Source organism: Anomalospiza imberbis, chromosome 6 (assembly GCF_031753505.1).
Source record: "Anomalospiza imberbis isolate Cuckoo-Finch-1a 21T00152 chromosome 6, ASM3175350v1, whole genome shotgun sequence".
NCBI classification, from domain to species: Eukaryota; Metazoa; Chordata; class Aves; order Passeriformes; family Viduidae; genus Anomalospiza; species Anomalospiza imberbis.
Genome location: NC_089686.1, coordinates 10037468 through 10098415, shown reverse-complemented (window position 1 = coordinate 10098415; position 60948 = coordinate 10037468). Strand labels below are relative to the sequence as shown.

At 44.5% G+C, this 60948-nt stretch overlaps 1 protein-coding gene and 3 long non-coding RNA genes across 8 annotated transcripts; 2 read left to right on the top strand and 2 right to left on the bottom strand.

Moving 5' to 3' along the window:
* Positions 1-324: 324 nt before the first annotated feature.
* LOC137475241 (uncharacterized) lies at positions 325-3515 on the bottom strand. 3 transcript variants are annotated; one of them, XR_010999766.1, is made up of 3 exons: positions 3318-3515; positions 2111-2289; positions 325-595 (listed from the first exon to the last, which is right to left on the bottom strand). It is a non-coding gene; the product is annotated as an uncharacterized lncRNA (long non-coding RNA). The 3 variants fall into 3 exon arrangements; XR_010999765.1 differs by lacking the exon at positions 3318-3515 and adding an exon at positions 2744-3017; XR_010999764.1 differs by lacking the exon at positions 3318-3515 and having other exon boundaries at positions 2111-2430.
* On the top strand, positions 1989-25929 carry TRMT61A (tRNA methyltransferase 61A). 3 transcript variants are annotated; one of them, XM_068192344.1, is made up of 4 exons: positions 1989-2123; positions 5758-6122; positions 15972-16238; positions 24520-25929. In XM_068192344.1, exons 2-4 carry the CDS (start codon positions 5792-5794, stop codon positions 24846-24848), a joined length of 927 nt encoding a protein of 308 aa, XP_068048445.1. In that variant the 5' UTR covers positions 1989-2123; positions 5758-5791; the 3' UTR covers positions 24849-25929. The 3 variants fall into 3 exon arrangements, with proteins under 3 accessions (XP_068048445.1, XP_068048443.1, XP_068048442.1); XM_068192342.1 differs by lacking the exon at positions 1989-2123 and adding an exon at positions 2464-2597; XM_068192341.1 differs by lacking the exon at positions 1989-2123 and adding an exon at positions 3057-3147.
* LOC137475245 (uncharacterized) lies at positions 10330-14510 on the top strand. The gene is made up of 3 exons (XR_010999770.1): positions 10330-10613; positions 11938-11969; positions 12865-14510. It is a non-coding gene; the product is annotated as an uncharacterized lncRNA (long non-coding RNA).
* LOC137475243 (uncharacterized) lies at positions 25681-28880 on the bottom strand. Its single transcript, XR_010999768.1, has 2 exons — positions 28198-28880; positions 25681-28066 (listed from the first exon to the last, which is right to left on the bottom strand). It is a non-coding gene; the product is annotated as an uncharacterized lncRNA (long non-coding RNA).
* Between the last annotated feature and the right edge of the window lie 32068 nt (positions 28881-60948).

Below are 60948 nucleotides of genomic sequence, written 5' to 3'. Positions count from 1 at the left end.
TCTACACACTAATAGTTTCACACAATGCTCATGCTTCAGAATAGTGTGAATTGCAAATAATGCATGGCTATACAACTATTAAATGATTGTAAGTGTAAAACTGTACCTAGAGTCCTCAATAAATTACAATATAAATGTAATATTACTGGATTACCTCAGCTGCAAACATAATTCTGGTTGTGGATTTTTAAAATGTAAAACAGGAATATTTTATTCTTAATTTGAAATAGAAATATACTAAAACCATTTTCTTATATTATGGCATATTTCTGTGGTGGTGTTCTCCAGAAAAACAAAACAAAAAAAAAAAAAAGCCAATCAGGGTAGGTTATGAAGGCTCCTTTTATCTTATTCCATAATCTATTGCCACACAAACAAAGAAGCAATCAACTGTTCTGTAGTTTAATTGTTCAGGAGAGTTGTGGAGGCAAGGTCACCTCAAGATCCAAAATCCAAGGATCCGTTTCATTGCATATGCTCTTTTTCTCCCCGTCTTGCAGAACAGGGAATACCAGTCGTGGTGAGCAGGTAGAAGTCTCAGTGTGCCAAACATTACAGCACTTCCAACACAAACACACACCTCTTCTTCACGGAACTTGGGTGACATGGAAAGAGAGTCAGGAACGTAAAATCACTAAAATATATCCAATTCACATGTTTGACAAACAATGCACCCTCTACCCCCCTCTTCTCACCCCTATTTGACAAATTTCTAGCACGCAGTAAGTCAGGAGTGGCTGGGTTTTACTCAGACAGCATTTTAAGATTTGCTGAAAGCTGTGTGTAAATTGGATCCTATCTTTGTCACAGCATTCCGTGCCAGCTTCCCTAGTGACTTAATTACAGATGCTGTACCCTGTGTCAACAGCCTCTGATCACCCGCTTTATCTGCCTCATCTGCTGGGAAACACTGGCTTTGGATAAGCCTGTATGGCCTGTTAGACTGTGATAAAGGCACCAACACTCACTTTCCATGCTGGGATGGTATCTTAGTGAATACTGATTTATATGCTACATTTCCAGTTGGAAAGGTGGCCTGAGTACTCCAGAGATCTTTGCACTGAGCTTTAACAATGAAGAATTAAGGGAAGTTAATCAAGGGCCATGCAGCTAACTTCCTAAGAGGCTTAATTATAAATGTTGTGTGCTGTGCAAGTGCAAGAGGAGATGGGTGTTAGCTAGTGAATGTGTCTTCTGAAATTACTTGCATGAACAAAATACAAACCTGAAGAATTAGGGGATAAATATCATCTTGGAAACACAGAACAATATTCCAAATTAGGAAACAGCAAGAGAAAGTGGTTTGCTGTGAACAACTGAATTGTTTCCAATTCCTAATCTACAACTAAACACCACTTGAGAATTAAACATAACACTCATGTACCAGTAGATTAAAGAAATTGACCGTAGCTCCATCTGCTTAACTTGTCAAATGAAACTTCTCTTCCCATTTATCACTTAAAATGTATTTGCTTAGTTATTATCCTTGGTGCATTTTTTCTCACTGCTTAGGCAGGCTGTTGAAAATTACTGATTGTTTCCAGTGAGCTGAGTACCTATGGAAATGAGGAGTTGCTGAGTGTCTCAATCTTGCACACAGTCAGGCCCACGGTGATCTAAACAGCAGCCCATCATGGGAAAGAAAGGACATGAGAACATAAACAATGACAAATATAAACAATGACACTAAAAATGACAGAAAATTAAACAAAGTGGGTGCAAATATAAAGGCACAGTAGAGCCATGATTGCCAGTCAGAAAAACAGCTGAGTAGGAGTTTGCAGTTTAAGAAACCTCTGAAACTGCATACATTATGTTTAGATTAGATGGAGAAGAGTTTCATAACTAACAAAGACTACTGCAATTATGTTATGGGCAGGTCAACACCATAAAAAAAAATATGTTCTCACTGAAGGTAGTGGGAAAAAAATTCCTTATTCTTGGTGGAACCGCATTAATTTAAAAAAATCACAGATCATCATCTAAACAGCTCTCCGTTATTGGGTTTGTGATTGTGAAAGGATGACTTTTTCTCCATTATTGTGTATTACAGGTTACTGGCGAATGCAGCACAGTACAGAGGGTTATCTGATTTAGCTGGGAACACTACCTGCACGTCCAAGGTGATTCACATGCTCCCTGCTATGCCCATACCGCTCCCATGCCAGGTGGCCTGGGCTTGTTGTGAGCAGAAGATGAGGCAATATTCTCCTCCTTTGCTCCACCTTGCCTCCTGACTACAGCCCCCGTAGCACCAGGGCAGGCAGGGCTCTCCACATCACTTCAATCCTAAACACGAGACAGAAGTAGGAGTTAGTACCATGCTGTTAGGGGGTTAGATAACAATTCTGCTGCTTCTGAGCCTACAGTGTGGTTTCTCCTGCAGCCTCATGAAATCCCTGTGAAGAGCTTGGTTGGCCTCGCGCTGCCTTTCCCTGAGGCTGCCCTGGGGGAAGGGCACGCAGAACTTTCTGGAAGCTGTGTGCCTGGGGGCCATGGAGGCAAGGTCCAGGTCTGCCAATGGCAAAGTCATTCCCTGGGGAAGGGGCTTCAGCCCTGCTGGCGGTGGCCCCCGAGACAGCCTACACGTTCAACGGGTGATGAACGCCAAGTTCCCACTGGGGCTATCAGTCCCCATTGCAGCTTTTCCCAGTGACCCACTGGGACGCTTCAAATTTCACAGACGGGGCAGCTGCCCGAGGCAGCCGGGGTGCCGGGGGGGCTGCTGAGGGTGGTCAGTGACCGTCCCCACTGCTCAGGACCCAGCAAGGAGCGCTGAGGACGGGGCCGGGGCGGTCAGCAGGGGACTGCGGGGGACAGGCGCCGCGAAGGAGCTGAGGGGACGGGTGTGCTCAGGGGGATGGATGCTTCGATGGGACTGTGGGCATGACGGGCTCAGGGCAACGGCAGCCTCGATGGAGGTGTGGGCACGACGGGCTGAGAGAAACGGGCACCTCAGGATGGCTGCAGGAGCTGGGTCTGATCGCGTCGGGCACAAGCCGCGGCGACTCCCCAGCTCCAGGCAGGGCTGGCGGGGGCGGAGGCGGCGGGAGCGTCAGCAGCCTGCGACCGAGGCGGAAGGAGGCGCTGGGCGGCTCCGCGTGTGAGGAGAGCCGGGCCGGGCCGGGCCGGGCCGGGCTTGGGGAGGTAAAGGGCTCGGGGCACGGGGAGAACCGTCCCCGCGGGGAGGCGGGGCGCTGGGGCGAGGGCGTGCTTCCCCCGCGGAGCGGCCGCCCGGGGCTGTTACGGGTTAACGCTGCTCTCCCGCAGGCGAATGCCGCCTCTCACCCCTTCCCGGTCCAGTCCGCGCTTCTCACCTGCCCGCAGTCGAGGTTCCCGGGTCCGCTGGCCCGGGCCGATGCTCTGCTGGGGTGCAGGAGCTGCATTACCGCCCTCGGGATACGGAGGGGGGCTGGGGGGAGCCCTGGCACCGCGGTCACCTCAGAGCGGGGGCACGGAGCGACTCCCCAGCTTGCGTGCTCCTGGGCGGGGAGGGGGCTGTGCCTGCCTCTCCGCGGGAGGTTGCCCCGCCGCCGTGCCAAGCCGCAGGCTTCAGGAGGGGGACGGGGCAGCCTGCCAGGTCCCTGTGGGAGCTGCTCAGGGAAGAGAGATGTGTGCCTGGGTTATGACCGAAGGGAACAGAATCATGTTAGTGGTTTTATTGGTGAGGCTGCGAGGGATCGCCTGGGGCGTTGGGTTTAGGTCGCTGCGGCCATGGCAAACCCAGAAAAAAGTCCTGACCCCTTGTCAGGGGGCCCCGCCTCAGTTTCCCGCCACTGCCACCCCACCGCCATTGCCCCCACACCGTGTGGTGCGGGCGGTGCTGCAGCAGTCCCCTGCCTGCTGCCCGGGGGAAAATGTAACAGCGCGGGAGCCTCTGCACTGCCAGAGTGGGGAATACTGGGAGTGGTGGTAGCGCACTGTGCTCCTTGACAAGGGGGCGAGGCAAAGAAACTTCCAGAATTCCTCAGAGATGCCAATTTTACCCCAAACGTTTGAATACAATGTGGCAGGTGAGGTCTGAGCCTGAGAGATGTGTCACTTGGGATGCGAGCATGCACTGATAGGGATGGACTTGCTGGACTTGATGATCTTAAAGATCGCTTCCAGCCTTGATTCTGATTCACTGCTGTGACTATTAGCTGTGGTGAGTGTAGTGGCTCAAAGGAAGGCAAGAAAGCTGGGAGCCACTTGGTGTAATCTAAGGGAGAGGAATTCGCTCAGTGTTCCTGCAGGCTTGCTACGGGATTCTTTTGCACATGGGTGTTGCTGCAGTAAATACTGTGAAAGAAACTGATTCCATTCGAGGTCCTTTCAGATGACACTTGTGAGAGCTGAAAACTGCGCTGCATTAAAAGTATCTGGAATGAGAACTCTTAAGTGTCATTTATGAAAGATTAAGACATGGACATAATCGTAGGGTGCAAGCTATAAAAGACAACATTTGTTCTATCTCACAAAGTCCTTTATGTATACATTTCTGAATTCATGGGATGCCCTTCTTACTATTTAACCAGATGTTCAGACAAGCCTCTTCTGCCTTGGCATTTGAACATCTTATGCAATAAGCATGTTGTAAGCTTTGGAAGTTTCAGCCACAAGCACATCTGTTTATCAACCTCAGTGACTGCAGTGGAAAAATTATAAATCTAATTGCTTAAACAGCAAATTGAGCTACGTGGAGTTCCAGGCAGGAACCAGACTACGGACACCAGACTACACTTTGAGAACTGAAGGTTTTTAATTAAAATTATGAAGCAGGACCAAACTCTTAAACATTCAACACAAAAGTGCTGGAATTCAGTAATTATTGTGAAACTAAAAGTAACACTGCTTTTGATTCTGCCAGGGATGGTGTACCAGAAATCTGACTTTCAAAGCCTTCTGTCATAGGTTTAATTTCTAACTTTGGAATCCCCTGTTACTTCATTAAACAATTCTTGCATGAACTGATCAACCTGCAGCTTAGACAGTTAGCTGCTTTATTTGAAAGGCAATGTCAGGTTTCATTGTAAGCCGCCTTCTGATTTCTAGATTGTCTTCTCAAAGCCATCAAAGTTTAATTGTAATTCTCTAAAGCAGCTCTGAGACCATGGGGCTGAAGTGATTCAGCTGTTGGCATTAGCTTGCAAGTGGTTGTTTACATTTAGCTAGAGCAGAGATCACTTCCCAGACAATTACTTTGCACCCCCAATGGCAAATTAAAGGCCACAATATTATTTTCTTTTGTAGTTAGTCAAGTTTATGCCCTTAGCCTATCTCTGAACGTTCATTTGGAAAATATTCAAGTATACTTTTGTTAGTGGTCCTAATAGCTGGTGATTGAGGTCCAGGCAAGTAGCAGAATGTTGTTATGTTATAAATCATCAAAAAATAAGCAAGAAGATGGGAATAAACGTTAATGAGTGCTCAGGAACTGTAATTGAACAGGGTGTGGAAATGCTACTCCAAATGCAGTAGCATTTTGGAGCAGTCTGAGTAAATTATAATGTATTTCCTGACTTTTCTTTAAAATGTATCATAAAGAAAAATAGTTGTTATTTTCAAATCTGTGGGATCCTTCCATTGATTGCAATTGGATCAAGAATACAGTGGAGCGCAGCTCCCTGAACTTCCTGGAGCTCTCTTGCTAGCATCTTATTTGCACAGTGTGATTTTGTTCTGTATTGGAGAAAATAAAATTACTTGGTTTTACATCTGTAGGTTCAGCTCCACCGTGGTCCTGTGAAACTGTCCTGACAATTTATTTTTCTCTAGGTGACAATCATCAGCCAACTACAAGCTTGTCACCATGAGTTTTGTTGAATATGGAGATACGATAAAGGATGGTGACACGGCTATTGTGTTCCTGGGCCACGAGTCCATGTTTCCTGTGAAAGTGCAGCATGGCTCTGTAACACAGACTAAGTACGGGGTCATCAGGCATTCCACAGACCTCATAGGCAAGAAGTATGGCTCCAAAGTGACCTGCAGTAAAGGAGGATGGGTGTTCATTCTTCATCCAACTCCAGAACTGTGGACCATGAATCTCCCACACAGGACGCAAATTCTGTATTCCACTGACATCTCCATAATCACCATGATGTTGGAACTGAAGCCAGGCTCCATAGTATGTGAATCAGGTAATAATTACTATGTTGAAATCCTTTATTAGCAACTAACACCAACACTTTGATGAAAAAACAGGGTTTTCCTTAAATTTTGCAAAAAGTTGCACTTTCCACTATGGTATAATTTTCTCTGCCCACATGTTGAAGAATTCTGTATCGTGCACATGTTATTAACTGCTGTTTCTTAAAAAATTGGTGCTGCCTTGGTGTGCAGACTCATTTATGTGGGTATACCTCTAAGCATGTGTTTGGTTAATTCATCTTCTTAGAACAAATATGTAAACATCTTCATTTCCCTTTTCTATAACTGTTGTTAAGTACTTAAAGTGTTTGTAAATACATGATTTAAATCAAGATTCAGGCTTTGAATTTGCAGTTTCAGAGGATGTAGTTGAGATAACCTGGTGAAAGAGATTCTGGTGGTAGGGTGTTGAACTAATAAGAGAAATAAGTTAGTAGTATTTATATATGGTACCGTGTAAGTACATAAATTTCATTCTTCTTTTCCCAAGTGTGATCTACTTGTAGCACCACAACCTCATGCAAAATCACTGATTAAATACAATGGATGATGTGTTCATCATCAGGGCTCTGTTTTATTTCTAAACTTGGTTTAACTTACTACAGCTTTCATGATTTTGCTTAATTTGGAAGTAAGGAGTGAAAATTGACATAAATGTTTTCTTGGTTACATAGTGTTTATAATAATGTCCATAACTTTGTTACTACAGGCAGTATGAGGCTTGCTTGATTTGAGTGAATCTCTGTAGTTTGGAGAAATAGCAACTGAAGTAGTTTGCTCTTGTTTTTCTGGCTGTGAGCATTTTTTGAAGCAGTTTCATACACCTCCTTCTCAAGCATAGATATGGCAAAGGATCAGCATGATAGGACTGTGATGCACTGTGCTTTCTTACATTTACCATTTCCTGTTCCCACTCATGCATAATTTTGGGCAGCTTTTCAGGCATAATGACCACTTTCCAACACAACTGAGGCAGCACTTATCTCTGCACCCAGTTCCACCCGTTAAGAACCAGGCAGTGTGTTTAGCTCGTTGCTGTACAGCAGCACTTGAAGCAGGCAAAGCTCTGTGCAAAAGCCTCTGATACTGTGAAAATAGCTGGGTCCTGTGAGTTTGTAATTTGGTTTGTTGGACGATCAGACATTTTTAGTTTTGTCATGGGAAGTTTCTGTATTCATTAGCTCTTCCCCTCCCTGCTATGTTTAGACAGGATGGGAAAAATAAACAGCAACTTATTTGGGGGGCAGGGGGAAGAGATTGGAATTGTTCCATGTCCTGTCTCATTCAGGCTAGTCAAATGTACAGAGCTCTATATAAAATATTTTCAATAATGTCAAAAGGGCCTAGAGAGGATGAAAATGTTTAATCTGTTGCTTATCTAAACAGCTAAGAAATGGAAACACTTGATGATTTCCAAAAATGTTGCGAGTCAAAAGTCATAGCCACAAATCAATCCGTTTTGCTAAGGGGAAATTGTCCCCAGGTTCCTTTTAATGCTTGTACTGACAATATATTGCAACTTCAGCTTTCCAGGCAAAGTTAATAGTTTTACAGGTATAGTTATGCTTGTATTGCTTGCAAGGTTCACTGTTCACAAAGAAAGGAAAGAAGAAAGAATACTATAATAAATCCATTTGGCTAACCTTGAAGCAAGACACCTTACTGCCGATTTACTTTGAATTAAGAACTTGACAGGTATTGACAACTGGAGCCTCCAGTGTGGTGATGTAGCCTGCTTTGGTGCCATCCTAAATTCGATGATGTTTGGTGATCCAAAATCATCAGCTCTAGATTAGCCTTGTGTGGGCTAGACAGAACCAGCCCAACGGTGATAGCAGAAACGAGACAGGAAATCTGGTATAGTAAAACTTGAGTCTGTTTCCTGCTGGTGCCGAGTTTAGGTGTATTTTAAGCATTAATTAGCACAAAGATCTGTCTTTTTTATTGTTTGAACTTAGATACACAGTTGCTGTATGGACTGGCAAAGCAGGCTCTGTAAAAATGCTGGGCTCTTTTCCTCCTGTCTTACTGACTCAACTGTAGAAATGTGTCCTGTATTTAGCCATTGTAAGCTAGCAGAATTTTGAATTGGTCTTCTCAACTGTGAGAAGAAATGATTGAAAAAGTAAGAGGAAATACCCTCTGTGTTGTGTTGAAATGCTGTGAATATAAATGATTTCCTGCATGTGATTATAAAAATGGAGTAGAATAACCAGAGGGATTAATTTTATGTCACTTTAATTATACAGTTTAAATTGATAAGTCATGATTTGTCCTAAAATATACAAACAAACATATTAATACAGTTTTTACTATGTTTAATCATCTTTAATAAACACATAAAGAGCAAGTTTGTCAGCAGCACATGCATAATTAAAATGACCCAGGCATACTCTGTTGAGGAGGCTATAAGGAGACTCTGCATCTACCTGATGTTTCATGACAGAGGTGTAGGAATATGATCCTTTTTCTGTCTTCTGCTAATTTCTAATTTATAAAGGTATGTTGAGTTTTAAAACTGTTAGCACTGTTACTAGAGCTAATATCTTTTGAAAATATTGGTCCCTGCTCTAAGAAATTCTGCACTTGGATACAGTTTTTAACAGCCCTATCTTTCCAAAATTTTGATACTCAAAATAGCTGCTTAAATATCTGCTGTGAGTGGCCCAATAGTATGAAAGTTTCATTCTTGTCACATAACTCTAATAATCCCGTTTGTGTTTATTGCATGTGCAGCAATGCCTAGATAAAGGAAAAGGCTAAATCTTTCTCTTTTGTCTCACCCCACTGTCCAAATTGTCAACTTCCCGGGCGAGGCTCTCTGTAGGATAATTCCATTTGACAACTGATTTTGAGGGGTTCACGTTTATTTTTAATACTATACTGGAACCAGTATGAAACCTTTCAAATATTTTTTCCAAGCAAAATCTCCTTCTTTCCAGTCTCCACACAGCAAGGCTTTTTTTACTGTCCTCTCTCCATGGTGAGATGTAAATGAGTGGCTGTCTTAATAGTACAGCATGTGAAATCTCATTTAATCTGATAAATCTCAGAAATATTTTGGCTTTGATGGAGCATAGTATTTAGACAAAATGTAATTTAGTCAAAAGTACTTTAACCACCATCCCAGTGATCCTTCAGCATTCACAAAATCAGACTCATGTGAGGAAAAACATTAACTGGATTTTTTGTTTCCCTTCAGCTAAATCCCAAATTAAAAATTGCTAAACCCTATTCATTGCTACACAGCAATGGGTTTCTGAGCTGAGGGACTGGATTTCTGAAGGCTCAGAGCAGTGTTCTGGGTTCTCATGGTTTCTCAGAGAAGGAGTAATAGGAGCTGCAACCCAGCCTTATGCTAGAGCTTCTCAAAAACAATTATGACATTTTCAAACTCACAGCCTAGGCATAGATTTTGTTAAAGAGTACACTCATAAAAAATTAATGAGGACTTCATGATTAATGGATACTTAATAAATGATTAAGAGTTTATTGTGGAGTCCCAGCAAGTCACCTGTATGCTTATGACTCTGCTGAAGTGCTTATAGACTTTTTTGACAAATACTGCTCATGTCGTCATTATTTTTGTGTTATAAGTACATCTAAATTGTTTGCACCTCTGTTTTTAGTGTAAAGTACAGATCAAAGTTAATTTGATTCTGGAATGTGCTCAAACTAATTATGTCTCTGTTTTATAATGTCTCCCTTATCTACCTAGCAGCTGTTCAGGTTAGAGTGAGAGAAGAATTAGAAAACCTGATCCTTGTATAGCACCTCTTGAGGTATTAGGAAGGCCTCATCAGTAGAAATGTCAAAAACCACAACATTCTCTTGCCACACCAAAGCACTTAACTGGTGCTGGGGCCCCCAACAAAGGGCCAGTAGAAAAGATGTGGATCTATTGGAGCAAGTCCAGAGGAGGCCATGAAGATGAGCAGGAGACTGGGCACTTTCCCTATGGAGACAGACTGAGGGAGCTGGATTTGTTCAGCCTGGAGAAGAGAAGGCTCCAGGTGGATCTTATAGCACCTTCCAGTACCTAAAGGAGCTGCAAGAGAGCTGGGGAGAGGGAATTTTACAAGGACATTGGGTGATAGGACAAGGGGTAATAGGTTTAAACTGAAAGATATGTTAGGAGGAAACCTATTACTGGGAAGGTGCTGAAGCCCTGGCACCCTGCCCAGAAAAGCTGATGCCCCATCCCTGGAGGTGTTGAAGCCCAGACTGGATGGGTTTTGAGCAACCTGGTCTGGTGGAAAGGTGTCCCTGCCCCAGACAGGTGTGTTGGAACTAGAGAATCTTTAAACATCTTAAAGCCCAAACCATTCTGTGAGTCTATGATCATTCTATGGACCAAATCTCTGACCATGTGAGGCATCACTGTAATGTATTCAGACTTGTGGCTGTCATGGAGCTGATGAGGAATGCTGTTCATACCCTAAAGCACTTGTTTCCAGACTTTCTGGACTCACTTTGATCTTGTAATTTCACCTGACCACCAAGTACACTTCTCGTGCAGCTCTGAACCTAACCCTGCTGTTAACCATATTATGTCCATTCTGTGGAGGATTCCTTCCTAAAAAAATTCAGACTTTTGAATCTATAAGGAAAATGTATTTCTTCACTTGAATCTCTAAAGAAAAATTAATTCTTCATATTCTTTTGTAGGCAGTGCCAGCCTTAAAAACCTCCCTATTATCCTTCACTCAGCTTCTCAGTCTGGTCAGTGAGCAGTGGCCCTCTCTGACCTCCAGCCTATTGCCTAAAATTAAAATGCCTTCTTCAGCATGGTGTCAATGACAGATAGGCAGATAAGCTAATTTTCTGTCATGGGAACTTTTTGACTGCAAAGTGAACTTTTTTGATTAGGTGTTTTCTCTTTCATCCATACGTTCAACTCCTTGAAATTCTCTCCCTCCCTCTCTTCCTTCTCTCTGTCCCTTCTCCTCCTGTGTCTTACCTCTGTTACCATGATTTGGACCCTTGACTATCTTCCCAGGAAGATATTTGGGTTAATTTCCATCAAAAGCGTAATATCTTTTCATGTATTCATTATACAAGTCATTACACAAACTTGTCATGTAGAGTGAGCAGTCTGTCTGTTCCGTGTTTCTTGACAGATTTTAGTTGTGGAGTTGTTAGCTCTGTCTCAAGATGAATTTTCCCTTGGCTTTAAGGCTCCTTCCGTTCTCATGGCTGATTCATGACCTATCTTACTATTTGCTAGGACTAAGTGGTGTAGCTAGGAGACAAATAGAGCAACACTGTCATTGTTTTGTTGTATTTACGCATTTCAGAATATGTTAGGTAGCCAAATTTTGCATCAGAAGCTTAAGTTCTCCTAAAATTTTACTAGATATTTTAGAGACCCAGTATTAAATAACACTTTACATACTTTTCGTTTATTCCTGTTTCCAAGCAATATGAACCTTTTTATGCACTTAAGAGCTTATTCAGCTTTATTCCAAAATGCTTTTGCTGTACACATCTATAAATCCTAAATGACAATTTGTAGCTCCTTTTTTAAAAAGAAGCACCACAATGAGAAACTTCTAGGGAAGACAAGCCAAGCAATAGCCTGCAAAGAGAAAATGTAGTGGAACACAGAATCAGGTCACTTATATTTATGGCATGGGTAGGATTCCAGGAGATGAGACAAATATCCTTTGCAATAAGAAACCAGACTAACAGCAGTGTAAAATGTACTTTGTATCCTATATCAGTTAAGGGCTGTGCTCAGTTGCGTGGTGACGCTCAGTCTTGGCAGTATTCCGTGCTGAAATAACATGCTTTATTTTTGAATAGCTCAGATACTGTCCACTGCAACTTTTGAGAAGGTGAGAATTTATTTTAACATGGTCATTGTTTCAAGATGGCTGAGGTGTGTGGAGGCTTCTCTGTGGAAAACCTGTCTCTTGAATAAGCAGAGAGTGAGAAGAACACATCTGTTGGAGGTCAGGGCAGTTGAGAAGTTTGTCTGATAAATACTTCCTTGTCTGCAAATCAGAAGGAAATATTAGTAGGTGCTGAGCTAGAGTGTTTTATATAGATGTCCACTTGTTAGGACTGAAATCCTAAAATTGCAGTGTTCTGCTTGTTCTGGGAGAGGGGCAAAAATACTCCCCTAGAGCTTATATGTATCAGAGAAGGAGAATGTCATATGCTTGAGCCCAAGAAGAAGGAAAGGATACTGCATCAGTGTGCAGGGCCATTAGCCATCTAAATCGTGGGTGTAACACAGGAGCTGAATTCCTGCCTTTGGACTGAAGTGGAGCCCATTCCTGGGTTGCACTGTGCTGATCCCCTGCACAGTGCTGCCTCCTCAGATGTTGAGCTTTGAGTGTGGCATATTGGGGCCCCTGTGGTGTGTCATTAAATGCCTGCAATGCAGATGTCTGCTTTTTGACTAAGATGTCACAGAACAGTCACTGTAAAAGAGCATCACATTTTCCAAGTGAAAATTAGCAATGACATAAGTGCTCACCTTAGTGAGCTCTAAAGCAGCAGCTGTGCTGTTAAGGTTGTCTTCGGTACAGTTTGAATTGTTGTTGTTTTACTTTTCTTCTCTAGAGTCCATTCATGATTAAAACATGGTAGTCAAGTGGGCATTGTCCTGTGGTAAAGAGCAAACAGTTTCTAAGGCTATTTATTGTGCAGGCTGTCAGAAAGGGAGCATCCTGCTGTAAAAATGATAAATTAGTTGTTCTAGTTGTCTTACCTTCTGCTTTCTAGGTCATATCAGGAGCACAGACATTTCACTGCACCTCTATGAGAAAGAAAACCCACTGAAGTTCTTCCAGTTCTGATCTTGCCTCTTCTGATATAAAATATTAATTTTTGAGTATGCATGTTTTGGTTCATTTGTATACAGGTAATTCAGGTATGCTGTTTCTGGTTTGGTAGCATTCTAATATGTCTGCAGTAGTACTCCTAGGGTTTTGCTGCTGTCATGACTGATTCTGTATCATGCTAAGGATATCTTTCATTTCCCAAGGAAACCTGTACCCAACTAGAACTTACTCCAAACTGGTGCCTAAGACTCTTAGAGTCATATTTTGCTTTTTATCAGTAGTGATTTTGAAATAAGGACAAGGAGAAATTGAGATGGTTGCAGGAGAACAAAAATGTTGAATGTTGCAGATTTGCAGGAAAGACGGTGAATATAAACATTAATTTCCTCTTCTACAGCATCACAGAAACAGAGGGTTGAACCCCTGCCTTGTGTAAACAGTGCTGATTGGGCTTTAGGGCTTGTGGCAGGTATGGACTCATGCCAGACTCATATTAATGGATCACATCAAATGTGCTGATCTATTGGGCACATGAGAGTTAAGGGTCATCATCGTGTCACATGTCTGGGTTCAGAATATATTTTCTAGGAGAGATTTTACAACAGTGGGTGATTCATAACCATCTTGTTCCTTATTTCCTGCAGTTTTGAGAATGTTGTCACGGAGAAGGCAGGCAGCATCTTCAGAAATACTCTCATTAATAATATTAATGTGACAGAATTTGATATGTTAAAATGTGATACATATGTATTGTTCTCATGTTTGTGGTAGCCAGTCAACAATAAATAATTCCTGGCAACCTTGTTTAACAAAAGCTCTGTCTCTAATACACCTGCAAGTGGTGACTTTCAACATCTTGGTTTTAGTTCAAGGTTTGGCTTGGAGTGTTTGTGAATAAAAGAAGAGTTTTGGAAAAGAAGCCAAAAAATCTTAATGGGTTTTCCTATGGAGGAGACAAATGGTATCTTCTGTGGTGTTTTTAAGAGCAGATTTAAAAGGAAAGTGATTAAAAATGTAAAAGAATATGAACAAGGAAACTGGATACATGCACAAGCTGCCTCGCTCTTCTGCTTACAACCCAGGCTTGTTCACTCCTTTAGATTAGCAGAGAGAGATGCAGAAAGTGTGCAGCACTACACATTTGAAAGGTAGAATAATTAAATTTCCTCATCTTCCAGTAGTTCTCAGTTGTGTAATCCTCCCTTTTGGCATGAAATGTAAAGGCAGAATTTCAGTCTTTAGCATCCTGGGAGCAATAGTTCCCTGCTTTTGTCATTAAAAACATATCAATGGAATACTATTTCTTTGTTTTGCACATATATCGTTGAGTTTTCACCACCACATGGCTGCTGTGCTACCATTACTCCTTTGACCAGGGAAAAGTTCACTTTGACATTTAGATCCTTCAAGTGCTGTGACAGGGTGGTTTTTGATGTATGCACATGTAGATGTGTTTTGCTTTTACTTTGTTTTATTTAATAGTACCTTGAATGCCTGTATTTTCACTTTATTAAATGCCTGTGTGTAAATGTTTCTGTCTTCTCTTGGACCTCTCTGAAGCCAGTGCTAAAATCTGTAGGTCCTCTCTCCCTCCCTCTCCAGTCTGCCCTGCTGAAGCGGCGGGGTGCCAGTCTGCCCGCTGGGGTCAGAGCCCTCTCAGAGGGAAGCAGAGGAGCAGTGCCGATTCCGCGGTGCAGCCGCTCGATCCGGTGGCAAACATGGGCCCCGAGCTCTGTTTACAGTCTGAATGTCTCCCCTTTCGGAGCTGTCGGATTAAATACAGTGTCACAGCAGTGTTCCTCCCCTTATGTGACTAGAGGTCAAGAACCTGGGATCTGCCAGTGAACTCAGACTTCCTGGATGATGATGGAAAGTACTGCACCAATTAAGCGGCTGTAGCAGCCCCTGTGCCCCCTAATTAATTTCCTTTCTACTTGTTTCTGAGCTGCTGTACTTCAGATTCTGTCCTTTATATGTTTTTTAAGATTTATGCTAGCTGAAAGAACTTGCCTCAGGCTGAACAGTCATTGAAAATAACTAGAAATAGATTTTATTTCTACAGGAGAAATGTGTTATAAGCACAGAATTATGATTCAATAAACACAGAGAATTTGGGGTGGCTGTGGGGTTTTGAATTTGGGGGATTACTCCATTAAATGCCACTTGAGTGACTAATTTGCAATGGGAATTGGTATATGGGTGTTTTCTTAAGTGAAAATCTTTGTTATTAGTCATCCATCTATTTAATATGCCAATGGATCATTTAAAGTAAGTTTCCTAAATTATCAAACTAAAACAAGGGAAAAACAATCTTTGTCTTGTCAGTCCCTGTTTGTATGTGGTAATTGTAGTTACCTACAATTTTGTGATAGATTTTGTTACATTAAGTTAAGCTTGTGTAGGCGTGTGTGTGTGTGTAAGTGACCTGTGAAAACAGATGTTTGATCAGTGTGGCTGCAAGGAGCCAAGAGGCCTTAGTTTTGGGTAATTCCAGTGGGAGTTGAGGATGTCTCTTAAGAGATCTGTGCAAAGCAAACTCTATCCTGAAGGCCATTTGTTTGCATGGATATTAATAGGATTTTCAAGCACGGACCCATGCCAACATCTTTTCTTTGTTTAGTGAAGTATGAGGTTTTGAAAATCTGTTAAAATTTGCCTTAATCTCTTTTCACCCTAGAACAGTCTGACACTTTGAAAAATTTCCCTGAATTTTTCCTGTTACATTTACTTCCTTGGGTTCTCTAGTGGCGTTGTTAGAGCTGTAGCTGACCCTTGGCATTAGTTTCCTACTCCAGGGAGATAGGACAGATCCTGGGTTTGACAGATTTTTTAATGAATGCTTTGAGGACCCGGAAGACTGTTTCCTAGGACACCTAGTCCCTCCCTCCTTGTAAAGGAAGGACCGTTCTCATTCAGGAGCTGAGCCAGTGGTTTGTGTTCATTTGAGTTTTGAACAAGTGTTCCAAGCAGGAAAATGAATGCAGAAGGCTTTGGTTCTGGTGTTTGGCTCTGACAAACTCAATTTCATGACTTGTTTGTCTTTCCTAGGTACAGGCAGTGGGTCCCTCTCCCATGCTCTCATCCGGACAGTGGCTCCCACCGGGCACCTGTACACAGTGGAGTTCCACCAGCAAAGGGCTGAGAAGGCACGGGAGGAGTTTCGGGAGCACGGGGTGGAGCACCTGGTCACTGTGACCAACCAGGATGTCTGCAAAAATGGCTTTGGAGTCTCAAACATTGCAGATGCTGTGTTCCTAGATATTCCGTCTCCATGGGAAGCCATAGGACATGCCAAGTCAGCATTAAAAGCGGAAGGTAACTTCATTTTTCTCTTTCTGTTCAGAAAGCACTGTGCACATACCTCTGCCTTTGAGCCATACACTTGATGTGCTCCTTTCCCTTGTGTGATCACTCTTCTCAAATGTCAGTCTCCAGGCATTTCTAAGGCTATAAAACCTTCAAAAGGCATCTTCAATTTACAGTGGAAGATTTGAAAGGAGAAGAGCAATTTTTTCCTGCAGGCCCGTGAGAGCTGCTACAATTAGCATGGGCAGTTTATAAAAACTCCTTTGAACCATTCTCAAGTGCGTTTTGCAAGATCTGAGGTGTGTGGGAAGCAGAAGTAACAATAAATGCTGAAAGCAAATTTCTTTGGCAATTCAATGGAAAGGTGTTTGTATAAAAGGTGTTCAGCCTCAGCTCACATCAATCATTGCAGATTTGTATCCATTAAACAGAGCACCCCAATGGTAATGTTAAAAAAAATGTGGTTACACTGAATTATGCTTGCCAGTTTATGTCCTAAATCTTTGTGGCTGGAGCTAGTGAGAAGTTTGCCATTGGATGCAGTGGGAATGGAACATACAGGATGTTCTAGCTTATGCCAGTTACTCTGGGATTGTGACAGCAAGTGAGAACTGATGTTGAGATTTTGCACAGATTTCATCACTTTATTATCCCTCTTTTCCCTATCAAAAAAATAAGCTTCAGTGAATAAGTAATTATTTTATCCTCAAATAAGTTTTAATGAATTTCATAATTGTGTGGATCTGAATTATCTTTTGCCAAATTGCTTCCATCTACAAAAGTGACTTCTCTAATAAAGAGAGCAAGCAGTGCTGAACAGTGTCCATGCTGGGACATGAGTTTAAAAAAACTTGATTATGTGCCAAGGCCCAGTTCTTTGTTAAAATATGTAATCACAGGCTGGACTTCAAGTGAATTGCTAAGTCTTCTTGAAATCACAAGATCGAAGCTTATTCTTAAAGGTCATTGAATGTGCACTGCCTTGCTGAGTCAGGACCAGCCCCGCTGTTAGGCTACCTCAGCTACTACTGAAAATTTTCTAGAAAGCTTTGTGAACCCCACGCAACACCCTTTCTTTAAAAAGTGACTAAATAGAGAGAGCCTTGTTAGCACTCTGTACCTGCAATGGTTACAGCTCAATTTGTAGCAGCTTTCCAGTGTGTCCTGGGGGGAAGAAAATCACTGCACTGTACAATGCCCTTCCCATGCTCAAATTATCTAATCTAGTGAGCACAACACTCAGCTGACTTCCCAGCTTAGAAGGCGCTGCATTGCGCAGTCCAATTTGAATTATTTAAGTGGTGCATGCTTAGAATACTAAGCAGGGCTGCTTGAACAGTTCCAAGTTTTGAATCCTTGTCTCACTCCGGCATTTGAAATCCTAGAAAATGTAATATAGTCCCAAACCGGCCATACCATCTGGCTATGCTTTTCTGTGCGATGCTACGAGGTTACATCTGCTTAGGCAATATAAATAATACTTCAAAATCCCACATTTTTATGTTTGTGAAGTGGCGTCATTCATTTTATGAACCACTCAAAAGAGGAAGTTGCTGATCCTTGCTGCAGTTTTTGCTGCAGCCAGTGTCCCATGTATGAGATCTGGTACTGGTCTGAGGCCCCTCTTTTGGGCAACTTTGTACCTGACTAACTGGGTGCATTTTTAAAATTTTGCTATTTTGCATATAAACAAAAACCGGTTTTCATAAAAATATAATTGATTGTAGGAGTAATATGTAAAAACTTGCACACTTTCCTGTTTTATCCTGAGTCATGCGGGTAGTTTTGTTGTGGTTTTTTTACTGCTGTTAAATCTAAAATATGGCAGAAGGTTATCTGTGACTGCTTCCCTTTCCCTACCACAGGCAGATAATTTAGCAGTGCTCCTTTGTTTTGTTTTCAAAGCGCTAAACCTCTTCTGCAGTACAGCCTGTGCACATTCTGCTGTTACTGAACCCTCTTCCAGGGTTTGTGTAGTGATAAAGCATCACTGCGGGAAATGCGTTCCACTCTTTTCTGTCCACGCCCTCTCTCTCAAATTTGGACAGGGTCACCTTTGAATCATTCACACTGTGGGTTTTGTTGTGATGTGCCATGCAAATATCACAGCTGTACTGCCAGATAGTCGTAATTTAGTCCCTAAAGTCTTAATGTATTTTGAATTAAATGAGAACTAAGCAAATTCAATATATAGCATTAGCTACTCTCTTCCTTAAAACCTCAGTACTCACAATAGAGTTCAGCTGAGACGATATGGGACCTCTCAACCTTAACAAAACCTCAGATCAAAACATCAGATCAGTGTTTTCACTTCCACTTCAGCTTAAGGTCCTGAATAGTTGCCTCTCCTACGAGGCTGAGTGTTAATGATCCTCTTTACAGAGTGCAATTATCACTCACGTAATGCCTTGCAGGATGCTGTAAATACACTACTTAGAGCAGCTTGACCTCCCATTTAAAGCACTGCCAGCCTCCGAAGAGCTGAACGAATAAAATGGCACAGTACGTTTGTGACTAGAAGGTTCTTGTTCTCTGGTGATGCTCTCTGCCGACGTTCAGGTTTGCATCCTTTTGTGCTGATGTCACCAGTCACACTTCCAGCAGAAAAGCTGCTTGTAGCATCTCTGAGGCACTGCTGCACTGCAGAACTTCCTTTCATTTCCAGACCTGCACTGGTTTTCTTCTGCAGCATCTGCTGATTAATGCTTTTCTGTTGTCATAGCTGCTGTTCCCAATATCTGACCTTGGTGGTTTTTGCAAAGTTGACATTAACCCCTTCAGGCTAACTTTTAAAAATTAGGAAAATGAGAAAATTGTGAGGTAACAAAAATATCCTCAATATTCTACAGTTCTTAAATGCCCTGAAACTTTTGACTCACAGTCATTTCACAGCTGAATACTTTAGTGCTTTGAATATAATTCTGCACCCACCTACTCTACTCTCATAAATACTGTCTATTTCTTCCAAAGCTGTGGAAGATGAGGGAGAAACCCACTGGTACAATAATTTTCATACAGATTTTAAATTTTCAGGTAGGGGAATGGAAAATTACAGCCATGTATTAGGGTGGATTAGCCTCTTGTATTTTAAGTTGCTCCTTGTGGTGTTTAACAGTCTGAGTCACAAAATTATTAAAACCATCTCTCTTTTATTTCCTTTCTTTAAAGATTTTACTCTTAAATTCAGATTTTCCATTCTCTCTGGAGTATTGTAAAACCCCTAAATTATGAGTTTATCAAATTGTGATCCTTGGAAACAACTGAATTGGGTAACATGATGCTGTCAATTCTCCCCCCAAAACTCTGCAGGTAAAGTTCACTTTGAACATCTCCCTCTTTGGGCCTCTGCACTTCCATGTCCATGCGGGAAGCCTCACTGGCTATTTTTCTTGAGCTCCAGAGATTATTCATGGTCCCAGTTTTAAACCACCAAGGTGTGGCTTTGAGGTGCAGCTTCTGTCCCTCACCATGTGAAGTACTTGGACTACTAATTCCTCCCTAGCTTGGGCCTGTGAGGGCTTGGTCGGTCAGGTGCACACACTGGGCCTGCCTGAAGTACAAGTGATTCTTTCATGCGTAGAGAGTCAAGCAGAAGGATTCCTGCATCAAAATCCTCACTGTGGAGGGCCAGCCAAAGCTACTGGCTTTTACACAGTTTGAAGGAAGTAGTTTGGGATGAAAGGATCCCTAAAGAAAGTTGTTAGGTTTTCTTCCCCAGTATGGAGCCAAATGATTCTTTAATTTCCTTGTTACATGCTTTTACCAGCCCATAATAATGAGTGGGAATAAATTCCTTTTGAATGATGCACCTACAAGTGCAGAGGTTAAGGTCACATTTGCAGAAAATCACATCAAACTTCTATTAATGAGCTGGCAAGTGATTTGGAGAAAATTCTCTTTTCTGAATCAAGAAACATCCTTTAATTTCTTCCAACAGCCAAATCCTCTAATTTCACTTGTCAGGGAAGCTACATCAAATCGCCCACGAGCACACGCACTTAAAGGACATTCTGTCCCCTTTGCAGAGACAATATTTTTAGTGTCCTACTAGCACAGAGTAAATGCTACAATGATGCTGTTCAGTGACTCTCCTGCTTCACCCCTACACAATGATAATGCCTTTGTGGTTTTTTTTTCCTTCCTTGAGATCTTTGTAACGTAATCTTCCAGTTATGACAATGCATTGAAGTCCCAAAACCGAAGCTGTGTTCTTTTGCCAGAGGTAAAAATGTTGTGCTGTATTCTTTATGTCACAGAATCATTCTAAAATTACTGGCCCTTTTCCCTAAAACTTAATGGTACTGCACTACATGTGCATTATCTGAATAGTACTGGAATGATGAAAGAACCTGTCAGAGCACTTGTAACACATACAATAACCTACAAAAGAGCATATTTCCTGGACATGTTTTCTGTATCATAAGCACACACTGGAGTTCTTGTCAATTGAAGCACTGAGATTTTCCACACTTGATACCTAATGCACTTAATAGCTAAACAGAACTGGCAGAGATGTTAGTCCTTGCTCAGACAAACCACAAACAAAATTGTTTGTTAGAGTTGCACAGGAACATTCTGGCAAATTTTGAGGCACTGGCTTCTTGTAGAGATGCAATGGTGGGTCCCTCAATTACCAATTAGATACAGTCCGTTGACATGAATACTGTGTGGATGAAAATCTACTTCCCTCTTCCCTTAAGCTCACTTTTCTAATCATTCCAGTCTGAATTGTACTTCTATTTTCATGTCCTCTCGACCCTGTTGCTGGTTACAATGACTACCAGGACTGTGTGGGCTTGTTACAGGCTATGGATTCAGGACATTGAACCTCTCCATTAATGCTTCAAACTAACTCACTCCCTGTAAAACTGAAGGTAGAAAAATCTTGAGTGTTTCATACAGTCTCATTATTCTCTTCTCCTCAACTGTAGCACTTGTCAGATGCATTATACATGAATAAACACATTTTTAGACAGCTCTTGAGATCAAAAAGCTCACACAGCTTCCCAATGTGAACAGGATTAATCTCCCTTAATTACTATATCAATTTATGATGACACACATCTCATTAACCAAATTTAGGAACGGTAGCTTTCCTAAAAGGAGAGCTCTGAAAGAATACAAACCCAATTAGTACAAAAAAGTTTCCATTCAGATGTTTTCACTGCTCTCTAGTCTAGGCCATCCCTTTGTGAGCCACAGACAGAGCAATGTGCCCCAGGGAGGAGAGGGAGGGATTCATGTCTTCTCTTCATTCACTTGGCATGGCAAGACAAAGCAATGCGTATTCAAGTCCTTTAAGCCCTAGAAGCCTCTTGGTGTCTAAAGGACAAGAGGCTCTCAACGAGTCTGAGAACTGTGAATGCTGAAATCTAGATTTCTGTCTGTTTGGTGATTGTGACAAGGGGTGTTGCCTAGCTGGTAGTCCAGCCGGGTACAGAGGACAGCCCGCAGTGTGCAGAATTCAGAAGCATCTGCTCTGTTAAACATGACAGTGTCTCTGCTCCTGGGACAGATGAGCATGTCCTTCTGAGTGCTGGTTTTCTACTTCTTTTTTGCTGGTCTAAACACAGCATAGGATTTGAAACTTCCCAAATATTTCTATTTTAGATAGCCTCTCACAGTCTGAACTGCAATTTTGTTTTTGCCTTCCAGCCGTCTGCTAATTGTAGCTTTCCAATCTTTGCTCCTAATATCTGCTTAATCATGTAATTCCAGCCTGTAATTGCAAGTCAGATCTGGCCTGCCTGATGGTACAGGAAAAAGCAGAGGGGACTCCTCTCCCACTTGTTGGGATCTGTAAGGACAGATGCTTTATGGATTTGCTTCTAAGCCCTTTGTAGGTATATTTATTTGGGAGGGATGTATAAAAATAACGAGAACTATAGGCATGAAAGGGGAAAACAAAATTGACAGAACTATTAAAACCCATTGGATGGTCTCAGGTAGATGGAATACCAGCAGTTCACTGTTTTCTCATCTGTCACACCTGAGAAACTTCCAGCAGTGTAGCAAGTAACATTATTTTTTGTGCTTGCCTTCTGGATATTTGCTACTGCAAGCAAGAGATTTCTTCCTCACCAAATGGCTTGAAAGCCTGTTTTCTGTAACCCTACTTCCCCCAGCAGTTGTGAGGAGGCAGCCTGATAAATCTTCACCAAGTTTGGTGTTGATGTGCTGTGTTCAGCTGACCAGCCCCAGGCAAGAGGAAGGGTGCTCTGTCTTTAATTGAAGGCTTGACAAGAACCGTAGGTGGCTTTGCAGCTTGTATAGCAACAGCTGTGTGCAGGCTTTGAGTTTTTGACTGTAAATCCAGAGCGTGTGAATTCAAAAGCCTAAACGTATCTTCAAACCCTTAGAGTCAGAATAAATAAGAACAGACTTACTGTAAATGTAAATATATTTTGCTTTTCTTATTGCAATACAAAACCTCAAAACCCAAAAGCCTGAATGAAGTAGTAGTTTCTGGTCTCTCAGATTCTTGCTTTGCAGACAAAGAGTTATTGTGAACTGACATTTAGTTAAGTCAGACATTTGTTCAGTTCCCTACACAAGAAGAATATAAATTCTTTCTTTGTAACATGTGTGCATCATAGTAGCTTTCTTATTATGTAACAGAATATTTTTCCTGAATTTTTCTGTTTTACATCTGGAATCATAGTAGAGTGTGTAAGTTCTTTGGGCAGAAAAGATTAGCTGTCAGATTCAGGAACATTTTGGTAGTGCTGGCCATCCTAACGAACATACAAATCTAATTTCATGGGAATTAATGGACTGGACATGCAATTAAATCAGCATCAACAGACTTGGTTCATAAAGACACATACCAGCATTGGTTTTGCAGGTGATTATTAGGTTTGGGTTTTAATTGTCACTCCAGGGAATTACTTGTCCAGGGTACTTTGTTCTGAAGATTCACGATAAGAACCCCTTGGTGTGGAGACTTTATTTGAGGACTAAAATTAAATCCTACTTAGCGTATGGTGGATTAATGGTTGTGGAAAGTGTTCTTCCCCAGGCAGTACCCAGCACATCATTGCTGCACAGTAACTAGAGTGCTACAGTGACGCTTTCAGACCTGATGCTTTCTTTTTTTAGAGATCTGACTTTAGAAATGAAAAAGGAAAAAAAAAAAAGGGAGTTTGAGATAAAGCAGGCTTCATGTAGTCCCAGCATTGCCTCTATTTTTAGCAGGATGCTTTGCTCTGGCTTGCACGGGTTCTTTAACTACTTAGAGGACTGGTATTGGAAGGTTTGACTGGAGCCCAGGAGAGGACTGGGGGGGAATGCAAATCAGGTCAGCAGGCATTTTCATCTAATTGTTATAAATGAAACAATAGCTGAAGCTGCATTGCCCAGTGTTCCTTCCTCCCGCACAAAAGCTTTTCAGGAAGGGCAGTTGCCTTGGGGGACACTGTGTCCTGGGTGAAAGCACATGCCCTGGCCTTATGGCAGACAGTGTCCTTATAATTCTTTGATCTGATTTGGCTCTGGCTTTTCAGAGTAAATCGGAATCATTCTATTCTCAGCTGTTAAGGTGACATTGTAGCACTTAGAAAGGTGTAGGGGGCCTATTAATAGTCTGTATTAAGAATCAAAAATCAGAACTGTGCATAGATAAGGAGACAAGTGTTAGTTTATAACTTAAAAGTCCTGTCCTAGAGTTTTACAACATTTACTGTGAGCCTGCACAATGTCATATCCAGTAAACTTCAATGCTCAGGAGACATGCTAGTGAGCTTGACTAAAAGGGTAAAGCCTTAACAGCACTCCATCTATGGCCTGGAGAGCTCCCTTTATTCAGTCCACGCATACCATCGTCCTCAGCTAAACACAGCCGCTTTTGTCAGGGGCGCGTGCACGCGCGCTGGGGCTCCAGCGCTGTGCAGCGTGTGGAGAATGACTTCTGGCTTTGTGTATGTGCCAGCTGCAGTTTGGCGCCTCAGTCCAGAACAGTGGACAGTGATTCCAAAAGAGTCACTGCTCTGAAGGGATCAACTTTAACAGTTTTGATGTGAACAAATGTCGAGGGCAACATTGGATGTGGGAGATGAATGAAGTTGCTGTTGTCGTTTTAAAGGGTCTGAAGCATCCTGCGGAGTTGTCCATGTTTGATTTTGTGCTGACACTTTAAACCAACAAAGTTGCCATGTGAAGATTTTCTTGAAGAATGTTTTCACTTTGTCTGTATAATTGTAATTCTATGGGCACCTGGGAGAATTTGAAAAATGATGAAAAGTGCCTAATTTTGGCTTTTGCCCTCTTTTCCACTATTTGTCTTATTTTACAGGTGGCCGCATCTGTTCTTTCTCCCCCTGCATTGAACAAGTTCAAAGAACCTGCCTAGCGATGGAAGAATATGGTTTTACAGAGATTAACACCTTGGAAATTCTGCTCCGAGTGTACAATGTAAGGACAGTTAGCTTGCAAATCCCTGACCTTGGAAAAGCAGCTGAGGATAATTCTAGCACTGGCTTTGACAGCAGCAACCCATCACATCAAGACAGCCCGTGTGCTAATCTGCAGCAAGGGACTGTGCAGTTCAAGAGTGGCGTGCCACTGAGGGAGGTGGTTGGGCACACTGGGTACCTGACCTTTGCCACCAAGAGCCTGGTGTAGTACATGCCCAGATTGTGCAGTCTGGAGTGGAGTTTGTGTGTATTCTGTTTTCATGGCTCTTTTTTGTATGGCATCCAAAGTTTTACTTGTCAGGGAATTCCATATATAGTCAGATTTGGTTGGAATATGCTTTGTTTAAATAGCACACAAGCATTAAGCAGAGCAGCATCAAGGGAATGTTGAAACTCTGGAATGGTGCTCCACTTGCTGTCAGAAAGAAGATAAATTAATAGTGAATAGCCATTCACTGGAATGTGCAGAATTAAGATCTCTCATAAGAAAGCAAAACAAACAACAGACAAATTACAAATAAGTTGGATTTTTTCCTCATTTTTTCCTGAATTACTTTCCCAGGTTTATGTTTTTATTTTTTTCCTAGCACCACTGGATACTATTTTTTTAACTTCTCTAGTGTCTGTGTTGCTCTGAAGAATGTGCAAGTGCCTACTTCCTCCATTTTAGATAAGAAAGTTCCAAGATTATAGGGCTGCCAGCACAACTGTTCACAGAATCAGTGTTTCCATGGAATAGTGTTCCAGAGGATTATTGGCAACACACAACCTCTTACTCCATTCCAGGCTGGCATCTGCAAATCATTTTGACTACCCAGAGGTCAAAGAAGTGTGGTAATTGTTGGATTTAATATAAATTGGTATATTGTGCTCATCAGTTTGTAGTAGAAATTTGAACCTGGATCCATACAGTCATGTTCTAATAGAACAACCACTTGCATAGTTAATGAATCCACTGTGAAAATTAACTGAACAGCTGGCTAATATTATCTGAGCACCTCTTTGTAAGTGGTGTGGATGAGGTTCCAGTTGTTTGGTGGTTTATTTCCATTATGGTGTATTGTTTTTCTGCAGCTGAATGACAGAAAGATTGCTTTTGGCAGGATTTCTGTCTCCAAATTACATTAATAATGCACACTTAGTAAAATCCTCAACCAGCCTTATTAATTAAGTTTTCAGATCATTTACTCTTTGGTCTTCCATACAGAGCTGGTGGGTATGATGAATTGTTTGAATGCTGGATTACATTTTGTATTTATAGATTAAAATAATAATGCAAATTTATTAAATTCCTTCTTTTTTTTCCTTATCTTAAATAGTAAATTCACAAGTATTCCTATTCTGTCAACTAGTGCTGCCACTCAAAGCATTTAGCTGTGCCTTGCATTTGGTACCTGAGCATATCGATTGCTGTGCAAGAGAAACAGCCATTCATAAACTGCTGCCCGAACATTTAACCTGACATCCCTCCCCCATTCTTGACAAAAATAAACAAAGCTAAGCTTTTAACGTGTTTCAGCAGAACGCTAATCCATAACGGTTTAAAGAGAGCTCAACCGATCACGACTGCAAAGATAAACTGTTGAGCAGATTAAAGGCAGAAAGCAATTCTGTTCAGCTAAATCAGTTATGTAAGTTGGCCTACAACAGCAGCATATCCCCAGAAATTATGGGAAAGTTCCCTTTCTGCTGCTGTTCATGTTCTCCAGGCTGTGCAGTAAGCTGCTGACGCGGTGCATGGGGTTTGTGGCTCTGTCAGAACGTGTGTGCGTGTGTTTGTGCGTGCTGGGATCACCACCCAGCAGCACAGCACAGCTACTGACAGACCCAGAAGAAAGGATGGGGAATTGCAACCACAAGGTTCTCCTTAACTTCCTTCAAGGTGGTCCTCATTCACTAACAAGGGGGATCCCCAAGTTTCTCCAGGGATAATTTCAGCCCCAAACTTGATTGGTCTTTCCAGATAGAACTTATGTTAAAGTAATGTGACATCTAAACAGGACTAAAAAGGAACAAAGTCACGTTTCTGTGCTACAAATAGATGTGGAATGGAAATACCAGTGTGTCTTCCTGGAGTTTGAAACAAGGGTGATGCCTTTTTGCCTACAAAGCCCATTTCAAAACCCCTTGAAATAAACCATTGACTCAAACCGTATTGATTTGATCTCTGCTGAGGAAGGGCAAGCATTGCATAAGAAGAGAAAGATTTCATTTCTGTCTTTGCAATCTTTAAAAGGCTTTCTGTGTTTTTGTTGCTGATGGCAGCCATGGCCAGCAGCACTGCACCACTTCCTGCTGTTGCTTTGTTGTCAGGGTCACAGGGAGGATCCCACACTGTCCAGTGTGGACAGTACTGTGCTGCCAGACCCCCCACTGTTTAATGCTGCTTATGGTCACCCGTGTCCTACATTCTGGCTGCACTCCCTGCCAAAAGTGGTAGATCAGAAAGATGGGTCTTTGCCTCCCCACTGGGGGAATCTGCCTGGGCCATACTTTTAGAGACTCATTTCTCTTCTGAATACATTTTAGTCTGCAGTATGGAACAAAACACCACTTCCTGCCCTGGTGCAGTTCGGTCACATGTTCAGGTGCACCTTTTCACTCTGCTGTGCACCAGGATCCCTCAGTCATGGACGAGCACTAGGACACAGCTCTGCACAACAGCCAGGTCCCGTTGTGCCCCGTGCCCTGCAGGCTGGCGTGCAGAGCAGGCTGTGACACCTGTCAGCCTCCAAGGCACACAGCAGTGACTAAGATGAGTGACATAAGCAACACTCAGAGCTCTGCTGCTGTTCACAGTTTACCTGTGCTTCAATTAAAGTATCACAGATCTGTATCTCACTGTGGTTGTTTCCTGCCTACCTGTTAGCACAACGCTTTTCTCTGAAGATGATTGTAAATCCTGCTTGAGAACTTTAAAGGGATAAAGTGGCAAAAATTCTAGGAACTCACTCTTCTGCTTCATTTCCTGCTCTCCCTTCTCCTTAGGTACTTTGGGATACGTGATGGTGAGGAGATGGTTCTTCCTGGGAAGTGTTCCAGAGATGAGGGTTCTGGTTCACACTCATTCCCTTGAGAGTACATCTGTGCTCCATTAGTCCTGGTGAGCAGGATGATTGCGGAAGTCATGGTGACCTAGAAACGAGGGGGGCCCAGAGATGCAGTGATGTATTTGGGAATGAGTGCTCATCCCTGTAGGGTCTGCATCACTTGGATTCAGGAGTGTGCAGGGCAGCCTGGGTGTTCATGCCTTTCCAGGTTTCTTCTGGTCTGAGACCAGAGAACTGTGCCCTCCTGGGCTGCAGTTCAGGGGTGTTTGGTGGTCCCAGCTCACCTTTGAGCCAGTGGGAGCAGTGCAGACTTGGAAAAGGAAGGCTGAGAAATGCCTGAGCTCTTGGAGGCCATTGTTGGACTCCATCTCAGCTTCTGCTTGCACAAGTAGGAGAGAGGCACGATAAGAGCAGAGTGGGAGAGTCAGCATTGCATAACCATGATGTTACACCAAAGGTACGTGCAGCTGTGACCAGTCAAAGGGAGGAAAGGGGTTGCTGGAGTACCAGAAAGTTCTGTCTGTGTCACCATGAGGGAAAGCATTTACATGCTCCTTGGCCTCTCGAGTGCTCCTGAGGAACAATGTTTAGATGCCAAAAGAGTGGAGCCAGACTGTTATTTCCTTTCTCCCTACGTGACAGCTGAACTGGAATGAATCTGCATCAGCATCAACACAGGGAACAGAGAAACCTTGAATTAAATAGTGAAGTAAAAATAATTCTCCTCACTGGTATCCAACCCTTTACCTGCATATCTCACCCAGGAGATCTGTGTCCTTTTGCAGGCTGTTGTCCTCTGCTGCAGGGCAGCAGCTTTGAACTCTGAGGTAAACTGGTTGATATGCTGATAGGAACAACCACTAAGGCCAGCTGGGAGCAGCTGGGCATCTTGCTGTACCTTGTGCTTCCCCCTGGCTGCTAAGGTCGAGTGGCCACAACTGGGCTTCCCCTTGCTGTGAGTGGTTCCTTCCCGTCATCCCTGTGCCTGCCCTCAGACCCAAAGCCAACAGCCATTCCAACAGCATGCACCGGCTCTTCCTGCTGCTCCAAGCCCACTGAGATTACACAGCCAGGCTTTGGGCAGAGCATTTTCCTTTCCTCTTTATTGGAGTGCAGGACAAAGGCTGTATCTTGCCACCCCATCAGGACCTGCAGGGTACAGCTGAGTGCTCCTGACCAGGCACCCTGCAGAGAGCAGCATGTTTGAGCTGCTGCAGACCTCAGCCTGAGTTTATTTCCGTGGGGGCTCAGTGGGTTGATGCTAAATATCATATTCCTTTATAGTTGTTAAGAGAGCAATCTGCATGAGTAGTTCCAGTGGAGCTGTGGAGCTCTCCCCAGGGGTCCAGATGGCTGCAGGATATGTCAGAGACCAGGACCGAGTGAATTCAGAGCTTCTGCTCCCAGAAGTGCAAGCTGAGCAGTCAAAGCTACATAAGGAGAAGGAGCCTTTTCCATCTATTTCTGAATCCCTTGTTCATGACTAGGTCTAGTCAGCTCAGAGAAACTGTTGCTTTAGCAACCTCCCTTTGTATTAGGCACCATGCAGGAAGGGGAAGTCTGCAGTGGGATTTTCCTCTCATGTTGCTTTGGGAGAGATGTAGTTCCCCCTCTTAACCCGATTCAAAAATACATTTGCAGTAGTTTTGCCTACCATGTGTCTGCAATTCAGTGTGGCTGGTCCCTCGGCATGTGGAATGAAATTTGGTGATGTCAAAGTATTCTGAGCCAGAAGTTTATTCCACTTGAGGGGTGAGGAAGATATTGAATTTGTAGGCTCTGATACCTTTTACACTGGTCCCCCATTCCCTTAGGAATTGTCCATAAAGTACCATTTCAGAACAATTAAAATAATCAAGGGCCACCTGTTTGTAGGAATCAGCTGGATTTGAGAACCAAATCTGCTTGGAGGAAGCAGGGGAAGGAGGGGAAGGAAAGGTGAAGAATGATTTCTAGGAGAAAGCTCTTCCCTTCCTCGCCTTTTGCAATAAAGAGGCAATTTCCCAGGAAATTCCAGATTCTCCTCTTGAAAGCTGTGGATCTGAAATGCTCATTAGTGAGGATGTCAGTTCAATCAGGCTGTTATAACAAAGGATGTAGGGTGGGATCTACAGCTGATGGAGTGGAAAGGAGGGAGGGAGAGGGAAAGAAGTCTGCAGTCAGCTCAGCCTGTTGGATTACAGGTGCATCATGTCACACTGTTAGAGGAGCTCAGTGTGGTTCAAATTACGTCAGCAAAATACACAATGTAGTTATGTATTATACAATAAAGAATCACCCATTTAAGGACATTACTGGGCAAGAGCATTGAATGAGAGATTTGATTGCCTATGTTGAAAAATCAGGTTTAACTAAGAAAAAAAATAGCTACAGTTTCTGCATGTTCTCTTGATGTATTTTTGTGTCCTCTGTCAGATAAGGTGGAAACATGAAAGAAAATGGATAATACTTGAGTGGAATACAGAACCCACGAGCACTTCAATCTTCCCAGACAGATTGACTTCCAGTTTTTACCACCCAGTGTTCCCAGGAGGATCCTTCATTGCTAACATTTCCTCACTGACCTTAACAGCCCTTTACAGAGAGAGGGAAGTGCCCTTTTGCAGCAGGGTGTGCAGATATTCTCCGGGTTACAGCTGATCACCAGCCTGCAGACACATGTCAGAGCAAGGATGGCAGCACTGGGCTCCTTTAGGTTTTTACACAGACTATAAATGGGACTGAATCCCTCTGAAGGCATTACAGCCAGCCCTGTGCACTGCTGGCATTAGAGCAGCACCAAGAGGCCCAGGTGGGCTGAACACATGAACCTGTCACAACAGAGAAAGCCACCAGCAAAGCGTGACCTGGTCAAAGCCACCAGCAAAGCGTGACCTGTGCACGACCAAGTGGCACCGCAGCAGGCCCGGGGCTTCCTCCACCTCCACCTGCTGAGCCTTGAGCACTATCCCTTGGAGCATCTTCTGCCCCCAGGGGAACACAAGGGCTCAATTCCCCTCCGACTAAGTGTCTTTGCACCTGCCACTTCTGTGCCACTTCTGACAGAGCTGTTTTCTAAGAGTCAAGGTGCAGCGTGCTTGCCTAGGAAAAGGAAATGCAGTTCTTCCTCATGGTGTATCTCTCTGTGAGACAGGATTTCTGCTTCATAAGGAAACAGTTCCTCCTTTATCATACAGTTTGACTTTGATCCTGCAAGCATTTACTGAGAGGGGAAGGGATTTGCAAAATGGCTGTGGCAGGAGCTTGGAAATACCTGCGGCTGTTGTCAGAGCGTGGTGGTACCTCCACGTTAGGGAGCTGCTGGCTGCATGAAGAAAGAGCAGTTTCTCAAAGAAAGTAAAGGGTTTTCATGCCCCAGCTCCTACTGACTTTTCTTGTTTGTTTCAGTGGGATTTCAGCACAACTCCCTTGATCACCTGGGCCCTGGTTGTGTAGGCTTCTTTGGGAATCGCACAGCACCGTGCTCCTTTCAAAGCCTGATGCATGAGGGGATTGTGCAAGGCAGTGGCAGAATGAAAAAGAGGACCTGACGCCCCAGATCTTCTCACAGCTCCTTCTTAAATAACAGTGCTCTCCTAATGCTCAGCAAGAATCTCCTCCAGAGCAAAACTCTCACATGGCAGCACCCCAGTGCCCACAGCTTCTTACAGTACCTGGATGCAAATACAGTCAGATAATGTATTGACTCATGTCACAACTCATTAGCAAGTCAGAGCATGCAGCCATATCAATGCTTAATGATCTTCTGAAACTTTAATTCATTTTACTCTGTAGCCATTTTCATTAATTAGCTGCATTAATTTTATACAGATTAAAAATCTAAGTCAATCTCTTTGAAGTAGAAAAGTGGCATTTTAAAATCTACATTCTATCCCAAGCCTATAAATACATCTGCCTCATAGAAATCAGCTGTTTATGGTGGTTCTTATAGCAGAGAGGGTGACTCAAAGAGGCTTATGTGCTGCATTAGTTTTATCAGAGCTGAAAAAAACCTCCCAAATTCCCTGTGAATTAGAAGGATCAGTGACTATAGATAGATCCTATGCTCTTCCCCCACCAGCTAAAACATGGCACTGGTTTTGTATAGTCTGGATCCAAAGCAGTCACACTAGAAGAAAACAGTCACATTTTGTGACTACTTTCTCAAGTAAAAATCAACAAAGCAGCAACATGACAAAGGCTGCTAATTGCTCAAAACACAGTCAGTTTTCCTCCATGCCTGCCCTACTTTGTTGTAGAAAACCTAAGAGTGGTTGAATTCAATTATACTCGCCAAAATAATATTATAAGATCATGAGTAAGGCTGCAGAGCAACCATGCAAAAAGCTAGGGAATCTAATAGAATTAAGGCATTTCTGAAGCCATTAGTTGTAGGATAAATAAGGCTGAGTAATGAGTTCAGGGATAAGGGACAGAGGGTTGAGGTCCTAGCTGGGTCTCACAGGAGTCTGGAGGTCACCAGTGGCGTCCTGGCGTCTGCGCTGGTACTTGTGCAGCTCAGTGTTGTTATAAATGACCTGGAAAAAGGGCTGAGCACTTCCTCAGGGGAGTCTGCTGATGGTGCACAGTTATTTATGGCACTGAGGATGGGGACAGGTTATAAGGAACTATGGAAAGACTTTACGGGCGAGTCCTGCCTCATGACAGACTGGGCAATAAAGTGCAGGTGGAACTCATGCAGATAAATGCAAAGGGTTACCAGGGGACAGCCCTGTTGGGAATTGGGAGTTGATGGTCGCTGGGGCTGCAGCACCAGGGCAGAGGAGCTCTGTGCTCAGCTGGCTGCTCCAGGCTGAAGAGCACCGTGAGAGGAGCACTGTCGTGCTCTGAGGGAAGTACAGGCTTGTTCCTTTTCACAGGAGCTGTCTGAAACCTCCTTGCAGAGCGTGACTGAGATCACTCCCATTTACTCCAATGTCCCACTGTACTTTCCTGCCAGTGATGGTCTAAAGCTCCGTAACACTTCCCAAACATGTAAGGGCTGCTTGCTGCAAGTCAGAGTCAAGTTCCAGTTGTGTTTTCAACCACATAGTAAGATTTATCTTGCAAAACTTTAGTGGTTCTTAACAGCACGTTTGCCCCCTTGTAAGATCGTTATGACTGTTTCCTAAACATTTGAAAGTCTTTGAAAAGCAGAGGGCTTCTTCAGCTGTGTCCATAAACATTCAAATTATACTTATTTTCTACCCTGTATTTATCCTCTGTGCGTGCATATTGCTGTTTAGCAAGTGCAGCAGTCCTCAGACACCAATGACAGAAGAAACCTCCAACCTGCACTGCAGCCTGGGGAGCTAAACCTCCTGGCTCCATGCTTGAATCTGGGATGGACCAGAGAGTAAGACTTTTAAATTACTTATTTGAACACCATTACACCCCAAAAACGAGGGCAGCAGCCACTGGCGTGCCAGGAAGGGCACTGCCAGGTGGCAGCTTGGGTTGCAGTGGCTGGTGGAGAGCTGGGCACCTCTCCCAGTCCTGCCACTGCTCCTCCCAGCCCATTGCCTGCTCCAGGGGCTGGGCTCCGTGGCTGCAGCGGGGAGCAGCCCCATTCCCCCTCCTGCCAACTCCAGTGTCCTTGGGAGGTGGCACAGCAGCAGCAGCCTGTTTGCAGGCACTGGGATTTTACAAGGACTTTTGAGAGGCAGCTCCGCCTTGGGAACAGGCGACGCAGCAAACACTGGTGACGGTGCTCTGCTCTCCCCTGCAAGGCACCATGCAGCTGTGGGGTTTATCTGCTTCACTGCTCCTGATCACAGCTGCCCATCATATTTCAGTGTATTTATAACAACTATAGGTCCAACTCTTCCACTTCTTTTGGAAAAAAAAAATGCAATAAACACACACTACAATTTGCACAAAAATTTTCAACAGCCCAGGCTAAAATCAGTCTTTATGTGCTTGGAATTTATTTAAAATAATTGCTATTTATGCCTCTTTTTTTTGGCTTTTTATCAATCTAATCAGCATAATTTTACTGTGCTGGAACAAATCTACAAGACTCTAGAACTGCTCTTGCAGATCATGCAGATTAAACATGAACTAATTACTAGATTTCTGGATTTCTAAATCCACAGCTTTGGAAAAAGCTGATAATGTTCATCAGTCTTTGCACAACAAGAGAGAGGCAAAACCCAGACATACAAGAAAAATGGCTACAGATGGACATATGTGTCACAAATCTTTGCAAAGGAAAATTATTAAAAAACAAAACCAAAAACAACAAGAAGATATTAGGATAAGAAGCAACAGCATTTTTGGGTTTTTTCCTAAATATTTCAATAATAAATTCACTTCTCTGCTTTTTCTGTCTTTAGTTCTCTCCTTTGTGGAAATTAAACATGGTTCTGTAAGAACTAGAGGCCATAAACCACCATGGGATAAAAAGGAAAAAGTAGCAGAAGCTGCAAAGATGAATATTGAATTCACCCACGAGTTAGTCTGAGCACATCCAAAAGCCATGACGTCAGTAAAAAGGAAAAAGCCTGACTATTGCCCTGGGAATGAAACCAAAAACTTGTTTGCCAATATGTGAAGGTTTCTGAAAGTCTTCTAAAAGTTTCCTCAGGAGACAACAATAACTCGATTAGAAATGTTCCAGCAGATGATGAAGAACAATAACAGCTGCTCCAAAGCTCACTGCAAACAATGGAAAGTCCCCATTGATTTCTTCAGTCTTGAACAGGGTCCAAAATTCACAGAATTTCGCAGAAGAGGTAAAACCAGCTGTCTGCCTGTGACAGCAGCATTCACGCAATGAGAGGACAGGAATGGCCCCATAATTCAAGCCCTGTCCAAAAACTGCCACTGACAGGCAAGAGCCTAAAACAGGCCCTGGAAAAGTGGGTTCAGTGCTGGTCTGGAAGAAGGATGCTCCCTTCCCAGGCTTGATGGGATAACTCGGACAAACTCAGAAAGGTCTGTGTGGGATTAAACCTGTCATGCATAAATTGACATCATTAATTCCTACGTGCCTTAAGGAGTGTTTTTACTTTCCTGCTTGGTTAGTCACACACAGTCAGGATGTCCTCCTGATCTCACTGGTACCAGTTTTATGGGAGGTCTCTAGGCTGCATTTCATTTCTTGGCACTGAGCTTATTAAACTGCCCATGGGCATTGAATGGGCTGGGCAGACTCTGCTGCTTGCTCTGATCTGATAAACAGCCCAGACTGTGTCACCTTCTGAGCTTACTTGGGAGATACCTGTACATAAGTTGGCTCTAATGATTTCCCCTTGTCATCACCACCTAAAGCCTTCCTTCTTCAGCTTCCAAGAGCAGGAAGCTGCCATGTCTCTGCCCAGAGCCCCCATTCCCATGCCCAATGCAATTAGAGCCTGTTGCCCTACGCAGTGCAATTAGAATTAATGAGGAAGTTTAAACCCATAACATCAGAAATGTGTTTGGCTCGTTATCTTTGAGACATGGATAAAAGAAGCAAGACAGCCTCAAAACCATATGACAAATGTGACAGTGCTGGAGTCTGAATTCCAGGACTGCACCAGCACCTGGGGAGTGCTGGGCTGAGTGGAACAGGCTGTAGGTGATAGAACAGCCTTGTAAGGAATTTAACTACAGATAGAGAACTGTTGGGGCAACAGAGTAAGCAGTGGGTTTTGCCAGCAAAAGGACAAATTCCTCTTTCACCTCTTGAGGACCTCGGAGTAAACCTGCTCAGTGAGGCTTTGTGCCTTCCCCCAGTTTAGAGCAGAGCAGCTTTGTGCTGCAGCACAAGAGCTGGGGAAAGTCAGCAGGAATAAACTGAATCCTAATAACATCTGCTTTACTTTCCTAGCTCGTCCCCCACCACCACCTCACAAAAAGAGAAGCATTTAGGAAGTCCAAGAGATGCTTTCCCCATGATGCAGCTTAAAGTTGGTTTCAAAATAAAACCACATTTCTCTACAAATGAAGCTTTAACAGCAGTGTTATTTATTTAACAGCAAAAACAAGCCAAAGACAAAATAAAACTTAACCCTGTTCCTGAGCCTTTCACTAGGTACATATTTATTTTGTCCTTTCTCACAAAATTATGTAGTCTTGTATTTGAAGGGAGCTTGTGTTGCTCATATTCTTTTGGCCAGGTACAATAAATACTCCTAAAAGTAATCCTAATAAAGCTTGTGCAAGCATGCACATTGTAAGCATGCTCCCTTCCCAAATTCCTGTCCCTGCCCCATGGAACTGAAATCAGGCTTTTTCCATTACATGGTTAAAGCCTGTGCACAGGCAGAGCAGAGGCTCTGGATCTTTGTCCTACTAGTTAAAATCCCTCTGGAATTTGTATCAATTTATCCAAAGGGCTACTTGGAAATACTGTGCAGGGCTTAAACCCCCCTCTTCTGCGCTATTTTCGAGCACAAGCTCTAGCAGCTCTGAAGCATTTATTCCTAATTGCACCCACAACTTTTCATTTCGGTCTCTTTAATGTGTCAGTTTATATCTCTTCCCCTTCCTCAGGCAGCTCTCGGGCTGTGTGGTGGCGTTGGGGCTGATGCCTGAGAGCAGGAACAGTGCAAAGTGCTCTCACAGCAGCAGCACTTTCTCATTTCATGGCATTGCACATCTTGGTAGGCACAGGAAAGGCTGGTTTATGCCCCAAAAGGCACACTGGCACTTCAGCATGTGCCAAGGCCATGCAGCCTTTGCTTTATCTCCAGAATCACCTGTATAGCTTTGCCTGCCTGGGTCATGTGCTGCGAATTCAGACATCAGTTCTGGGTGGGGTTTTCTTGAATTAATTTGTTGTTGGGGAAAACAAATCAGTTGTACCTCCACCACAAATAATCCCCCTCAGCCATCAGTCTGCACTTGCAAAGCAACAGAAAGTTCCCCCCTGAGGTGGATGTTCCCCAGGGGCAATGCTGCTGTGAGCTGCAAGAGCAGGAGGATCACATGTGCACTGTGCCCATATGTCCCTGTCACCTCGTGGGACACTGCAGGGAACGGATGTTATCCCTCTGGAGGAACCATGCTGCCTCCACATCTCTCACCAGGAGCTCACGAGGAGGGAGGAGGCAATTTCAGAAACTCACACCCCAGAACTGGGAAGGCTTTTTCCATGTTCCTTGCTGAAATTAGTCTTTCCACTTCTCTGCCAGTCCTCCTCCTCCCAGTCAGGCCTGTCACTGAGGAAACGCTAACTCCAGGAACACCAGTGAGGATTTGGTGCACAGGCAGGGAGACTGCTCCTGCCTCTCTCTGGGGAATGAATTCCTCCATTAGCAGGGCAGTTTCTTGCAAATTCATAACAAAGAAATCAAGGAAAAGGTGATTACCTACAGGAAAGCTTCAGCTGATGGAGCAGGGCCAGTGTCCCTGCTTGCTGCTGCCAGAGCAGACCGTGTCTGACCTTGGATGGGTCACTTGGGTCCAGCACAGCACTGTCACAGGCAAGGGCTATGCAATCAGCCAGCACAGGGCAAAGCGCTGCTGCTGGCTCTGCCCTTAGTGTTCTACTGTTGTTTTTTTAATTCATATAAAGCCTTCTACCATGCTTGTTTATAATACTACTTTCTACTCTACGAAGGCCGTATGGACATGATGATCGATTGATTATATGCTAAAAGCAAAGTGAAGGGTGCTTTATAAAGTCAGCTTATTAGGGGTTTATTCAGTAAATTTATGTCTTTTAGAATGCTTATATACACAGAAACAAAGATGTCTCATAATTACATCATTCAGGTCTACAGTTTATATTTCTGAAAGCCAGGGAAAGTTCCAATATAATTCAGCCCCATCTCTGCACAAAATAAGGACTCTGTACTCTTCATCTAATAAGAGAGCAAAGTGTTTGGAGGTCTCTGGAGTAGCAGTAGCCGAATTCAGCTTTAACACACACCATCAGGGAGCCAGATGAGCTTGTTGTAGCACATATCATGAAGGGATTAACGTGACGCAGCCCTGGGGCATCTCCTCTCACCTGCATCCCACGGGCTTGGGTTACACAGGGGTAGTGCTTCCCTTTAGTAAAGAAAGTGTTCTGTCATTTTTCTCCAAATCTTCACAAGATATAGCCTGTTCTCAATGTAAATATCAAGAATCTCAAAAAGTTCTCCCTCACACGCAAAGGTAAATGAAAATGCCCCTTCCTTGGAGATCACAATGTTTAAAAAGCCTTTAATGAGCTTTTCTTATTCATAAAAATGCCTTGTTTTTAAAAGCTTGCCATTTCCTTAACAGCTTTAAAAGTGTCTTTTGCATCTCTCCAAATCTGCAACTCTTCTTCCTCCCACTTTCCTCCAAAGTCCGTGTTATGCCGTATACATGATATGGTCTTGCAGCTGCTTCTCCCTGAGGAAAGTCCAACAACTCACGAAATGGCAAAAAGGAGAAAGTGTCAGCAGGGAAAGTTAATTTTAATGAGAAGAAAAGAAAATGCCCAGAGACAAAAGTCAAAGCCAGCTTGTGTTGTCAGTGGAAACCACTTGGTTTGAGTTATACACGCACCTTTCTTGAGCTTTCTCTCAAACTTTTTCTCCTAAAGTCCAGCCTGACACAAAATAACATGGACATCTTGCATGATATCTCTCAATTCTGCCTGCCTGCCAAAAACTCAAGAATTTACATTCTTTTGTTATTTTTTTTTCCAAACAAGAATTATTTTTTAATTACAGGTTTTAAGATGACATAATATCCCCTCCTGTGTTCTCAGGCACCCTGCTGTGTGCTTTTGCAGAGCACCAGTAATATCTGGCAATGATAAGATCTTTATAAACCTGTTGTCCTTGTTAAACAAAGAGGACTTTGATTCTACAGTAACATTGCATTTGGTGAAAACCTGATTTGCAGACAGTCTTTTCCCATCAGCCTACTATGAAACTCACCCAGTGACCTTCAAGGGCTTTTGAGTTCATGTCTAGCAAAGCAATGGCACAGTGAGCACCTGACTTTCAACCCATTTTTCAGACCTGCCACTGCTGGCCCCACCTCTGCCTGTAACCTTCAGCCATGGATTTGGAGCCTGTAGTCAGCTCTTTTACCACCTGAGCCCTTTGAAATGCCTTTCAGCCCCATTGCAAATGGCAATACACAAATGGTGATAGAGGGAGATTAAAGGCTGATGGTGGGTCTCAGAGGAACTTGCTATCTCTCCCGTTCTCTGCCAATATTTTCCAGGAACTTACTTCCTCTTATATAAGTTATAGATATATTTTTTTATAATTCAATCTGCCTTATGCAAATATTTCTTATCAGCAGGTAACGCACTTGCAGCACCAGACATATCTGATTAGGGACCCTTGGCTCGAGGTGACAGTGGTAGCACATGGTACCCTGCAGAACAGCAGCTGGACTCCTTCCACCTAAAAAGTTATTTGTTCTAACTATAAGGAATGAACCATCAAGCACAAATGACCCATTGAGCAATATGCTTTACAGACCACCACTCAGTGGACCCTCCAACGTAGCCTATATGTGCCAGTTCAGAAGTGGGGTGAGTGGAAAATGTGGCTTTGCTCCCTTAAACCCTTGAGATTAGCAAAATAATGTAAATGTGTGTGATACAAATTGCATGTCTGTGATCCAGGGTGCTTGCTACTGTGGCACCCAGGTCACCAGCAATGCTTCCTTTCTTCCCATGACAGTAATTTGCGGACCAGTTTTTAAGGGTGCCATGTATTAAGTGTTTTTCTCAATGAAACCATTCTCAGAATTTGGAGGTCAGACCTACACCCACAGACATCACTGGCAACCTTCCCATTGACTTCAGCAGCCTTTGAATCAGCCCCTCGTTTCTGTGGGTGCTGTGGGAACATGGACACACAGTGCTCTGGCAGCAGCCTTATAAAAATGTAAATTTGGGATCATTTCTCCCTCTGGCAACCTCAAGTTTAGCAGCTTAATCATCAGACAGGAATAAGAGTAGCAGAAAGATCTTCCACCTTCCTACAATGAGTTAATTCTCTCCCCTGCTATATTAGCCGTCATACATCTATATATACTGTCATTTGTTTCTCACCCTCCTCCAGATCAGGGAGCTGCTTAATCACCGCCTGTCAGCTCCCGCCTTGCCATATTTCAGCCTGTTCATTTAAAATGTTGTTATTTGCTCCCTGGGCAGCCAGTAGTAAACCAGGGAAGCAATCAATAAATGTCCTTAACTGGAGCTCAGGCTGCAAGTGGAAGCATTGTCTAAAGCAATTGGGAGAGGATAAATCCCTGTTTCCTTCCCCCAGCACTGCTGATTGCACATATGCACCGATTCACTTGTCAGCTTGCCATTAGCACACAGGCTCTGCCTCCCAAAGCAAAGGGGTTGTGAGAGGAGAGAGAGCAAACCACGCACAGGAACAGCCACTGCTCCCGTGGCTGAGCTGTCTCCTCTCCCAGCTGGACTCACAGCTCCAGGACACCTCTCCCTGGGGAGGGCTGGGTGCCTGCAGCCCATCCCCATTCCCAGCACCTGGGAGGCTCTGGCACTGGCTGGAATGTCCCAGCCCCACAGCATCCCACAGGCAGGCCACACTCTAGGGAAGGCCCATGGCATGGCAGCAGCACATCAGCGTGGTGCTCTGCAAGCCAAGACATCAAAGTGAACCAAATCCAAGGTGACCACAGCCACAGCTGGTAGCCCTTGGACCTGCAGATTGGAGCTGCTGCCCCTTCAGAAGGGGGGAGGAGCTGGTCTCTCCATCATGACAGCTGGTGCCAAGTTGGTCCATCCTTCCCACCTGTTGCTTGCTGTGCAGCTCATCAGCAGGAGCAAGGAATTTTTCTGGCCATGAGCAGCACCCCAAAGCCTCCAGACCCATAGCTATTGTCAGAGCTGCAAACATTGCTCAGATGCAAGCAACATCCCCTTTCTCCTGCCCTCCCAGCCTCCTGTGTCAGGATTCTTTGGATGCAAACTAATGTTGTTTCGCTCCTGCCAGCCATCCCTTTGGAAACTAGAGGGATTATTATTCTTCTTACCAGCATTTTACACTTGGACAATACCACAAAACTACAACAAAGCAAAAGCAATCCTGAGTGTTGGCTACTGATGTTAAATTCAAAGTTGTGGTCCAGACTGCGAAGTTGCCTCCTGTTGTAACTTGGCAATTAAGCAGATGCACCAAGTGGGTCTTGAAAGGACAACCTAAATAAAAGCTGCTAATTCCACTGCTGACACAACCAGTAACTGCTTGGAAAAGGGTTGGTGGGTGAAAAAAGTGGTAGAAATCAGTTTTATTTTATTCTGCCATGATGGAACCCTTTTAGATCGCTCAGTCAAGGCCATCAACCAGTGTCTGGGTCACCATGCTCTGGTCTGGCCTCAGCTCCTGAGCAGATGTTTCCATGCCATTTAATGACACCGTGATGAACATCATAAGGCATAAACCTGGCATTAGGTGAGCAACAGGGACATAAGCTACCCCTTCTGGGGCTGCTGAAGTGCCAGACCAACTCCTCAGGGCTGGAGGAGCTGCATGCTCTGGGACGTGCCAAATGTGGCATAAAAGGGCCATAGCACAGCCACTTTGTCCCTGGGTGTACAGACTTAACTTCAAGACCACACTTGTTTCTGTGCTCAGTGATGGGAGCTGGGAAACCCCTCTAGGGGCAGATGCCACTTAGTTATTATTTTAATTCAGTACTTATGCTCTGATCATCGCTGTTGACCCAAACATGACAATTCTCCTGCAAACCCCAGAGACAGATGAGAAGTTCCTTCCCCCAGCAGAGGGATTACCAGGGGTGCTAAAGCAGATCAGAAGTAGATATAACATCAAGCAGCTGCAAGTCATTGAAGGGGAAAATATTGTAGGAAAAGAGTAAAGGAAACAGAAGGTTACACAGATAGCTCAAAATATCCTTTCATTCCTTCCAGGTATTAGTCAGTCTTGTCTTCAACTATAATATGTCTTCTCCTAAAGAAACACTATTCTCTAGCTTCCTGCTCCAAATGTGATCCAGTATCTTCTGCCTTGACACTGGAAATGGGGAGCAGGCACCCAGCTGTCACATTTGCAGCTGCCAAGATGAAGACAAAATATCCAGGCAATCCTGGCTGATCCCCCCACGTCTGCCAGTGATCAGCTGTCAGCAGTGACTGGCTGTCCATGTTGTCCTGTCCCATGCATTCTCTGAAACCAGAGAGCTGCATACACAAATGGACCTGGCCCACACCTTTAACAATTTTTTTTTCCTTCTTCCTCTATCTTCTCTTGTAACAAACAACAGTAATACTCCACTGCAGCAGCTCTTAGGTACAACAAAAGTTTCAGAGATGCTACCACAGGTCTGCTTAGAAGAAAAAACACTTTGTAAACTCCATTCTCAGATGATAAAATGTGTCACATGAATCATCCCCATCCCAGCCCAAGAGCACTATTAGTGTCAAGGACAATAATAAAGAAGATAAGGAGTGCAGAAGAGCACATGCAGCCCACTCTCATTACTGCCATCACTAACAAGTCAATGAATCAAAGCATGAAAGTGAATGCATGCAAAAATGTGTAAAGCTGAAGAAAGCATCCCTTATTCCCTGACAGGAAGGGAGAATGCCTGTGTCAGCAAAACAAAGCTTCAAATGCAGTATGAAAAGTTGAGCCTGAAGCTGTGCTGGCAACACTGTGCCCTTGGGTGACTGGATAATGTCAATGGTCATCTACAAAATATGGATGGTGCCTCCTTTCCTGCACTGGTACTCATCTGGATTTGGTCTTTTTCCAAGTTCCTCTGGTAGGTGACCATTCTCTGCCCAGCACACAGGAACTCCCACATTTAGGCAAGAATCCTCAAAACCTAAGTAAAAATCCTCACAAACTGTGCTTGGCTGCATTACACACAGAGACAGTGAGGCAAGAGGCTCTGTAGTGGGCTGAAGACTGCTAGATGTCCTCTCTGGAATGAGGACATCCCTGTGAGGAGACTGTGAGTGTCCTATTTAGTATCCTTTCTCCAACACAATCATCATTACTGGTCCAGTATTCATTACTGGTCTTTGTATTCCTGTCTCTTGTCTCCACTTCAGAGGGCCTTGTGATATTGCAGCAAATTGGCAGAGAATGAGAGCATTCAGGCAGTTTTAAATCAAACCATGCAATGGTTTTCCTTCTTGTTCTGCCAGACAGGGACTCTCACCATCATGCTCTGTAAACACCCTCTGCTCCAGAGCAGGAGCATCAGCCTAGACCTTGACTCAGGTTCTCCCTGTCTGGAAGGAAAGGACGCATTCACAGCCTGATTCAGAGCCTCGTGACCCTCAGGAGAAGGGCTCATTCCAGTCCTGATTCACACTGCTGTGATCTGATTCAAACCCTCCTGGCCCAGCAGGGAAGCGGGACCGTGACTCAGATTTCCAGGTTCAGAGCAGGGTGACTCAGGACACACATGGGCCACAGCTGGGACAACTTCTCCAAAAACACCTCTGCTCCTCTGCTACCTACTGGAGGACATGCTACCACCTGGGCACTTGGGATGAGCTGTTCCAAGATGCACTTTGGACCAGGTCAGTAGAACAAAGCTGTACGTTCAGAGGAGAGTGTGGCACCAGGACATTCAGGCTGAAGTTGTCCCCTGGGCAAATAGGTGCTGATCCACCTCTGGCAATCACTGCATTTCCAACCTCTTGCAAGAAGCTGCCTGGCAGAGCCCCTCCTCCTGACACAGTGCCAGCTCTTGTTCTGCAAACGCTGTTGGACTGATGCCCTTTGTGTCCTGCCGTGAAGAATGCAATGAGCTTTTTCGGCTTCAGCAGCTCAGGGCTGCTGGGTTTTGTACCTCGTGCTTACACTTATGGGACCTGACAGTGGCTCTTTAATTCTTAATCCTTCTGAGAAGCAGACTGTATGTTCCTTCCAACTTGGATCTGTCTGGACCTCATTAGCTCCTCTCACTGGGTTGTGCCCAGAGGAGGTGGCAGACGAACAGACCCAGGAAAATCACAGTCCGTCACTATGGTGCTACTGTGATCCAGCCCTGTGAATTTTATGCTAAATTGGAGCTGAACTCCTCGATAAAGCCCCTGAGGCTTTCCTGGTAGTTCTGACTTTCCTTTTTTGCCTTCCAGTTTCCACTTGTGTTCAGAACAGGTGTTAGGCTGGACAACGGGATGCAAAGTGCTGATCTGTCTGAGGGTCCTTACTCTCAGTAATGGTGGGTGTTGGCTGGCCCCACATATTCAAGGAAAGTATGTGGGCATGTGTACATGGGGGAGGCTGGAAGCTTTAGAAAATCTTTCCTGACGTCATTGATGAGCAGTGAGAAGAGCAATTAAAGGCTTTAAAGAACCCAGGACATGATCCAAAATGTTATCTTGTGAGCAGGAAATTCTACTAGTGCTCTTGGTAAGCATCCTCCTTGCATGAGGCCTGAACAGGTCAGCTTCAGGGGGCTCAAGGCATCAGCACATCCTATTGAATCCCAATGCTCTCCCCAGGAACAGAGATACATTGCCCATTGCTACGTGCTTAGAATGGGGTTGGACCAGCTTTCCCTTGGAATCTCAGACCTGCAACCAACACACAAAGAGAAAAAAAAAGTAAAAAGGAAGGGAAGGGAAGGGAAGGGAAGGGAAGGGAAGGGAAGGGAAGGGAAGGGAAGGGAAGGGAAGGGAAGGGAAGGGAAGGGAAGGGAAGGGAAGGGAAGGGAAGGGAAGGGAAGGGAAGGGAAGGGAAGGGAAGGGAAGGGAAGGGAAGGGAAGGGAAGGGAAGGGAAGGGAAGGGAAGGGAAGGGAAGGGAAGGGAAGGGAAGGGAAGGGAAGGGAAGGGAAGGGAACTTCTATCTCACAGCTACTCTGCAGAAAAAATTAGCTGGGATGGAGGTGGACTGTTAACTTTGGCAGCTGATTTGCACCTACAGGGACTAGCCTGGTACCAACAAACACCATGGCTACAGATTGGGCTTGAGGAAACTGTTGGATACTCCAAATGGACCAATACTGATCAAAATCAAACACACATAAAAATATCACTAAATATAGCAACACTTGACCCCTCCCCACAGGCCTGGGTGTCAGGAACCAAAGAAGGAAACCAGGATGTCTCCAACATCAGCTGCCTCTGGCTGTTAGCAGAGGACAAGAGTGAGTGACCAAGTTCTCTGGCTTGAAGCCTTTACACCACTGAGGGTCCAACCTCCTGCAAGGAGAACTGAGGCTTCAAAAGCCCAGTTCCTAGCAGACCCCAAGATACAGTGAGACCAGTAAGAACTTTTAACATGGAATTTTATACCAAGAAATGCAGAGTTTCCTTCGACTCTTTAAGTTTACTTCTGCAGAGTCGTGTGTAGCTCAGAAAGGGAAAAAATGCATGGCAGGCCTGAGTGCTGCCTGAGCACTCAGAATAGAAAGAGGCAGAGCTTCTTGTAGGCACCGCAGCCCTGGAATTGTTTGCCTTACTTAAAAAAAAAAAAAAAAAAAAAAAAAAAAAAAAAAAAAAGTGATCCTAACTTGTTTTAACCCTGAGATCCCCATCATTTTCCACAGTGCACATCAGACCAGTCACAGGGAGCTGAGGCTGAGGGCTTGGCATTGCAGATGGAATTGTCCCCAGCTCAAGAAAAGTCTATCTCTATGGGCAACAGAAAACAGGCAGGGCCCTTTGTCTAGGGGGAACAGGATTATCTGTATTGGCTTTCCAAAGATGCAAGCAAGGACCAGAGCCAGGTACCAGCATCACTTCTGAAAAATCCACCTTTTAAGAATTGAGAAAAGTTTCATTGTTATTTGCTGCTTTTGTCTTGGCCCTGTTATGTCAAGTGTGGCAGGGTCAGAGAGGAGGGGCAAAGTTTTGTTAAGGATTTAAGTTAAGTTTCCCTGGATCTCAGGGAAACTTTATTTCCCTCATGTTGCTCATACTATGGGACTTCAAAATGCACCAGAATCTTGGCCACTAAGCATCAGCCTTCCAACAGTTAATGCAAAACACACTGTAGCACCATTAAGTAATTCTTTCTCACATGATGCAGCTGCAATTTGTCCTTCATTGTCACTAAAACCAAAAGAAGCTGGGAGTAAACTGTTCTAGGGCAGAGCTAAGTGACCAACAATTCTGCTACTATGTTGGCCCTGAATTTTTTTTTCAGAGATTGATACAGGCTGAGATATTTGCATTTGCTCTCTGACTCTCACATGATCAGTGTTCCACTCCCTGAATTTTCATCACAAGAGGTTTATTAGCAGATAAGTTATCTAAGCAGCCACGTTACCATGTTGTTCGCTGAAGAGTTGCATGTGCACTGCAACAAATCACTGGCACAGCCAAAATACAGAAAGCGTCGCTCCAGGCAGCAGGAGCAGCAGAGGTAACAGCCTGGCTTTGCACTATCAGCTCTCCTTCCAGTCACTTCCAGCACCTTGGGTGACCTTGCTGACATTTCAAGCAACACAGGCCATTTATCTGAGCACTGTGTAAGCCAAATGTAATCCCACATATGATAAACTGAGCTACAGCTGCCTGAGTGAGAGCTGTGTGTTTGCAGGTTGTCCTTTTTCTAGGAAAATATTTCCTGTCCCCTTTTTAATAGGGGCAAAACTGGTAAGCTGGGCAGAACCGAGGTAAGTGCAGTCAATCTGAACACAGCCAGACAAATGATTGGCCATGTGGTTTATGCTGAATTAATAACCTGGTCCTCTATTGATTTCATGGTTGTAGCTCCACTGGTTCCACTGCCCTCTGCCTGTTCATGTGAACTTTCTTTTTGGCCCACTCAAAACCCCTTTGTTGAAAGGATGCAGCAGCACATCTCTCTATCACCACTGCACCTGCCCCCTGCCCTGTTCCCAGCCTCATCCTGAGCACAAGTCTGCTGATGCCAAGGATCTTTGCACACTGCAGAAGCCTGTTGGCATTCAAGTCTTTCTTTTAAATTAAGAAATCAAGAGGAAGTACAATCATCAGAGAAATTATGCTGCCCATCTTTGGAAGGTGAAGGTACAAGAAAAATGCTGTTTGTGAAAAAAATAGCCCTTAGCTGAAAGAGGGTCAGGCTCTTATTCCTCAGTCAGAGAAAACCCAGCTTAGTTATTAAAGTCACAATCATCTTTCTTTACTTCTGATTTTTTTGTCCAATATATGCACAAGCTCCTGGCCCCTGCTCTTATCTGACATTTACTGAAAGACCTTTCTTAGACCTGGCTGTTCTGTACCGTGCTGCCAACCATCTCCTACCTTCACCAGCTGCATGGGAGCTGATTTAATTGCTCTTTAAAAAACCATCTTCCCCTAGACATTTCTTCTTGTAATTACCCAAGCCTTTGTTTCCCTTTCACTGTCTGATAAGTTCTATTTATATCCACAGCTGCTGAAGTATCTTCTTCCCAATAGCAGGTGAAGAAGATTCCTATCACAGCACATGCTCTAAAAATCCCAGTCTGTTTTCTTGAGTAATTTGATGCTACCTGTCTTTTGCCTTCTGGAAACTGCCTCTCTGTATTTTAGTGGCACATACAAAATGACAGGAATGTCCCTGGGAGGGGGGGGAAGCAATGAAAATTAAAGGAAAGCTCCAGGACAATACAACAAAGGTGATTGTAGAGCTGAAAATGGTGGTCCCATCTCCTCTCATCTACAATGAAACACTGAGGTTTCTCCAGGTATGTGGAGGAACCAGACAGATATCCTCCTTTTCCTTGTGGGATTAGTTTTTCAGATTGTCCATCTCCTTAAACCTGTACTGGTACGAGAGGAAAAGTGGAAGCAGCAAGGGAAGAAGATGGTGGAAGAAAACAGCTATCCCATACATCCTGGGGTATTTATTTTGATGGAGTTACAAATCTCTCCCATACTTAGAGGAGACACATGTAACCATACACCAGTGATTAAATTAAAGTCCATCCTAGACAAATCGAGAACTACACTACAGAACTGGCTGAGAAGGGAGCCATACATGAGGTCAGTTGCTCCTGGCCTTGTAGCCTGTGTTGCAAACCTTATGCAATGCTGCAAACCACACTCAGACTATGCTGAAAGCCTCACCCAGACCCATTCCACACAGCTACACCCAGGCAAACATTCCCAGGGTCAGCAACACCTGTGCTGCAAAGACCAGAGTTGGATTTTCAGCTGTGGTATCAAGAAAATCAAACCGCATTACACCTGGAGATGTTGAGCTCTGCCATTTGTTTGTCCTACCACAGGGCAGAATTCACATCTGAATTCAAATGGGCTTGGATCCCTTTTGTGTCTGTCAGTCTTCAAACCAATTGTGGTTAAATTTAAAGCTTCTGTTAAAACTGACCCTCATATTAGCAATTTCACTGTAATTATGGAGAAGCCTTTCCATTTAACCCTACACAACAGTCCCTTCAGGCTCTGCTGTGTGACCAGTGATTAAAATTAAAAAGTCCATCCTAGACAAATGAAGAACAACACTACAGAACTGGCTGAGAAAGGAGCTCAAGTACAGCACTCTGTATCTTAAGGGCTGGTTTCTGCCACTTGTGAATTTGCAGACCAAAGCACAGAGGCTCTGGTAAGAGCATGGAACCTATCCTCTGCAGCTGTGCGCCAGGCAGCACAAGTGATACACGTTAGTCCATCGGTACCTCGATACCCAAGGGAGCCATTGCAGGATTCATCCTTCAGAATCTCTGCAAATTGCCTGGGCATACAAAAGGGTGAACCAGTGTGCTGAGATCAGACCTCAGTCTTTAGAAGTTTTGCAATTGCTCCTTGTACCACAGGAGGAATGAGCCCACTGTGGGTCCATCTGGAGAGAGGTCAACGAGCTGCACCCCAGCAAATTGCTGATGGTGTCTGCTGGCTCCAGCCTTATCAGGTGCACTGCAGGCACCAATGTGCTGCACAAACTAATTTTGATTTAAGTCCCAGCACCTTGTGCTCAAGTTCAATGTCCTGGGCTCTCATGTGAGACTGACAAGATGTATCACAGTTCTGGGAGCTCTCTTAACTCTCCAGTGCCAAATACTTTAAAGGGATGTTGATGCTAAAAGGATGCTCTGAGTTATTTGCACCAGAGGCAGCTGGATTGAGCCACTGTAACATCCATGGGGACAACTCCCCAAATAAACATAAAAAGTGCAAGTAATGATGTGTCTCATGAAAACAAAAAGCAGGCACTGCTGTGATCCCGAGCTCCATGCCATGAAGAGAGGCAATAATTCCATATTTAAAAAGTTACAAGGTTATCCAAGGAGAGGAAAGGGTAGGAAGTCAAAACAGGGTCATGAGAAACAGAGAAGAATCTTCCTGTTAGAAATTAAGGAAAAGTCTTCAGAGCGAGCCGAGCCATTGGGAGCAGACCAACCCCTGGAAAGATCTGAAATGGCACAGTGAGAGCGTTGATAGACTACAATATGACCACATGTGTCTGGACTCTGAGGGCAAAAATGCCAGATTTGTGCAAACACCTCTGCCAGGACACATTTATTGTGGTTTCTACCTACTGTGCCATGCCAGCATGCCAGTCCCTGTGTGTCACTGAGAACAGAGAGCCACTGTGACACTGTGTCCTGGGAATGCTGTACACATGTGTGCACTGGGGATGAGGGAATGTCTAGAGATACATTATGTGTCATTGGAACCTAATAACCTCTACTCACAAAAGTCATTCTGATTTTGGACCTCTCTGCCCTGGACAGCCAAGTCTAGCACACATTAAGATGTCTGGAGAAGCTTCCAGGTAAAAAGCACAGTCCTTGTCTGGGTCCCTCCTGGGAACAGAGGGGCCCGGATCCAGCAGCCACAACCCTCAGTAAGCACCATGGAGCCAGCAGGAGGGACAGCCCTTCCTCTGCACCAGGGACACAGCAGCAAAGGCCCCTCCATGCCACAAGGACAAGGACAAGGCAAGCAAATGCCCTTTGCCTTGCTCAGGATCTGTTGCCTCCCTTGGTGCCCTCCCAGGGCCTTTATCCATGAATACTTTGTAAACAGAGGTGTGTTGGCTGCAGCTGGTTCCCGACTGGGCTGGTTGGAGCTGCCTTGGCAGGGCAGAGGGTGAAGCATCCGCCCTTCATGTGCTGCAAGACTGGCGCTGGAGGCACGGCGCCAACACAGCCATGCCGCGGCATTGGAGGCTCTCTGCTGTTCTCAGAAAATGTCCACATTCCCCGGCGGGTTGCCAGGGATCCCTGTCTGTCCCTGAAGCCCCATCCACATCATCTGTGGGCACACAGGGGCTCCCACCACAAGGTGCTCTGAGCTCCCCTGGGCAAGTGCTGACCTTCACCCACCCCATGCATGCCCTTCCTCCTCAAAGCATCCCCTCCAGTTTTCACCAAACCTGACCCCATTCCTAGGGGCATCCCCAAAGGTGACACACATGGTGAAGACCTCTGGCTGTGCCCAGCCCATGAGGATTGAGTCCCCCCTGCAGCAGCTCAGTGCTGGGTATGAGAAATCCTGTCTGCCCCATCCCCTCCCAGGACAGATTTGCATATTGGGTCAGGCAAGTGTTTCCAGCCACTTGATTTCCAGGGGATAGTATTATTCATGAAGCTATTTGCAGTCCCCAAATCCTTAGCTGCTGTTTGTTGCTTTCTTTCTCACCCCCTCTTCCCTGTTTTTTACTCCCCCCTTGGCTGTTGGTCTGTTAAAAAAAAAGTTTCCCTTGGCTGCACTTTCAGTAGGACATTCCAAAGTCAGGCTATGTGTATTAAATGAGGATAGATGCCAGGTTCCTTTTCACTACATCCCAAACTACTAGAATAGCACCGAAAGCTGTAAATTAGGTCAGCTTTGCACAACAGCTTCCTGAGCCTTTTCTGGGAGCGACGCTGCACAGCCTTCGGGCGACTATCGCTTTAAGCAGATCTGGTGCAGCTTGTCTTGGGGGACTGGTGTGGTGCAGTGGCAGCTCTCCCAGGGCTGTCCCCTCCTCTATATAGACACAATTTGCGACCCAGAACTGCCCCTCTGAGGGTGCGCAGTCAAGGGGAGGCACAGGAGCCCCACAGCACCCAAGGCTGCAGCCTGATATGGGGGTGAATATGGGGCAGGAGCCCAGCCCGCACAGAGGACAGGGTGGGTACAGGCAAGATGGGCAGCAGCAGCTCCTGGATGAACAGCAGCAGGCTGAGCAGCAATGCTGAGGTCTGAGATTGACTGGGGGAGCTTCCCATCAAGTCCTGCGTGGCTTCCAGCACGTCACTGAAAAGCCTTCTTTTTGGATATCAAAAACTTCTTTTTGGATACAGCCAGTGAGCCAGGAGGATTCCTGGTGCTAAAATGGTGCACCCTGCATCTCTGGACAGAGGGACTGAGAGGCAGCCATCCACATGAGCTCTTTTGCCACCTTGGTAACCATTCACAACGTGCAGCCAGTTCCCTGTTCCCTGTCATGGATGATTAGCTCCCATATTTTGAAAACCTGGAAGCAAGTAAGTGGGAATGTGGCAGGGGATATTTTGAGAGAAATTCCTGTGGAAGAGAATTTATGATCTCATATGATTTTTTCTGACTTTGCAGAGAACTCGCTGGTGCAACACTGAGAAGAGTTACCAACAGAGCAGAAATATGGGCTCCTTTCCCAGAACACTCACCTGGCCCTGCAACTCACAGCTCAGGGACATTCTCATTTAGGGGTCATGTCTGTGTGTTCAGTAGCCCTGGGCATATTTGCCTTCAGTGAGTTTGTCTAATTGCTTCTTGAGCTTGTGTAACCTTAGGGTGACAAGTCCCACCCTTCACATTTGTGTTTGGGCAATGTGCAGGCTGTCTCCTCTCTGCTCACTTGGATTTTGGAGTCCTGCCCCATCCCATGTGGCACCTCTGGGCCAGAGACAGGTATGCTGGGAGGAGAGAAAGAAAGAGGAATAGGTCCAAGTCCTCAGCCATTAATGGGAACACAGGAGCACTAGGAATGTAATTAGTGTCTTGGCATAGTGCTTGGGAAAGCCAGAGAGGCACGTCAGAGAAGGGAGGAGAAAGGGATCAGGGGATAAGTCAGGGAACAGAGATCACAAAAACAAAAAGCAAAGCACAGGGCCAACATTGTGAGGCCCTTGAAGGCTTGGGCAGTTCCACCATGCCTCTTCTGGTGGCTTCAGGGACCTGTGGGACCTCTGGGGATGAAGGAGACAAAGCCTATGGTGTGAAAGGATTCTTCAAGGACCTGCAATCCTTTCCAAACTCCTTCTACCCTGACTGCCAGTTCAGTGGTTTCCACGGAAATGTCAGCAGCAGGACAGCAAGCAGAGGTCCCTGTGTCCTGGGTGGGATGGGCAGGACCAGCAAGAGCAGTCTCACTCTCTTGTATATATTACAAGTTTAAACAAGTACACTGATACAGATTAGATAGGAAAACCTTCTCACTGTCCTGACACTAGCAGGAGGCACTGTGAAGGTTCACACATGGTGTCCCCTTGAGACCTTTGCAAGCCAGAGAATGGCAAGAGGAGATGGAAAGGGGAACAGAGAGCTCCTTACTACCTTCAGCTGAGCTCCCCGTGGCAACATGGTCCAAAACTATGAGAAAACAACCAGTTTCTTCCCTAAATTGCAGCAGCAGACCTTCAGCAAAGCTTTGACTTGGTTTAAATTGCCAGAGCGAGCTACAACTCGTTCACCAGGGCCACCTGTCCCTGCTCCCTCCCAGACGGTGGTCTGTCATCCCACAGCACAGCCACTGCCTCCCGGGACGAGCACAGGGCACTGCAAACAGGGAGGAGAAAAGGTTTGGAGTTCACTGCTGAGTGTTTATTTGCAAGATGCTGTTGTGTTTGGATAGAGTTCCAGGCAGGATGTGTCTGCAGTAAACACAGGAAAAGGGCTGACGCTGGAGTCCAGTGGAAAGGCTGGCAGTAGTCTCAAGTTTAATTAAAATGGCCCCTCTTGGGGTAGCATGTGACTCCTGAATGATGGCTGATACAGGCAGGCCAGCTGCCAAGGACTCATTTCTCTGGGTGCTCTGGAGGTGCCTTGGCCTTTTGAGTTTTCTTTCTAGGAATGGCCCAAAGAGACACCAGATATAAACACACATGCATTCAAACACTGAAACATCTGATAATGTTCTTCAACCTCAAAACCAATTGTGTGTCTGATACAGAAACAAAGCCTGAGTTGTGCAGAGAGAGTTGTGTACAAGCCTCTCTCGACTGAAATCATTCTTCCTGGACAGGGAGTAAGAGGGATGTTAAAGGAGCTCCAGGCTGCTGGGTCAGGCCCTGTAATGTCTCGGTTTCCATGCTCAAAATGGCTGAAGGACGGTGCATGGATTTTCCATAGAGCACTGCCCCCTGCTGTGGGCTCACCATTCCCACACCTTTCACTCCTCACAAAACCTCCTGGTAGGAAAAATCCGCTCAATCATGGTGGCCTCACAACATTCTGGGTCGTTCGCTGCCTATGTGTCAGCTCGATGTCCTGAGCATCTACCAGAGAGCAGAGGCTTCCTCAGAACGCGAGGAAGAAGTAATCCCAACAAAATCACTCAAAATGTTCATTAACAACTTGGATGCAGGACTGGAAGGAATACTAAGTAAGTTTGCCAGCACTAAACTGGGAGGAGCCATCGACTCCCTCGAGGGCAGAGAGGCCCTGCAGAGAGACCTCGACAAGTCAGAGATGAGCAATCACCAACTGCATGAAGTTTAACAAGGGCAAGTGCTGGATTCTGCACCTGGGACAGAGCAACCCTGGCTGTGTGTATGGACTGGGGCATGGGAGACTGCAGAGCAGTGCTGTGGAAAGGGACCTGGGGCTCCTGGTCGATGGCAGGTTGAACATGAGCCAGCACTGCCCCGGCAGCCAGGAGGGCCACCCGTGTCCTGGGGGCATCAGGCACAGCAACGCCAGCCGGGCAAGGGAGGGGATTGTCCTGCTCTGCTCTGCACTGGGGTGGCCTCACCTCGAGTCCTGGGGGCAGTTTTGGGTGCCACAATATAAGAAAGACATAAAGCTATTACAGAGTTTCCATAGGAGGCCATGAAGATGGTGAAGGCTTTGGAGGAGAATCTTTATGAGGAATAGCTGAAGTCACTTGGCCTGTTCTGCTTGGAGAAGAGGAGAGAGCTCAATGTGGCCTTCAACATCCTCACAAGGGCAGCAAAGGGTCAGGTATCAATCTCTTCAGTGACAGGACCTGAAGAAACAGCTTGAAGCTGAGTTGGATGGGTTTCTGTTGGGTATCAGGAAAAGGTTGTTCATGCAAAGGGTGGCTGGGCACTGGAATAAACTCCTTAGGGAAGTGGTCACAGCACCATCCCTGACAGAGTTAAGAAGCATCTGGACAATGCTCTCAGGCACATAGTGAGATTCTTGGGATATGCTGCTCAGGGTCAGGAGCTGGACTTGATGATCCTGAATGGTCCCTTCCAGTTCAGCATATTCTGTAAAAACAAAAGGAGGAACGAGGAGCAAGGAATTCGGTCAATGTATCCCTTTACCTCCACAAAATCCCCCTCTGATACCTGAGATCTGGGGGCATCTGGGCGTGCAGCAGCTGCAGCCCAGGCCCTTGACACCAGGGCTTACCCTGCAGCAAGGGTAAGGGTATGCACCGCGTGTCTAACGCAGCCGGTGGTGACAGATGGGACCAGTTGAGCCCAGTTGCAGAAACCCTGGGGCAAGCCCACATGCTTGATTTTACTGCTCAGCAGGGATGGAGAAAATACACACCTCTAAAGCATCACTCACCCTCGTGGCAGTGAGGTGCTGGCACCAAGTGGAGCCCTGAGCTGTGGTGCTCAGGGAGTTACAGCCCTGCACAGCAGAGGGAGAGGCACCTGGGAATGCTGCTCACAGGGAGCCACGCTGTAGGAGCTGTGTCCAGCAAAATGCTGCTGTCACCAAAACTCTCTCAAACCAGTCAGGACATAAGAATGCCCTCCAATGACATTATATTTGCAGCCACCAAACCTCTCACTTGTTGGCATGGAGCACATCCATTTGGAACGACAACATGACTTTCACTCTATGATTCTTTTCTCAGCATTTGCCAGGACTAATGTGTAAAGCTCAGGGTGAGTGTGGTAACTCACAAGTGTGATTTCTGGTAACTCGATCTGCTGTTGAGTGAGTGGTCTGCCTGCAGCTGTGCTGCTGGAGGGCCTGCTTTTTACGGTGGATAAAGGATTTTGAAGGTGCCCTCACATCCTATGGAGGTGATGCTGGTCTCATTTCTGGTAGGTGAGTGTGGTAGCTAAAGACCCAGCCTTTCACCTGCTGAAGTCCATCACAGCTTTGCCCTTGTCTTCAAGAGAAGCTGGTAGCAACTTTCAGTTAAAGAAGGAAGAGAAAAGGTAGAAGAATGAAATAAAGTCCTGTTAGAATCCAAGCTGCAGGAAGAAAAGCTGTTATTTTTATAAAGAGGATACAGGGAGCACGGGAAATCTTGGAAACTGCATGGATTTTAGATTAAATGAGCTTAGTGTGCATTTACTCTGAATAAACCATGAAATATCTTGTCAAAAGTCTACCCTACAGTAGATTGTAAGGTTTTACATGGTAGATTATAAAATGACTAGTGGGAGAATACCTTGATTGGCAGATAAGAAGAGGTGGCTGCTGTACTGAGATTCACAGAATGAAGCCCCGGGGCACTGCTACCTACAAAGAGCAATTCCACCCACACCACAAAGACATGGCTGCAAGCAAAGGAAAGGGAGATGAGAGTTTCTTACATGGCTGTAATTGAGACCTTGGGGAAGCAGAGATGGAGATGGCTCTGAGTGAGATTTTTTTTAGCCAGGAAGAAAGCTTTTTTGGTTGATATTCATACTTGGAAAACCTGATGGTGTTGGTGAGCTGCCAAACACTCAGAGAACCATTGCATCATTCCGTGTTGGTTTGGGAGACACAAGGTTGGATTCTGCAGCCAGGAATCTTACTCCTTACGTCAGCAACTCCCAGCAAAACGGAGAAAATTTATCTTTGTAGTGACATCTGTGGCTGAGCTAGGAACTGAAATAGCAGGTACTGAGTAACCGCTCTGCTGGCCTGGAAAAGTCACCAAGGTGGTGCAGTGTAAGGTGTATTTCTGCATTCTTCATCCACTTTGCAGTCTGAGACAGCCAAAAGAAAAAGTTTGGGACTTTTTTTTTTTACCCCTCCCACTTCCATTTGTTCTCTTGATGTGGCTTAATGTTGTCATTAAATTAAATGTATCCAGGCTATAGGAGAATGAATTTATGAAGGGATTAAAATAGGCTAACATTATGCCATTGAAAAATTCCTTAGCTTGCTGCTGAATGAAAGCTCAGTGCTGACCTGCACAAGTATTTCTGCCCAGGAACAAAAACAGGTCTAAAAGACAGAACTGAGAAGACAGCTGGCAGGATGAAATGAAGAAAGAGAATGTCAGCTGCCTCTCTGGGGACCAGGCCTCTTTGAAATGAGCCCTGCCAGACAAAATAGAAATCTTGTTGCTGGGCTCTAGCAAAATGCTAGCAAAGGCCAGATCTGGTAAGCCCCAAGGCTGGGGTATATCAGTGTATGATTAAAGTGGTAGGAGTGGGTGGAATGTGAATGCTCCAACTCAGTATTAATGCTCACTGGTCTCTGCTCCTCAGCACACCCAAGAAAAAAGAAATGAGTTTGCCCTGGCCCCAGGACTGGGACCCATCTATGCTGAGGGCAATCCCTGGTGTCTCCCTTGTGCCAACCCCCTGAAAAAGACCAGGGGCAAGGAACTGTGCCCAGTGCATCAGGAAGATGGACAGGGAGACTGAGCATGGGTGTCCTCCCCACAGTGCCAGGATGATCTGTCTCAAGTTTAAATAGGGTTTCCCACGAAGAAGCCACTGTGTTACCTGGTGTAGGTGGACTTCACATGAGCTAAGGATCTTATTGAAAGGATCTTACTGAAAAGCCACCAAAGAAGAAACGCCATCTTTATCGTACTGGCATGACTGAAATCTCAAAGCCAAAAGGGGTTTGGACAGAAGGAAGGATTGTAACCCACCTCTGGCCATAATTATTTCAAGATAGCTGTTCAGACAGGGCATGGACACTTTTTGTCCTGCCATAATTATTTTTGCAAGGTGTTATTTGTTTGGTTTTTTGGTGGGTTTTTTGTTTAGTTTTTGTTTTTGTTTCTGTTTAGTATTTGGTTTTGTTTTTGTTTTTTTGTTTTTTTTAATTGATACATCCTGGAAACAAACTATATAGGAAGTTCACTGTTATAAGATTCATGCTGCTAGCCATATGGGTCCATACTGTGTCTGCTACACAGGACAGATTAATAATAAACCTGTACTTACTTCTATATGGATAAGAATAAATATTCATCCCACTAGCTGGTAAATCCCATTTCAACTACTGTATATAGTTATATGACTAATTCCCTTACTGCATAAATTGTTCTGGTATAACGAGTATATCTATTTTAGACTAGAAGAGTAATTTAATTTATCTACATGAGTAGCTATCCCAATACAGATGTATTTATACCAGCACATCTGCAAGAGAGCAGATCTACCCCACTCAAAAGGAGCTTTGCCATGTTAGCTGTGTGCACAGCTCAGCATGAGGGTACCTTCCAGTCAGCAGAAGCTGTCAGAGAAAATACAGTCTGCTATAACACGTGCTCCTCTGCAAGACCCAGTGAGTCCCTTTCCTGCAACAATACAGAGAGGTGAACAACAAGTAAAGCCAGTGTTGAAAAAAAAGTAAAACAGATGACCTCTGACATCAAGAGAGCTTCAAAGAAATTGTGTCCTTCCTCCTGTGGGGAAAGTAGAGTTGTTTACTCCTCTTTTGGTCCAGCAGCAGTGGGTGTAATTAAAGGCATGGCCTGATTTGTTTGACTCATTTAACAGCCTGAACAGCCACCTCATGTTTTGTTTGACCACACCAGAAGCCAGCCTGTTTTGCAGGCTTGGGTTTAATGGGTGAGCAGCCCCCATTCTAAGGAGCCTCTCTTTTCCCCTGAGCCACCAGGTTCTTTCAGCATTTGACACTTCCATAGAGCTTTCCCCCCCGTGGGCTTTCTACATTGCTATTTTCAGACTTGCAGCACAACCTTCGCCTGTTCAGCTTCTCTCTGACTGTAATAAAGCCGCCCTGCACCCCTAATCATCTCAGTGTTTGGTATTAAATTATCCATCAGAGCTTCTTTGGTAGCAGAGGGAGTTGATTGTACTGTTTTTACAGAGGATAAAAATAGCAACCATTGCAGGCAAGGGCAGTGGGGAGGGCTGAGGCAAATGGAGGCAGCACTTTTTCTGTGACTGAAGTTGGTGCCTTCACCTGCAGACAGCAGGGATTGGTAATAAAGGATCTAGTTTCTGGAATAGATTAAAATATAAACGGTGGTGTCTGAATTCATGCTGATGACTTTGATCTCTTACGTGGGGACCAAGACACTAGATGCTGAAAATTGCCCTGCAGTACCCTGAAAACTCCCAGTCACCAGCTCAAAACCCCTTCCTGTTTCTTCAGCTGGCTCTATCGGACAACCCTGCTTCCCTTTTCAGTGCCAGCGCTGCCCCAAGCGTGCACACCCCAGCCTTTCAGGAGGCACGATGAGCTCCTGGGCTCTGACAGGGGAGAAAACAGCTCCCTTGAATTTCTGCAGCTGTTTAACAAGTGGGGCACCCACCTGTGCTGCTCTGATGAACCCCCAGCCCCTGCCAACCCCCTTCCAGCTGCTCTGCTCCTAATCCAGGCTCTGACATCCCTTCTCCACCATGCCCATTGGTATCACCAATGCTCTGAGGCAGCTCTCTCTCCAGAACTCGCCGACAATCTCACTGCCTGTAGCCCAGAGGCAGGGTTGACATGCAGAGGCAGGAGTCATCTGCTGATGGTGTGTCCTGAAGCAGGGAGGAGGTGGGATTTGCTTCCTGAAGCAGGGAGGAGGTGGGATTTGCCTCCTTTGGCCCACGCACCCGAGAGCCCACAGTCCCCAGAATGTCGTGTGCCGCTTTCATGCTCCCTCAATGGGCTGGCCTAGGAGAGCACAGCCATCTGGCAGCTCCCATGTGCGAATGATGCTACTAAAAAAATGAGGATTTCACATTCAGATCCCTTTTTTTTTGCAGAAGTGCCAATCAAGCATGTGCTACTTGGACTGGGAAAATAGTTTAAGAAGTTTGCCAGGATTAATGGAGCTTCATATCAGTTGAGTGGAAAGAAAATCAATAGGAGCACATTCTCCTGCAAGGCAGGTAATTTTGTGTCCATAATTCAGTTTTTCTGGGGCTAAAGGTGTAGAAAGACCCCAATTATCAGGAGCACTTCAGGAGACAGCAGAAGAATACAGTGCACCTAAGTGCAGATCAAAGTACACCTTTGAGTAGTGAGTTTATATCTTTCATCTAGAGAAAGGGATGTGCTCTGGTAGCAGGCAAAAATCAGTTCTCCTTTTCACTAGGATGAGATACTGGTGGCATAAATTTCAGGGATCTGAACCTACATACTTTGGTACAATAAGAGCAAAAAATAATATAGTGAATCCTTTACTGTTTCCTATCACTTTTTAGGCCACTGTCAAAACTCATACATCCTCTCAGACACACACCTGTTCTTCAGGACCTCACAAAGGACATACCATTTATTGATCTGTGATCACTTTTTTGCAGTATTAAGCTTTCATTAACCAATAACTGGATGACTTTCTCAGAAATACTGATGCTCTGCTGTTTCAGCACTGCACATACAGCCAAGGGCAATCCTTCCCCAAAAAGCAGTGAGCCCTGTCCATCCTCACCCCAGGAGCTTTCTGGGAGCACCTGTGCTCTACTGACTCAAGCAATCTCTGTGAGCACATCTCATACTTTCACATGCAAAAAGCTGTGGATAGCATTGGAAGTGAGACACGGTACTAAATTCCCAAGGACTTGCTTGGAGTCACAGTGCCAAGCCACCAGTGTCAGTGCCTCAGGCCAGCTCCTGAGGCTGTGACTCATGTGAAGAGAGCTCAGTGGTCCTGCGTGGGTGCAAAGGAACACAACTCAACACGTGCAGCCATCTGCAGTCTCAGAGGGGACCCAAACAAGGAAGATCTGCCGAGTCCCCCATGCTTCCAACAACTCAGATGTTTCCAGGATGAGTGCTGAATGCAGGAGACCCTGGGGTGGGGGCAGTGAGTGGCCACACTTAGGCTGAATTTGGTGCACACCAACTGTGCGAATCTGCCTTTGTGTTTGTGTGGCTGATCACAAGTTAAGTATTCAGCCCTTGCAAAGTTTGTTAACTGATGGAGACACTAAGACACAAAGGAAAAACAGTCCGAGGTGATCCTGCCTTGCTAAAACTTACATCTGCAACTTCCAAAGCAAATTGCCATGGCAAATAGCGATCAGTGAGGCTGAATCATCTCCCCATCCTCTGCACATTTTCACTTTGACATTTGTTGTCCTTCTTCTTCTGTTTAACGAGTGAGTGAAAGATATTTGAAACTCAAGTCAGGGCGTCCTAGCAATTGAAAAAACAGTCTAAAGAAAATAAAGGCATTTAAAAACTGTTTAAAGCTTCTCAGTGTAAACAGAGGAAATAGAATTATTTACCTGTGTTATTATGAGTTTTATTCTGGTCTGCAGCAAGTCAGAAATAATAAATCTGAAGATCCAAAGCAATTAATACACTGCTTTCTCTCTGCCTTTCTTTGCCATCAACTCCATTAAACTTTACTTGGGTAAATTAAGCTTTGATACTTCAGCTTTACGTAATATGCATAAGAGATATGCATTGACATACAAATATATATATATTAAAATATATATAATCTAAATATCTTTATACATACATAAAATCATTCATATCTCATTCATATATCAATTTCATATATCTTTATACATAAAAATTCAGAGATAAAAAATGTATAAATAAGTATATAAATAATAGTAATAAATATACAATTAACATATGTAAATTCTGAGGTATATTATTTAGGAGAAAATGTAAGTTTCATGGCACCTTTAAAAAAGATGAGCATTTCATACAGATGAGTTTTGTGAAGATAGCAATGTGATGACTGGTCTCTGGGTTACTAACACTCCATTAGCTCTTTTTCCAGCCTATTACTCATGTCAGGAAAAATGTGTCTTTCTGAATAATCTTCATTTGAGTGCCATGTCACCCAGAACCTCACAAGGCAAATATCAAATTCGAGGACCTTTATATTCTCTGTGAATGTCCCAGTGGTGTGCAGACAATACCTTTGCTTTTTTAAATGGCAATAAATTGTTGCAGATTCAGGGCCAAAGTTATTGCTAGTGCAAACCAAGCAACTCTTCACTGACTTGAATAACTTGCAATAAAATATGGCAGGAACAAATCAGACCTAAATCCAGCTTGGAAAATATGGAACAGTCAACACAGTTTTTTGCAAACCTGGTGAATGGGGTGGTTGGAGCAATGGCTTGTTCTGCAGAGAGGAGCTGTGACGTGATGCATAGAGCTGTAGGCTCAGTTATTTATGAATCCTTGAGAG

Excerpts from the sequence above, each read along its gene's own strand:
- TRMT61A (XM_068192344.1), top strand. The coding sequence starts at position 5,792 with ATGAGTTTTGTTGAATATGGAGATACGATAAAGGATGGTGACACGGCT. Across the intron at positions 6,123-15,971 it reads CTCCATAGTATGTGAATCAG|GTACAGGCAGTGGGTCCCTC; the intron begins GTAATAATTACT and ends TGTCTTTCCTAG. Across the intron at positions 16,239-24,519 it reads GTCAGCATTAAAAGCGGAAG|GTGGCCGCATCTGTTCTTTC; the intron begins GTAACTTCATTT and ends CTTATTTTACAG.